This window comes from Siphateles boraxobius, unplaced genomic scaffold (assembly GCF_051911475.1).
Source record: "Siphateles boraxobius isolate OS27281-9 unplaced genomic scaffold, OSU_SipBor_1 49, whole genome shotgun sequence".
Classification (NCBI taxonomy): Eukaryota; Metazoa; Chordata; class Actinopteri; order Cypriniformes; family Leuciscidae; genus Siphateles; species Siphateles boraxobius.
In genome coordinates this window covers 3,606,373-3,678,461 of record NW_027509130.1, presented here as the reverse complement: position 1 = coordinate 3,678,461, position 72,089 = coordinate 3,606,373, and the positions used below count along the sequence as shown (strand labels likewise).

Genomic DNA, 72,089 nt, shown 5'->3' with positions numbered 1-72,089 from the left:
CAGCCCTGGAGTTGCACAGATATGGATTAAAGATAAGGGCCACACATGAACCTTAACTAGCCCGAGTCTCAGCCAATTACTGACCCATAACTGGGTCTTGCACTGAGTCTGAATAGGTTTTGGTCTTGGTAATGATTCCAACCAGAAAGCCCAAGAGCCACACTTGAGAATTTTTTTTTTTTTTTTTAAAGGTCAATGACTGTCAACAGATCATTAAACACTTACAGATCTCTCAAGATCTCGGCATCTTCATTTATTACAATCCAGACTTTATTTCGTTCATAATAAAGTTCTTATTGAGAATTAACAGAGGTTTAGATGTTGATGATTTGTTGAAAATAATAAAGTTTAAAGTCACCATTGCAGTGTTTGCAAGTTGGGCTCTTGACTCTTGACTTTTTAACAATGGGTTTTCTCTGGCTGCTTTAGTGTCTTTGGTACACGTTTGTCATGGCAAAAAATGCATAACAAACTCTTATTGGGTGACTTTGGTCACTTTTTAATGATGATGTAGTCACTATTCATTGGCCTGTTTCACTATTATTATAGTCTATAATTAAATATTTTAATATAGACTGTTCATTTCTCATGCCAATACAACAACACAATATTCTTCAGTACGGTGATACCCTGAAAGATTTTATGAAGTTATGCAGAAAAGTTTAGCCAGGATCATGTAGACTCACACAAACATCAAGAATCAGTGCATGAATCTCAACAATGGTAACAATATTTTTTTTTTTAAACTCATAAAAAACCTTTGTTGATTGTCACCACTATTGAGATTTATATGTTTATGATTTGATGTTCCACATTTGGATCAGATGATCACTGGAGTGATCTGGATCACACTCCTTTCTCCAACAATCGGTCCTCATGTTGACAGCGGGGAACCATAATTACCCCCAACACTTTTTCCAAAATTAAGAGAATTGGCTACTTTAAAAAAATAAATAATGTGGATTGAGTATATTAACCCTTTGATGCGCAAGCTATGGATACCCCTTCTAATGCACAACATGGGTCTAAAAAGACCCGTATTCATTTCCTATATTATTTCAGTCATGGCTGAATGTTTCTTTGCTGAATCTTTAAAATATATGTATTTTACCATTTGTTATTCCAGGTATTGATTATATATCTTGTTTTTGATTTCCACAAATCATTATGTTTATGTTTCCTTTCTTACTTTATAAACAAACACAGTTTTTGTATTTCTACATCAATTTTACATACAGGGGTCTAAAATGACCGTATTCATTTCCTATGTTATTTCAGGTGGCTTTGACAGTTACAGATTTTAAAATCAAAAAGGCGGGGAAAAAGGACCCTAAACTCTTAACACATCGAACCATTTCAGCATAATGCCTTATTCAAGACTATACGGTTCTTAATAGAACTTTTAGGCCTATTACATGTAAATAAGCTTTAAAGGGGCATTCGGCAACTATTTCAACTTAATAAAACCGTTTAGAAATCATTTGGATGGTTTAATAACCTGTTCTGGTGAGAATGGTGACTTTCCCTGCTCCCCCCAACGTTCCTAGGTGGAAAACCAACCTTGCAACATGGGGACTAACGTCCCAGTAAGTTGGAAACAGGAAGTCTTGTGAGAAGCGAGAACGAGCGAGAAACACAAACTGCTTTATGGCAACTCGACATAAACACACACGCCACCCTCAGTGTGTATGATGTATTACCCACCTCGGTATAGCTCCACACGATAAAGTTGGCCGGCTCCGATAATAACAATTGCACATGAGCAGCGGTAGAAAGGGAGAGAAGGGTGCCACAAGTGAGTTTTTTTACAACATTGTTGTGAAATATACGTCCCACAGCTGTAGGGGGAGCCCGTTGAGAAAACATGCGACAACAAAAGTGAAAATCAGCGAAGAAATAGCTAGAGTTGCTGAGTTCCCCTTTAAAAACACATCTTTTTTTAGTGTAGCTGACATTAGCTAGCTAGAATAGAATATGTCAACAGCTGGCTAGCTAATAGTATTGGATATGTTTCTCTTTCTCACAAATAATTTCATGGTCAAGGTAACCATAGCCTAATATTCAGATATTATGTCCAGTTATCTTTTACAAAATATCAAATATTTTCTGTGGTTAAAATAAAATAAGACTTGCATCAAATATACAAAAGCAGCTGTGTTGAGTTGTGAAATGTTTGGCAGGTGAAAAGTATTATGTAATACTATAGTAATAGTATTTATGCTGTAAATATGTTCCTACTTGCAAATATGTGCAAATATCAAAGGTTTCTATATGGATCATTTTTGACCCATAAGATTTAAAAAATATAATTTAATGTTTTGCCCATGCAATGGCATTAAACTTCAATAATTTAATTTGAATCCTCACTTGCATCTGAAACTCTTGATTTGCATTTAAACAAAGAAAAGATAGTTTTCCAATTTCCCTTTGGCTTGTCCTGATGAAGCCCCATCAGTCTGAGAAGGAGAAAAAAAAGGTTAGTTGACCAGTTCATGGTAATCTGATTCAATTTCAATGTTTCTTGATTTTAGCAGCAGAGACATCGCCCCGCGAGCCTCCTGATTCAATGACTTATAAAGACTTTAGGAAGAAGCAGCCAAGCAGCAGTAGCTGTAAATGGTTTTATGATACATTTAAATGATTAAATGTAAAATGTAATTGTTACGCTACTGAATGAATCAGCATGTTTTAATGAATCTCTTAAATAATTCAATGAAAATATATTTTTAACAGTCAATTGTTGTTTTAATATTACTGTATTCTCAACAATTCCCTACAGTAAGCTGTTTACAGTATGTTATATCATTTTCACAGCATTATTTCTGTTATTTGCTAGCTATAAATATGTTTGAGAGCTAATACATCTTCATTTCTCATTTAAGCCGTGCTAACTAGCATTTTCCTCCCGCAGCGGCTCGTCTAATTGGTAAGTCAATTTATAAACTAGCGTTAAAAAAGCGTTGTGGAGATGAAAGTCCTAGGATTACGTTACTTCAAAACACATGTAAACACATTATTTGTTTGGTACCAATGTTATTTGCAAGGTATAAATACGCTTGAGTTGTCCGTAATAACATCGGAGCTCATTTCCCAGTTAAAGGGATAGTTAAAGGGATAGCTATTAATTTCCTTCTCTGTGGGCCTCTAGTCAGTTAACTTAGTGTGATTGCGTAGAGCTACGTCACATGTAGGCTCACTATTGGCCGACGCTGGTCATGTGTGTGATGCGTGTGACGTACAACAACAGAAGCTTACGCTGCTGGGCGATATATCGCATCACATTGTTAGGCGCATCTCGTCAGTAAAGCCGGTTCCTTGATTAGTAGTAAATCACCTTCACCTGCTTTCAGATGGAGCGGCATTTACTAGAAAGAGCCGTAGTTACCTGACAAGCTGAGCCATATCGCATTAATATCATGGATATATCGCCAGCCATAATTAATGCGATATGGCTCAGCTTGTCATTTAACTACGGCTCTTTGTACACAGCAATAACTTCAGTGTTAAATTAACACTCCTGGGAGTGTATATGAGTCCACACTCAAGAGTGTTGAAGTTAATGAGATAATTAAGTGATTAATTAAGTGATGATTACTGACGCGTCTCGTCAGTAAAACCATAGTTTGGTTTAATATGCAAACATATTAAACCAAACTACCTCAATAAGTTCCATTTTTCAGATCACAGCATGATTATGCCAAAACATAACCAACATCATCAGATCACCCTTTTCTTTGTTCATTTGACTGTTATAAATCAAAGTTATAAATCCAGCTAAAGCAAACACTGTTCGCCATATCACAATTTGTGATTTCCTCCTTCAGTGATTCTGCTTGTTAACATCAGGTGTCTTCAATAATGCTCAATCATTACTAAATTAATCACTTAATTATCTCATTAACTTTAACACTCTTGAGTGTTAATTTAACACTCATATCTGCATCATATCTTCCATCTGAAAGCAGGTGAAGGTGATTTACTACTAATCAAGGAACCGGCTTTACTGACGAGACGCGCATAACAATGTCATGCGATATATAGCCCAGCCCTAATTTATATTGTCCATTTATGCTACATAATAAAAAGAATACACTAGCCTACAAAATCGCATCAAGGTAAGATATAAGTGAACATTTGAACCTTTATACGCCTATGTATGTTTTCTTTTCTTTTCATTACACTATTTACGTAAGTTAACACCCAATACTTGAACAGTTTAAAGTGTAATCTGGCAATCCAGGAACCAGCTTCTGAATTGGGACGCAGCAAACCAGCTCTGGCCATGATCTTGGCTATTAAAGTCGAAAATACATGACTGAAACATCCTCACCGTTTCCTCCAGTAAAATATAAAACAAAAAAATGACAATAGCCAATTCTGGATCCATAGCCGTTTATTAAATTATAATAAATGAATTATCAGGATGGCAGCTGTACTCTTGGACCGTTGCTTGGCCCCAGGAGCGGTAATCGGGAAATCCTGGTTGTGCAATTATGAAATCCTACCAAGGCTACATGGTGCGTCCTTCGAAGGACGAATAGGCTGCATCCTTCGAAGTCCGCGGCCTTCGGAGGATGCAGCCTTCACATTGGGACACAGATCGTGTGTCTAAATAAAATGAATTTTGCAAAGTCTTTTGATCAGAACAACTCTTAAGAAATATTTTTGATTATACTGAAAATGCTGGAAAATTGTATGCTATAGAATCACAGGGCTGTGTTTATCAACAAGGAAACTACGCTCTAAATGAGTTTTGTGATACATGTCAAGTGATTATTATGTCAAAACATAACCAACACCATCAGATGACCTTTTCTCTTTGATCATCTGGCAGTGTTAACTCAGATACAACAGCCAAATTAAATCTAATATTAACATATTAAGGGTCACGAGCCCAACTAAAGTAAACACCGATCACCATAATGGTGGCTCAAAAATAGATTTTCTCCTTTAGTGATTCTGCTTGTTAACATCAGCTGTCTTCAATAATGGTCAATCATCACTCAATGAATAACTTAATAGGCTCATTAACTTTAACACTCTTGGGTGTTAATTTAACACTCATATTTTAACACTTTAACACTCTTGAGTCTTTAATACTCTTGAGTTTTTGCTGTTCAGTAACATTGAGGAAACTGGACATTTTTATGTTCTTGGATTGTTAGAAACACTCATTTAACACTCATATTTTAACACTTTAACACTCTTCAGTCTGGAGTCATATAAACTCCCAGGAGAGTTCATTTAACACTGGAGTTTTTGCTGTGTAGGCCTAGCCTATTTTAAGTTGTTTCCACTGTTGATAGAAAAATGCAAGTGTCCGCGCCCGCGCCTCCACACTCCACACAAACACTTGGATATGGGTAAAAATCTTGTGTTTATTTATGATAATCTATTATTATTGTCTAACCTGTATTATGACTGACATTTCACGAATTGCTTTGTTCCTTTTTTTGATAAAAGCGGCTTCTAAATATGTAGCCTAAATGTAGGCTACTACTAATAATAATATAATTATTAGGCCTATTATTATTTGTGTTTATAATTATAACTATAAATTAGTTCACTGAAGACAGTAATATGTTAATCATAAAATAATTTATGAATGTTTTATTTTTATATAATATAACCTAACCTTGTGTTTGTGTTATATTTCTTTTTTATATGTGAAGTCTTTTTTTGCTTATTCTATTATACTGAGCTTTTTCCTCCCAAAAAATGGACTTTAAAGGTACAAGCCTAAATGTCGTTTTTTAGAAAATTCAAGAAATTATCCATTTTAAAAAATGAAGTTTAAACACAATGCAAAGCATCCCTCATAAACAAGTGGCCTGGTTGAATCATCGTGGGCACCATTTGTTAAACCGAGGGAACAGATTAAGAATTCGTGAGTACAGTTTATAAACTGAGGGGACGGACTGCACAACCGTGGCCACGGATTGTTATTTCCACCCACAGGAGACTTTCCAGGCTCCGTACTACGGGAATATAAAACCCAATTGAATATAAAAAAGTGCAGTTCAAATGTTACTCCCGCTCATCATTGGTAGCTGACACAGTTGCTTGGCGACAAGAACAATCATCCATAATTTTTTTAAATAAAAATGCTGTCGTCACCGGCGTGCACTGACTTGTGGGGTAGGATCGGGTAGGATAGACCGCGAAGGGTCCATTTATGTATCCTTCCTTTCACGGGGAAACGAAGGGTGCATTTGGCGTCGCTTTTCAAAACAACTTAAAAAGTTCTTTGGATTATTTAGAAAATTCTGGATCTTGTGCTGTAGAATCACTGTGATGTGATGATAAATTGCATATGTAGCTTTCTAACATATGCACTACGCTGGAATTTATTTTCAAGGAAGTACTGTGCCTATTAATGGGTAAAGCTGCAGTAACCTCGTCAGCTTGAGATCTTTCCATCTAAACTGGTTTTATCTCTTACGTCTAGTAGTGAATGTTTTATGAACAGTAGGAGAACCATATTCATCCACACAGTCACACAGAGCCAAAGCACAACCAAAAAAAAATGTTAAATGCAAACAAATGCAAAATGCGTTACGTTACATAGTGTTAGCGTTAGCAACGTTACAACGTTACATAGTGTACCTTTAACCTGAAGAAACCCTGATGTTCCTGTCTGACCTGTTTTAATACACCCAAAGGAGATCAGAAACTCCACCCTCTTACAACACTTACAGGAAGAGCCTGACTTTCTGTCATACTGACTCTCTTCTCTCCTGACAAAAGCAAAAAAGAATCAGCTATCAATGAAGAATTAATAGAAACACTTTCAATGAAGATTTTGAGAAGTTTGTTTCTAAACAGACAGGAGATCTTTGTGATTCTTCTGGTAATTAATTTTTGAAACCTTGATTCAAAAAAGTGAAAGTAAAGTTCAGATTGCTGGAGCTCAACCAGTGAAAATGGCTTCACTAAATATATCTGCAGAAGAGCTTTCTTGTCCCGTGTGTCGTGAAATCTTCAAGGCTCCTGTTCTTCTGTCATGTAGTCACAGTTTCTGTAAAGAGTGTATTCAACAGTTCTGGAGAAGCAAGAAAACTCAGCAGTGTCCTTTCTGCAGGAGATTGTCAAGACATGAGCCTTTAATTAATCTTGCATTAAAAAACTTGTGTGAGTCGTTCCTGAAGGAGAGAAATGAGAGGCGTTCATCAGGGTCTGAGGAACTCTGCAGTTTACACAGCGAGAAACTCAAACTCTTCTGTCTGGCGGACAAACAGCCTGCATGTTTAGTGTGCTATACTTCACAGACACACGACAACCACACATTCAGACCCATCGGTGAAGTGGTTTCATCATACAAGGTAAGACAGATTTATAGATGAGGATAAACACTTGTTTAGCTTATGTATTGCATATAAAATCACATTACAGAAATTTCTGGTGTCAGATTTTCTCTTTAAATTCCAGGAGGGGCTAAATACAGAACTGAAGTCCTTACAAGAGAAGCTTAAACAAAAGGAAAACGTTAAAAATAAGTTTGAGAAAACAGTTCAATACATGACGGTGAGGATTGATGCTTTTGACACATTTACAAATTGAAGGTTGCTAATACAATGCTAAATTATATATATACTTATATTGTATATACCGTATATATATATATATATATATATATATATATATATATATATATACGGTATATAGAATATAATTGTAATGTGAACAATAACTAATTGCCCCCTGCGCAAAATAAATAAATACATTTGAAGTTGAAAGTTGAATCTTTTGAAGAAAATAACATTAGGATGTCCAGAAATCAATTTCAATAGTGCGTTGGCTTTACGTTGTCTTTTAATGAGATCTACTAATATATATTGTTAGTGCCGAGAATTTTCACGTGAATAAATGCATAGATCCGCAAAATTGACTTGTGTACTTTAATGTTCTAGTGGAACTTTTTCAGAGCGTGTCAGAGATTCTGGGTTCAAATCCACACTCGTATAGTTTTTTTTTTTTTTTTGAAAACAAAATGAATATGTTTATCAGTGGTTGTATATCAAGAAGGGACACGTTTGTGTGAATTTTGTTTTGTGATTTCACCGGAACGAATAGAGAGAGTCTCCACAACGGCATTAAGTGATAGATTGAAGCGTGTGTGAAGTGTGAAGACTGTGCGAGCCACAAGAGAACAGCTGTATCCGCACCACTGATAGCAGTGGCAAAGAGCTCAGCTACAGATTTAAAAAACAACACATTTCAACGGTGAAGAAACACTCTTATTTAACAAACAAACGAAATGAATGCTCTGCTAGTTAACTGGAGATGTTGTTACATCCGTGGCGCAAGATGTTTCAAAAAGTGGTGGGGACAATATCGACCCTGGCACAAAGTGGTGGGGACATGTCCCACCCGAAAATTATGCCTATGAATGTGATTAATATTCATGAGACAAACAAACTGTTAGCGCAACAGTTGCTGACGTTGGCCCTGTCCTAAATAGCACACTTCATGTGAACATGCAGTCTGTGGACTTTCAACACCCATTACATGGGTCAGTTTAGTCCACAAGACCGTAGGGTGTCCCATTTCTCATTTTAGGGTTCAGAGAGGAACCATTATTCGTCTTGAGGGAAAACATGCAAAAAAAGGGTTGTTTTTGTCTATTGTCAAAATATTTAAAATTTTAATGACATTTAGCTTGTTTTTTTTTATCTCAGACCTTATTATTTTTACTTTTCACATAAACACTGATTGGCCAATAATGATTTCCATTACACGAGAGTAGATGTTAAAACTTCATGCTGATTTGTACTCGGCTTTCGCCAAGATAATCACAAACTAAGACGTAGCTTTACAGTAACCTATGCTTCTCCATCCATTTACGCTTCTTTCCATCTGGTGACGTGAATCTTCTGTCTGGTGTTAATACAGTGTATTGCGCGTCAGCACACACAACGGCTGCAACCACAGTGCGGTCCCCCCATAACAACCCTCTGGATTGAGCGGAATAGGGAACATCTCTAGGGTCTTCAAGTGGGCACCTTCCGTCCTCAGTGTTTCGTCGACTAGCCCACGACACCTCAAGAGGGCTCGACAGTGACTCTGGCGTCCCAGAGTCACCCCCCTCCGTCCCCCACTCAACTCAGCCCAGCTTACTGACCTCTACTTCCCTCTTGCTGCTGAGACCTAACCACAATCTCACAATCTCTCCGCAACCCAACCATACGCGCCAACCCGTTTGACTAAGGCTATCGAGCCCCACTGGTGCGTTAATATGCAGTTTCAGTGGCAACGGTTCCGTATGGCATACCACCTACCACAAAACACAATATCTGCCCAACCACCCGTCATTCACGCAATATACACAGGAACGTAATGACTGTAAATACTATACAACCTATACAAATAAACCAACAGTTGCTGCTGAGACCTAACCACAATCTCACAATCTCTCCGCAACCCAACCATACGCGCCAACCCGTTTGACTAAGGCTGTCGAGCCCCACTGATGCGTTAATATGCAGTTTCAGTGGCAACGGTTCCGTATGGCATACCACCTACTGCAAAACACAATATCTGCCCAACCACCCGTCATTCACGCAATATACACAGGAACGTAATGACTGTAAATACTATACAACCTATACAAATAAACCAACAGACCTTTCAAGTTTTCAAGAATTCTACGAAACCGTAGCATGGCGGCCTGTACACAGCCAGCTAGAATCTTTCCGTCTCAAACACAGCCAGTTGCTGCTCCTTTCTGCTGCTTCAGATAAGTTCTTTACTGTACGACGCAACTCTTGGCCACTGAATCCGACGTCTCTGAGGAACCGGGTTGTAGAGTGTGCCACAAAACCTCGACAACCCACTTCCACTGGATAAACCTGGACTCTCCATCCTTGCTGTTCTGCTTCAGTGGCCAGATGAGCATACCGCAGTTTCTTCCTCTCATATGCCTCATCTACCGCATCCTCCCATGGCACTGTTAACTCTATTAGTTGAACAATGCGTGCTGATCCAGACCACAAAACAATATCTGGTCGTAGGTTAGTGGTGGCTATCTCAGGTGGAAAAATAAGCCGTTGATCAAGATCAACCAGCATCTTCCAGTCCCTAGCAGCTTCCAGTTGTCCTGGGCGAGAATTGGTGTTAGCACATTTTCTTGGTGGTTGCTCGCCTGGGCGGAGGAATATTGTCTTCTGCGTGTAATGTTTTGCTAGAACAGGCGGCAATTTATTGGTCATACTACGCTTGCCTTCCAATGCTAAAGCCAAACATCGCAATACTTGGTCATGGCGCCAAGTAAACCGACCCTGGCTAAGAGCCACCTTACATCCTGTCAAAATGTGCCTTAATGTGGCAGGTGATGAACACAAAGGACAAGATGGATCCTCTCCTACCCAGAGGTTTAGGTTCTGCGGTGATGGGAGAACATCATATGTTGACCTAATAAGGAAACTGATCCTACTCTCTTCCATTGACCAATAATATATCTAATGTCTGTGTCTGTTTAATGTAGAAAATATGCATTTTCATTCAGACATATTTGCAGAGTTCTAAAACTTCAGTTGCTATACTTTCAAATTATATTGCACATGAATATACTGTATCTTCTTACATTTTTCTTAAAGAACGTTCTCCAAATATTCAGTGTTGGTTCTGGGAATGTGAAAAATGTCCAGTTTTCTTGACGTTAAAGGAACGTGATTTAAAAGGTATAATGTTCCTCAAAAGTTCTTTAAACGTAATTTTCGATTAAAAATTCAACATGATAGTATAACGCTGATTTCTAACATTCCAAGAACATAAAAATGTCCAGTTTCCTGAATGTTACTAAACAGCAAAAACTCAAGAATGTTAAAGACTCAAGAGTGTTAAAGTGTTAAAATATGAGTGTTATATTAACACTGAAGAGTGTTAAAGTTAATGTGAGCATTATTGAAGACACCTGATGTTAACAAGCAGAATCACTGAAGGAGAAAAATCACATTTTCGTCACCATTATGGAGATCAGTGTTTGCTTTACTTGGGCAGTTGACCTTTACATGTTTAACTTTAGATTTTGTTTGTCTGGTGTACCTGAATAATTACAGTCAGATGAACAAAGAGAAAATGTGATTTAGTAGTATTTGTTATGTTTTAACATAATCATTATTTCACAATCACTTGACCTGAATCACTGAATTCACTTAGTCCTAATCTCTGACTTAAATGTATATTGGTCAGTACAGCATCGAAGTGATTTGACAGCATAATATCCAGATTTTTCAATATAAACCAAAAGTTTTCTTAAAAGTTGTTCTGATCAAAAGTTGTTTAAAATTGATTTTTGTTTGGACACACAGACATCAAGAATCAGCCTGTGATTCTCAACAATGGTGACAATAATAAAGCATGTTGCAGTGCATTCTGGGTGCCACCAATCAAAACTCATTCATGGCTCCCATCATGCATTGCGGTATGAATAAATTATGATTTGAATTGTCTTAGTAATTTCCTTTCCTAATTGAATAATCTTTTTGTCACCATTGTTGAGATTCATACACTGATTCTGTAAGTCGGTGTGTGCCTGAAAGAAGGATTTTTTCTTTTATCAGAACAACTTTTAAGAAATCTTTTAGATTCTTTTGAACAATCTGGAATTTATAATGTTGAATCACTTTGATGCTGTAATGATCAATATACATTCAAATCAGAGATTAGGACTACTATAGTTCAGTGATTCAGGTCAAATGATTGTGAAATAATGATTATGTTAAAACATAACCAACACCATCAGATCACCTTTTCTCTTTGTTCATCTGGCTGTTATAACTCATGTACAGCAGCCAAACAAAATCTAAAGTTAAACATTTAAAGGTCAACTGACCAACTAAAACAAACACTGTGATAAAATGTGATTTTATTTTTCTCCTTCAGTGATTCTGCTTGTTAACATCAGGTGTCTTCAATAATGCTCAATCATCACTCAATCAATCACTTAAATAGCACATTAACTTTAACACTCTTCAGTGTTAATTTAACACTCATATTTTAACACTTTAACACTCTTGAGTCTTTAATTCTCTTGAGTTTTTGCTGTTTAGTAACATTCAGGAAACTGGACATTTTTATGTTCTTGGATTGTTAGAAATCAACGTTACTATCTTGTTGAATTTTTAATTGAAAATGATGTTTAAAGTTTTTGAGGAACATTATACCTTTTAAAACACGTTCCTCTAACATCAAGAAAACTGGACATTTTTCACGTTCCCAGAACCAACACTGAATATTTGGAGAACGTTCTTATGTTCTTATGATGTTCTAGATACAGAACATCACCGCTTCAGAAAGTTAAAGTTGTAGTTATAGATGCAGTCTGTAAGAATGATGAAATAGGTACTGCAGTCCAATTCCAAATATTGGAGAACGTTGTTTCTACCGCCACTTGCTCCTCAGACTGGACGGCACTCACATGGATTGCCAGTTTGAGCAAATGCAACAGGAATGAGCGCAATGGACAATGAAAATTGGCAAAATGGCAACATGCAGTATCACAGACCAAAACATTAAACATTCCAGCCTGGAAACGCACATTTCAAAGTAAAATGACTGGCTGTAGAAATGTTTTTCAGAGGAACGAGTATGTGAATGTGGTGGCAAAAAATTTTACATCACTGAATAAGAGACAAACATGTACCATTTGTCTTTAAAGGTTATTTATTTTCTTGCAAGAAAAGGTCCACAGTCATACAGAATGGCTGCAGAGTGTGACAATTTACAGGAGGGCATCGTTCCTTCTTTATAGTTGACTCCCTCTATATCACCAGAGTGACTTAATGAACAACATGTACCATTGTTGCATCCTCCTTTTTCTATAGTTGTTACTTCCTCTATGTTATCATATTGACTAAATGAACAACATGGCCCATAACTAACACATTGTTGCATCCTACTACCCTTGAGTAAAGGCCATTTGTCTCAGTCATACATTAGTCACACATTTCTCACTGTCCAGTCATATTTTCTAAGATTCTATGCTTTAAAGGTTATGCAAACATATAGAACATATTACATTTCTTCCACATGAACATATCATGTTTCCTCAATATATGCAAACATATGATGGTATTTTTATTCTTTAGTAGAATGAAAAAGTTACATACAGCACTTTTAACTAACCCACATTTCACCATTGTTCTTTGAGAAGATTGAAGTGAATGTGGTGTGTGATTTCAGTCTCAAGCTGAGCACACAACGCATCAGATTAAACAGCAGTTTGAGAAGCTTCATAAGTTTCTCAGAGATGAAGAAAAAGCTACAATCACTGCACTGAGGGAGGAAGAGGAGCAGAAGAAGCAGATGATGATGAAGAAGCTGGAGGAAATGAACACACACATCTCAGATCTTTCACACACAATCAAAGACATGGAGGAGATGATGAAAGCCAATGACGTCTGCTTTCTGAAGGTCTGATTTCACATCATTGATTGATGATTGATTGATTGATTGATTGATTATTGATTGATGGTTGATTGAGTTTGGTGTGTTTGTTCTGCAGGAGTTTCCAGTCTCAATGGAAAGGTGAGTGATCTGCTGGTGTCTCTGGTCTCTCTGGTTCTGATCCACTGCAGTTCTGACTCCTGAATGTTCCTCCAGAGTCCAGATCTCACAGCCGGATCCACAGATGGCTTCTGGAGCTTTGATTCATGTGCCACGATACTTGGGCAACCTGCCGTTCAGAGTCTGGAAGAAGATGCACGACATCGTCCAAAACAGTGAGTCTGGAGAAGATCTGTGCTGTTACACACTGGAAATCATGCATGTGTTTTTCATGAAACAAGTACTAAATTATTTTAATTTATAGTAACCCACATAGCAACATTGTTTCGGCCCAGATCCGGCCCACATCAGGCACTTGTGGAATACTGGTCTGGCTAACATGCAGCGTGGAATGGCGGCCCTTGGGCGGACCGCTCCTGTTTGCCAGATCTGGGCCACAAGCAAGCCATAGCAATGCCACATGTCAGCCAAGAGCAAAGAAATAAACCAGAATTGGACCTTATCTGAGCCACAAAGTCTGTGTATATTAAATATGCCTTAATAAGCCTGTTAACGAGCAGAATCACTGACAGTGATCAGAGGAAAATGTCTGATGTGTTTGGTCATTAGGACGGGTGTCATAATTCATAACAATGTGTTCGGTTCACTCTTGATCATTATATGAACATCAGAATAAAAGCATCTGCATAAAAGTTATAAAAGTTTCTGTAACTATTTGTACGAGCGTTGCTGCCACTTGCCAGGACACTCTTGTAAAAGAGATTTTTAATCTCAAGGAGTTTTTAATCCTGGTTAAATTAAGGTTTAAATTAATGAATTAATCTGTTGATTGTGTCTCATCAGCTCCTGTGATTCTGGATCCAAACACGGCTCATCCACGTCTTGTCCTGTCTGATGATCTAACCAGTGTGAGAGAAATCTGGGATGAACAGCCGCTTCCTGATAATCCAGAGAGATTTGACTTTCTTTGTGTTCTGGGTTCAGAGGGTTTTAACTCAGGAACACACAGCTGGGATGTGGAGGTTAAAGAGAGTCGATGCTGGAGACTTGGAGTAACTACAGCATCAAACCAGAGGAAGGGATGGGATTGCTTTAACACTGATGTCTGGAGTGTGCGGTATGATCCATATGGACTGATAGGATTTGGTTTTCCTGTTGAACAGGCTCTTGAGCGTGTGAGAGTTGATCTGGACTATGACAGAGGAACGGTGTCATTCTCTGATCCTGTAACTAACACACATCTGCACACATTCACAACCACCTTCACTGACGTTGTCTTTCCAGTCTTCTGGTGTCCTGAATCTCTGAGGATCTTACCGGTCAATAGTCAGTAAAAGTTACACCTCCAAGTCAGGATCGAGTTGCTTTCGTCTTTTACAGTCATCAGGTTTGCAGTATTTAATCCATATCACATGAGTAAAGCCCAGTGCACACTTTGCGAGTGTTGCGAGTGCCCGGTGCGATTTTGGCCACGATTTGGCCGTCTGAGACAAATTTTGCAAATTCCTCTGATCTTAGGCTAAAATCTGAAGTCTTTGATCGTTAGTTCGTCATGTTCACCGACAGCCAATTAAGACGAAATTCTGTCAGTGTCAGAAGATTTGACTAACAGTCCTGCAGTGTGAATTCTCCTACGACAACCGCCACATTGTCTTCGCTTTTTAAGACAAGCCATGACCAAAATTAACGTTGGAGATTTCTTTGTAGCCACCATTTCAATCCCGCGTGTAATGCCAAAACCAAACGTATCAGTGATTGATGATGTAAATAAAGGCGCTTCTTGACTGCCGTACATTCTGACAAGCAACGATCGTAAAGGCCTATGATAAATCGCAGTGTGCACTTAAGAGTGCTGTTGATCGGTGATTGAGCTGTAGCTGATCACATGAATGTTAGCTGATCACATGACTGATATCCTCCACTACAGCAGCACTCACAAGTCTCTGTGAAATCACTTACAAAAATTGAGTTTCAGAATAAACTTTGAAAATTCCTATTTATATATTTTGATGATTATATATAAATGATTTTAGTACCATTTAATGAAAGTTTATAATGGTTGGACAAGATAATTAGGATTTAAGTGAAAAGTCATGAAAATTCATTAGTCTAAAAAGTGGATTTCTCATTATGTTTGTTTCCCCAACAAAATAGTTCCAACCCCGTGGGCATATGATGTCAATTTAGCATCAATATGACATCAAACATTATGTCAAAATGACGTCACGAAATAGGTCAAAAATGAAAGTCATATTGACGTCAAAGTGTCGATGTCAATTTGATGTCAAGATTTTGACCTCTGCTGATGTGATTAATTGAGTGATGATTGACCACTATTGAAGACACCTGATGTTAACAAGCAGAATCACTGAAGAAGAAAATTCACAATTTTAAGTCACCATTTTGGTGATCAATGTTGTCTTAGTTGGGGTCTTCACCCTAAAGATTCTAACTTTAGAGTTTGTTTGGCTGCTGAAACTGAGTGGTGAACAGCCAGATGAACAAAGAGTAAAGGTGATCTGATTATGTTGGTTATATTTTAACATAATCATCATTTAACCTGAATCACTGAACTCATTTAGAGCCGAAGATCTGACTTCGATTTAAATTGGTAATTACAGCATCACTGTATTCTACAGCATATGATCCTGAATTTTTAATTTAATCCAAAGGATTTCCTTAAACTTGTTATGATAAAACAAATATGCATTTTAGGCACACAGACATCTAGAATCAGTGTATGAATCTCAACAATGGTGACAAACAGAGTATTCAATTAGGAAATGGAAATTACTAAAATAAATCAGATCATAATTTATTCATACCTCAATGCATGATGGGAGCCATAAATGAGTTTTGATTGGTGGCACCCAGAATGCACTGCAACTTATTACTGTCACCATTGTTGAGATTCACAGGCTGATTATTGAGTCAGTGTGTCTTAATAAAATAAATTTTCAAAGTCTTCTGATCAGAACAGCTTTTGAGAAATATTTTGAATTATAATGAAAATGCTGATAATTGTTTGCAATAGAATCACAGTTTTGCTGTTATTAACATGGTAAAGACACTCTAAATGACTTTAGTGATTTAAGTCAGGTGATGATTATGTCAAAACATAACCAACACCATCTGATCATTTTTTCTCAAAGTTCATCTGGCAGTGACATTCAGCCAAACAAAATTGAAGTATTAACAGTTTAGGGGTCAAGAAGAAAACAAATAAAGCAAACACTGATCCCCAAAATGGTGGCTTAAACATTTTATTTTCTCCTTCAGCGATTCTGCTTGTTAACATCAGGTGTCTTCAATAGTGGCCAATCATCACTCAATTAATCACATCAGCAGAGGTCAAAATCTTGACATCAAATTGACAACATCGACACTTTGACGTCAATATGACTTTCATTTTTGACCTATTTCGTGACGTCATTTTGACATATTGTTTGATGTCATATTGATGTTACATTGATGTCAGGGTGCCCGCTGGGAAATGAAACCGAAATAAATGAATACATTTATGAAATAAAATATTTAACTTGCTTGTTTATTTAGTGGTGAAATTGTGCAATTGACTCTGAATGTGAATGGCTACATTAAACGAAGAAATGAAAAACATGACAAATAAGAAACTGTCTCAGTGTGTAGCAGCACTGTTGCCTCACAGCAAGAAGGTCTACGGTTCGAGCCCTGGCTGAGCCAACAGTCCTTTTTGTGTGGAGTTTGCATGTCCAGTTTTCTTGACGTTAGAGGAACGTGTTTTAAAAGGCATGATTTTCCTCAAATGTTCTTTCAACTTAATTTTGATTAACAATTCAACATTCAAGTTTGTAACATTCCAAGAAGAACATAAATAGTCTCGTTACTTATGGTAACCCCCGTTTCCGGGAACAGAGACGTACGTCAGAGATGATCTGACAGAATGGGGATCGCTTTGAGAGACCAATCCACTTCGAGCGTAAACTAAACAAGCCAATGCACATTGGCATGCGATAATTTGCAACAGCTGCTCTGCCTCGCAGCACAAGCATGTAATGAGGAAGCCCTAACTGTAATCCTCAGGTCACCCTGGCTATTCGCCGAAGTAGCCCTTTTCTGGTGCACCAGAAGAGGAACTAGCTTGGGACATAGGTGAGGGGACTCCACCTCATTTGAGGCACTGAGTTTCGACCGTGCACCTTGAGCGCCAAACGACGCGCACTTGGTTGTCGTGGCAACCCGCGCTGTCAGCCGGCAGCTCGTCGCCACGCAGAGCGGATCAAGCCTTTATGAGAAAGGGGAGACGATCAACATGCTGACGTGGTCATGCTCTCATAAGAAGGTCATTCTCATAAACTGGCTTCCTGAATCACAGATTACTGGTAAGTAGAATCGCGAACACACACAGACAAGAAACGCATACGCGACATAAAACAATCCACTGACAAACACTGGTAGACACAGCTGGGTATATAAAGGGTAGAGGAAACGAGTGACAGGTGGGGAAGATCAGCTCGTGATTGTGCTAATTGCCACCGTCACAAGCTGCAGAAATGACAGGACCAAAACAAACAACAGAGAGGGACCGATGACACACCCTGACCCGTGACAAGTTCAGACTTATGGGTCCTCCAGAAGCTTGCATTTTAAAAATGAACGACGGCTCGTGGTGCCATCCCAAAGAGGGACCTTTTCCTGGACTGTTCCAAGCTGGTGCAATGACCTGCCTATCTCAATTCGAGCAGCTGAGACACATCTTTTTCGTCAGAACCTGACCAAATAACAGTGGCGGAGCTAGACTTTTAAAACAGGGGTGGCAAAGGGGTGGCGAGGTATTATTTGGAGGGGTCAATATACAAAGTGTTCAATTACACTAAAAATTAATTATTTTCCAAAAATTGTATAGCAGCTATAGGTTGTTTGGGTTGGTTGGTTGGGGACAATTGACAGACACAAACACTTAAAGGAGTCATGGTGTTCATTTGTTTCTTTTAATGGCTGCAGTGAATATATTAACTGCATTTGATAAATTATTTAAAATTATAATACAATTATTAAAGCATTAACACACAAACCACCGTTTGTGTTATAACATAAAAGCAAGCAGATACTGCGTGCATGGTTTGGCATGACTGCGCGCAGAGTGCGCTCCCTTAATAATTCCTAAAAAGCTGACATCAGTTCATCGCGATCTCACACATGTTATTATCAATAAAGCTGACTGCACAATTAATCTTTCATAATATATACACTTTGTTTGTTATAATTAGAGGATTTGCCAGCATACAGAATTCAGCTCTGAAAAAAAGTCCGTTTTGAGGGGTGAGGGGATTCTATCTTAAATGCTTGTGATTGGCCATTGCGTTCAAGAAATCAACACATATGACTGTGATTGGCTACATCGCTCAACGCTGCAAACATGTTATAAAAAGAAACTCTGGCCTGTAAATCGATTCTATTTTGTTTTAGTTGTTCTTGATGCTTTTCTGCAACATATGAATAAAAATCTATTAGTTTTTATATGTTTTATTCATAGATATTTCTAGTTTGCGGGAGTCCCGCGAATCGTTTTATTCTCCCGCAACGCGCACACACACAGAGTGAGTGCATTACCGCCCGCGCTCGCACAAGTGTTTGTTTGTGTGTGAGTGTGCGCGTGTGCGCACTCATTGGGATAATTGTTAACGCGCAAACACAGACAGAAAAGACATGCCATCGTGGAAATAAGATAAATAACATATTACTTATATGTTAATACGGGGCGCCCCCTTATATAATGGTAGGGGAAACACTGTGTTATGTTAAGTGCTAATAAATTGTATGTCTACACAAACTTACTTCAGTACTTCTGTACATCTTTACAGTCACATCTACTATCTCCACGGTGGTTTTATTAAGATTAGTTCAATATGCTGCATTACACGTGCCAATATGAATAAGCCTACCTAATGTTTGTGATTGTTGCTGAACATTTGCTAACGACATGTTTTAAGCATCTTCACGCAGGCGTGAGAGTCAGTCAGTTTCACGAGACTAGTAATGCTCATTTAAGTATTAATGCTTATAAGTGCAACGTCTCCCTTACTCCTTTCTGTATTTTATCTTTTATTCTAAACTGTTTTAATTATTCTGATTTCTTTTGATTATTTTAATTTCTTCTATGTAAAGCACTTTGAATTACCATTGTGTATGAAATGTGCTATATAAATAAACTTGCCTTGCCTTGCCTTGCCTTGCCTACTTCCCGTTAAAACAGTACTTCGTTTAATTTAATACCAATAAAATCCGTACATACCAGCAAAACGCTCTTCGTCGATCATGTGTGTGCTGCCGCGTTATGTTTTGTTTTGGAGCCGTTTGGAGCACGAAGGAGGAGCTGCGTGTCAGCTTAACCAATGAAAAGTGTAGCAGCAACAGCACGCGCTGCACGCTTGTGCGTGCTGCGTAAGGATGCATTGCGATTTGGGAAATGTTCGTAAAAATCCAACAGTGTAATGTTTTCAGCGGGGTGGCAACAGGGGTGGCAAGGACTTCGTCTGGGGTGGCAATTGCCACCCCAACTAGCCCTCTGGCTCCGCCACTGCCAAATAATACTAGCACTTACCTTTTCTATTCTATACTATTTGTTTAGTTTTTCTGAGACTCCAACTGTAATTGTAAGAGCCAAGTATGGTTCTATTATTCTGAACACATTTTTTGATCACTTACGGTAATTAAGGCACCTGGTGGTGGCGGAGGAAATAAGAGCGTATCATCTGTTCACCTGTGTGGTTCGTGAGGGAGAGACGGGGGAAGTCTTATTTTTGTTGAAAGCTGTAGAACCAAGCGGCAAAATTCTAATCTGAAAAATGAAGCCTACTCGGAAGTGCGAAAAACTGCAATACATCGAAAATCATCTAGGGGCAGGTCCCAAATGGGAGCAAATGTCCATAGACTCCATGTTAAATGTCAGTTTTCACAGCATAAATTCAAGTTTTTACAGGTTGGTCCCATGGACTTTTATTGTATTTTTCAATAGGTTCCGAGTGCCTGACAACTGTGAGGGGGGTGAATTTTTTTTCTAACTCGTTAGTTTAGATCGTATTTAGATAAAAAAAATGTATGACAAATAAGGGCGTGGTTAACTTTGATTGACAGCTGATAACGGGCTGCGCCGAGTGGAATTCCTGAAATTTGACGTCTCGGCCATGATCTGACAACACATCATACCACCTCTGTATCCTTTCTGAACATTTGTATTGAAATATCGTACATAAAATGGGTTGCTCTTCTATAAACTGCACTAACCGACACTGTAGGAGTACTTAGCTCCATTTTTTTTCCGGTAAGTGACATTCCACTACTATTTCACGTAGTTAGCACTATTTAGCATCAATGTTTGTGGGCAGTGGCACTGCAACAGTTAGCATTAAATCGCCTCAGATAAGTTAGCGTCCGAGTTACTTTACCTTTGGTTATAACTGACGTTTGAAACACTGTAAATGCGTCTGCCAAATGAATAAATGTAACATAAGAATAGACTGATATGTCCCACATTGGAGTGTTAATATATTTTGGGTTGTACTCTTCAGGGGCAGACTGACCATCTGGAGCACCGGGACTTTTCCCGGTGGGCCGCTGGCCAATGTGGGCCGGCCCGGTACACATATAAAACAAATATAGCCTACCTATATATAAAAAATGACGGAAATCATAATATTACATTTCTTTTCTAAACAAATGGATGAGGGAATCGATCGCGCGGGCGCGGCCGACAAGGAGTGCGTTTCGTGTGCATGCATGTGAGTGTATTGCCCTCCCTCCCTGTTAAGTTTGGTCTACTCCATTGCGTATCTTGAAACATGCCCTCTTTCACGTCCTGGAAACACAGCAAGCCAACGCCGATGAACTAGCGCAGATGAAAGCCGACTGTGTAGTCGCCTCGCATCGCCTGTGTCGCGGGAAAAAAGCCGCACTTGAACACACCGAGAGAACTACAGCCTACTGTTAGCTAGAATGCGCGTTCTGCGCCTGGGTGTAAATGAGACAACTGTCTATTTCTGCAGATAAATTCATCTATATTCGTCATTCAAAAAGAGAAACCGACGCCGCCGGCTGGCGGCTGCAGATACACACCGTAAACAAAGCAGTGCGTGCTTACCATTCTGAATATCAATCCTGCTAAACACTTTCTTTATTCCACTCCTCTCATGTTAATATTTAAATATTCGCCAAGGAACACTCAGGTAATATGACGTAACATTAGAACAGCCTTCTATCTGTGCTGTTTTGACTTCTTTGCTTGCTGTTTTGTTATTATTCTCGTGCAGTGCACTGACTCGTTCACTATGCTGAACAGCCAATCAGAGTTCCCTCTTTCACCGACATTTCGAATCGGCCGAAAAAAAGCTGACGAGGACCAACTTCAGCCAACGGTTAAAAAAAGCATTAGAGGTAGATGCTGTGAAATGCTTCAAATTAACAGATTATACATTTGGCGCGAAGAGTAGCAGTTCAACAGGCTCTGATGGCTATAGCTCCCCCTGACTAGCTGATATGCTGTCTTGATAGTTTTATATTAATAATGTTGTGTGTCTTAATGTTCTTCTGTCTGTTTCCCTTTGGTTTTGCAAATATGACCTAATATATGTTGTGTTACTTAAAATAAATGTTTAAATAGCATTTATTTTTGTATTGTGTTATATTTTTATGCTATAAGTGGTGTTAAAAAATATTCTGCACATTAATGGGCCAATGTGTTATGATTTGGGATGTGGTGGGCTGCTGTGGGCCAGAAAGTCCATGGCCACTTTTTGGTCCCAGTCCGCCCCCTGGTACTCTTCAGCAGCTTTGCAGTGAATGTAGTAGCCATAGACTGTAAAAAGTAGCCTAGTCTGCCAGTCGATCTTATAACGTTATGGTGTGTTCACACCGAACGCGAATAGAGCGTCAAATACGCGTCTATCGCGTCTAGTTATACGCTTGAACATTCGCTCGAGTTCAAATTTTTCAACATGCGAGGAAGACCTTCACGGCAAATGCGTCGCCCAATTCACGTCATTGGCGACGCCCGGCGCGAATAATGCGGCTGTTCGCGTCTTTGCATTGACTTTGTATGTAATCTATTCGCGCAAATAATTAAATTTGCGTTCGGTGTGAACACAACTTAGCTGAGGCTGCCGCTGCTTGGCTGAAGAGGCGCGTCCACTGGCCAGCTCAGTCTCACACAAAGCCCGCCCTTTTACTCATATATGGATTGGCCAGAGGGTGGGCGGGGTTAGGATTTCCCAAATTTTCAAAGATGGCGCCACCCATACCCCCCATAAACTGCCTCAAAACCGTTATTCAGAAAGTCTATGGGTGATGTCAAAGACGCTTTGTCCATTTTTTTTACAGTCTATGTGTAGAACGCATTTCTAACGCTGTTTAATGCTGTTTGGACACCATTTTGTATGCCAGTGAAACAATTATGGAATGTATTACACTGTCAGAAATAGGGGTACAGTAGGAGTCCATTTCTGTCCCCCAAGGTACATATATGTACCTTTTTGAGGGTCAAAAAGGTACATACATGTCCCCAAGCATTAAAAGGTACATATATATACCGTTTCTTTTAAAGGTTAAGGTACAATATCAAAAGACAGCCTCTGCCAAGTAAATTTTTTTTTGTAAAAATTACTTTTTTTTTTTAAAGGTTTTAAGGATACCTTAATAATTTAAGGTAGATTTTAACTTATCACTATATTTAAGTAGCCTTGAAATAAAGGAAATAAAAGTTTTGTAAGTCAATTTACTGAGATTAAATCATAATAACACAGCAATAACTCCAGTGTTAAATGAACTCTCCTGGGAGTCTATTTGGCTCCAGACTCAAGAGTGTTAAAGTGTTCAAATATGAATGTTAAATTAACAATCAAGACTGTTAAAGTTAATGAGCTCATTAAGTGATTCATTGAGTGATGATTGACCATTATTGAAGACACCTGATGTTAACAAACAGAATTACTGAAGGAGAAAATTAAAAAAATGAAGACACCGTTATGGTGGTCAGTGTTTGCTTTAGTTGGGCTCTTGACCCTTAAACTGTTAATATTAGATTATGTTTCTCTGTTGTATCTGAGTTAAAACTGCCAGATGAACAAAGCGAAAAGTTGAGCAGGTGGTGTTGGTTATGTTTTGACATAATCATAATTTAACCTGAACTCATTTAAAGTCTAATTGCTGACTTAAATGTATATTGTTGATTACAGCAGCCTGTGATTCTACAGACTAAAATCCAGAAATTTGTAATCGTAAGGATTTCTTAAGAGTTTTTCTAATAAAACAAATCTTTCTTTTAGGCACACACAGACATCAAGAATCAGTGTATGAATCTCAACAATGGTGACAAACAGAGTATTCAATTAGGGAAAGGACATTAGTAAAACAATTCGGATCATAATTTATTCATACCGCAATGCATGATGGGAGCCATGGGAGCCAGTTTTGATTGGTAGCACCCAGAATGCCCTGCAACATGCTTTATTATTGTCACCATTGTTGAAATTCACAGGCTGATTATTGATGTCAGTGTGTCTACATAAAATAATTTTCTAAAAAGTATATTGATCAGAACAACTTTCAAGAAATATTTTGGTTTATATTGAAAATGCTGGAAATCATTTGCTGTAGAATCACAGGCTGCTAAAATCAACAATATACATTTAAGTCTGAGATTAGATTCCAAATGAGTTTAATGATTCAAGTAGGGGTGGGCAATATAGCCTCAAAATTCTATCATGATATTTCAAGAATATTTGCGATAATGATATTTATGACGATATAGACATTTTTTTTGTTGTTGTTGAAAATTTTCTTATTATGTTTATCTCGCCTAAATGTTTGCTCACTCATTGCATTTTTACAATGTGGTAATTTTGTTGTTAAGAGTTTACACAACACAAGGAAGCTTGATTTCAATCTTTGAATTAAATGTTAAATGTGTGTAGGTCTAACACCAGTATTCAGAAATACTACAGAAACATAATAAAGTAATCACATGTAAAATAACACAGTCTTTTAGTTCTGTTTCCTGATTAAATTAAATACATAGGCTAATAATTCTCATTCATTACAATTAAAGCTATCTTTTGTTGTTTTGACGACAACATTAATGACAGACGCATAGCCTATGGCTGCTGTCACTTTTACAGCTAGTGCACGGATCCATTGCTGTTTTCATTATACTGTCTGTCACACTGTCACATGCTTTTTATACATAACCGACTGTGTTTATGAGTATACTTACCAAGACCGGAAGTTTTACACAATTTTGCGTTTTTCCCCCCATTAAAGCGATATAATCCACGAAAAATAACTTTCGTTTCTCGCGAGCTGTAGGCTACTCTATGTATGCACGCAGTGCAACTCTCTCAGAGAGTGCGCGAGTAGCTTACTGGATAGTTTAAAACCGCTTGAATGTTTAAACTGATAAGAATTAAGAAGACTTGAAAATTATAAACTTTAGTTACGATGCACTGATGGCCTGATTGTGCAAGAGACCATTCAGTCATGTCCCGACTCCTAAACGCGCGCGAGAGAAGACGCGCGTCGGCAGCCCCGCTGAACACTCAAGCTGTTTGTGAAATTGCTAAATCGTCATCGGAGGCTGACAGGCTGCTCTTGCGCTCAGACAGGTGTTGTTGTTGTGCATGCTAGGGAACGTAAATGCGCCATACGTCATCGCGTCGCTATATCATTGATATCGCGATATGACACTTTTTTATCATGTAAAAATGTATACCGGTATTATCGTGGACGGTATGATATGGCACACCCCTAGGTTCAAGTAAATTATCATTATTTCAAAGCATAATCAACACGACTAGATCACCTTTTCTCTTTGTTCATCCGGCATGAATTGAGGGTCAAGAACCCAACTAAAGCACACACTGATCACCATAACGGTGTCTTAAAAATTATATTTTCTCCTTCAGTGATTCTGATGGTAACATCAGGTGTCTTCAATAATGGTAAATCATCCCTCAATGAATCACTTAATTAGATCATTAACTTTAACACTCTTGAGTGTTAATTGAACACTCATATTTTAACACTTTAACACTCTTGAGTCTGGAGTCATATAAACTCCCAGGAGAGTTCAATTAACACTTGAGTTTTTGTGGTTGGATCTCAAGGTACATAAATGTACCTTTTTGAGGGTCAAAAAGCATTAAAAGGTACATATATGTACTGTTTATTTTAAAGGTTAAGGTACAATATTGTACCCTTGAGGGTACAGCCCCAGTGACAAGCCATTGTACCCCTAAAGGTACAATTATGTACTTTACTTTCTGAGACTGTATGTAGAGCCAGCCCTGATTGGCTGCTTGAATCTCAATTTAAAAGAACGTCCAGTTTTCGGTCTTTACTTCTTTTGGCCATCGGTTGAGAAGAAGTCATAGCACGGTTACTCATGGTTCTTCCAGGGCTTTCAACCGAGGATGTCCTACAGAAAATATCAGAAGCAGGCATAGAAGTAACCGACGTCGAGATGAAAGGAGATGAAATGGACTTTCAGGCAAATGACTCTTACTCAGATGATGATAATTTATATGTCACAGTTAGACATTGAGTTTAAAATGAAATGTTGGAAAGTGTGAAAATAAAAAGAATTTAATAATTTCTGATTTTAGTTCAGCGTGTGTGTAATATATATATATATCATTATAGTCAACAATTGTACCCTGTCAAAGACAATTCTTTACCATTTTTGAAGGGTCCATTTTTGTACTGTTAAATAAGGTACAAAATTGTCACCACAGGTACAAGACTGGTCTCTTAAGGTACAAATCACAAGGGTATAAATATGTACCCTATACCAAGGGTACAATATTGTACCCTTGAGGGTACAGCCCCAGTGACAAGCCATTGTACCCCTAAAGTAGGGCTGCACGATTAATTGCACGATATTGTTATGCGCATCTAATCAGTAAAGCCGGTTCCTTGATTAGTAGTAAATCACCTTCACCTGCTTTCAGATGGATATGATGCAGATATGAGTGTTAAATTAACACTCACGAGTGTTAAAGTTAATGAGATAATTAAGTGATTAATTTAGTGATCATTGAGCATTATTGAAGACACCTGATGATAACAAGCAGAATCACTGAAGGAGAAAATCTAAAATTGTAAGCCACCGTTATGGCGATCAGTGTTTGCTTTAGTTGGGCTCTTGATCCTTATACTTTAAGTTTAAATTTTGTTTGTCTGCTGTTATTGATTTATTACAGTCAAATGAATGAAGACAAGTGTGATCTGATAGTGTTGGTTATGATTTGGCATAATCATGCGCTGATCTGAAAAATGAAACTCATTCAAATGATCTGGCTTAACTTTATAGCAACAGTTTAGTGATTCTACAGCATATGATAATTGTATTTTTCTTATAATCCAAAGCATTCATTATAAATTGTTCTGATCAAATCACTTTCAAATGCATTTATTTAGAAACACAGACATCAATAATCAGCCTGTGAATCTCAACCGTGGTGACAATAATAATCCTTGTTGCCACCAATCACAACTCATTAATGGCTCCCATCATGCATTGCGGTATGAATAAATTATGATCTGAATTGTCTATGTAATTTACTTCTCCTAATTGAATAATCTGCTCGCCACCATTGTTGAGATGCATTGACTGAATCTTGATATCTGAGTGTGCCTGAGAGAAGGATTTTTTTTTTTACGACGGTTAAGAAATCCTTTATATTATATCCCAAATTCTAGATGTTTATGCAGAATCTCAGTTATGCTGTAATCAAAAGCATAAATCACAAACATTCAGTTCAAATGACGAATATCATATTATGAACGACACCACTAAATCATTTATTTTCATTGTTCATCTGGCAGGTGTAACTCAGATACAACAGTGAAACATAATCTAAAGTTGGTATCATAAGGGTCAAGAGACCAACTAAAGCAAACACTCATCTCCATAATGGTGACCTGAAATTCCGGTTTTCTCCTTCAGTGATTCTGCTTCAGGTGTCTTCAATAATGCTCAATCATCACTCAATTAATCACTTAAATATCTCATTAACTTTAACACTCTTGAGTGTGGACTCATATACACTCCCAGGTGTGGTAATTTAACACTGGAGTTTTTGCTGTGTACAAAGAGCCGTAGTTAACTGACAAGCTGAGCCATATCGCATTAAATATCGTTGGCGATATGGCCTCGATATGAACGCGATTTGGCTCAGCTTGTCAGTTAACTACGGCTCTTTGTAGTAAATGCCGCTCCATCTGAAAGCAGGTGAAGGTGATTTACTACTAATCAAGGAACCGGCTTTACTGATTAGATGTGCATAACAATATCGTGCGATTAATCGTGCAGCCCTACCCTAAAGGTACAATTATGTACTTTATTTTCTGAGAGTGTAGATACACAACCTTGTTTGTTTCTCGCGCAAATAAATCTACAAAACGTCTTTGGATTCATGATCATTAAGCAAACACGTCTGGCAAATTAGTTTCCCCTACTCAGCCTCTTGGCTGACAAATTGTTTTGGCTTTCAGATTGTCGCCCACATAGTCTTACAAAACATTGACCTTGATCTCTCCAAAGCTGTGCATTTAGTTGCATCTTTTGGGACTTTGTTGCAGAATTGAGAGGCCAGTTTGATAGTTTTGAAACCGCTGCGAAAGGAATGTCACCTACTATTTCACAGGCCTACAAAAGTGACTCCCAAAGGAAGCGAACACGTAAAAAACATGCAGATGAACCAGACAAACCTCATCAGGACTTGCAAATGTCTGGTGGACAGAAGTTTATTGCAGATGTGTTTTATGTGATAAATGACCGTCTTATAGCCGAGCTAGACAGAAGAAGTGAATCATACAAAGAGATCACTAACTTTTTCACTTTCCTGAATAATATTCACTCTCTCTGATCAAGAACTTTGTTCTTCTTGTGTTAAATTACAACAGAAGTACAATACAGACTTAAAAGAAGATTTTGCTGATGAGTTTGTACATTTTAAAGCATTTTGCAAAAAAGAAAAGACAGTTCCAGCCAGAATTGCTGCAAGAAATAAGAGCAAGGGACCTTCAAAATGTTTTCCAAATGTGGACATAGCCTTGAGAAAATATCTCACCTTACCAGTCATGAATGCGTCAGGAGAGCGCTCCTTCTCAAAATTATCTTTCATTAAATCTCGATTGCGGTCAGCAATGGCAAAAGAAAGACTGAGCCATCTAACACGGATGTCCCTGGAATGCAACATTGTTAGAACCATTGATTTTAATGATATCATAAAGGATTTCTGCTCTTCTAAAGCTATAAGACTATTTAACTGTAAGACCCTATGTAAAAGGAAAGTTCACTCAAAAATAAAAATACTGTCATAATTTACTCTGCCTCATGTTGTTCAAACTGAAAGAATTTCTTTCTTATGCTGATCACAAAAGATGATATTTTATATAGTGTTAGTAACCAGACAGTTTACGGTAGTCATTGACTTAATATATATTTTTCCTACTATGGAAGTCAATGGATGCCGTCAACTTTCTGGTTACTAACATTGTTTAAAATATCTTCTTTTGTGTTCAGCAAAATAAATAAACTCATACAGGTTTTGAACAACATGAGGGTGATGTTGTTGAACTATCCCTTTAAATTATTCATGGTTAAGTACTTATTGAGGAAGTATGACTGAAGTATGAGTAATGTTTTCGCTGATTTTGGCAACCTGTTTTTGTGTATGTTTTTGAGCTCATATCTGGAGTAAATGTACTTATGGAAGGGGAGGGGGTAAAAATGTTTTATCAATAAAATGTTCCCAAAATGAACCAAGAAATTATGTGGAGTAATTTTTTTCATGATATTCAATATCAAAATGTTCCTGTCGTAGATGTTTATATTATAAAATGTTTATTTATAACAGGGATTCTGTTCATACACCGTTTATTTCATAGCACTATGATTGCAGTGAATCTTATTTTGTATAAACAAATAACAATGCTTTTTTCCCCCTTAGTTGATCAGAACAAAAGTGGATGTTACTTATTTGTTGACGTTATTTTCCCTTGAAAATTCTAATATTGGTCATACTTCCAAAAAGTATAATGTGTGCTTCTGAATGCGCGTATCCACACCGGCGCGGTGATTAACAGCTGCACACTCACCTCAAAACATTGGATTCATCCGCACTGTTTCATGCCAATGTAGTCATGCCAAAGTCCTCTTAATCCGAGCCTGTCTACAGTGTGTTTTTGCTGGAGTAAAACGGACCCGAAACAGAAACTGTGCTCCTAAAATGGAAAACAGTTATAGAGTAAAGAATATTTACTACAGTTATGACAACAAATTAAGCTAATAATATCAGTGTTTGGATTAGGGTAACAATAAAAAAAGACATTTTTTAAAGTCTTACTTTGTGTAGCTTTGAACAGACCTTGTACTCTTTAATATTTGCATAGAGTGTCACTATCAATCATCTTTGCATTCAAGGAAGAGAGAGCCTCCAACACAATATCATTTGACCATGGTATTCCAAAATACATTTGACATTTATTTTGTTCTGATTTAAACATAAAAATTATGATTCCACTGATCACATGAGGAAAAAGATGGACGACAGGAAACCAGAGATTTGTAAATGTTATTTAATGCATGTGTTAAATGTGCTGTTTCGCACACTGGCATTAAACCTCTACATATTCATCCTCACTTGCATCTGGATATCTCAGTTTGAAGTCAAAAAAAGAAATTAGAGGTTTCCATTTATTCTTTGGCTTTTCTGAATGAAGCCCCATAAGTCTGAGAAAGAAGAAACAAAGACAGTCAGTAACAACTAACAAGTCTGTAAAGATGGTCAATTAATGAAATGTAACTAACTTTGTAAAGGTAGATCGGAAGATAAATCGACTAAAAAAATATTATCAATAATTGGCTGTTTCTAAGGAGAACTGCTCAGAATGCATGAATTGTCATCATTATAAAATGGTTTCAACTCCTTAAAGTTGATTAATCCTCTACCTGAAGAAGTTGAGAGCTGGGTGGTTTTCCAAGCTCCTCCAGATTTTCTCCAGCAGTTGCACACTGGCATTAATGGAAACATTTGCAGCTTTATTATGGAGTGAACCATGACAGGAATCACTGTAATCCTTATTTATACCATCTGGATAATCAGCAAAACCTCCATGGCTGCACTTTCCTGTCAAAATTAAAGTCAGGTATGGTGGTTTTATTTCTACACACAATAGTGAGGCGCACCTAATGAAGCTTCTTAAGTGAGCAGGGCTGGAATCTTATAAAAACAACCCAGTTGGGTAATTTTAGTGTGACCCAGCACTAGGCTAGGCCTGAGAAATTACTGCCTGGTTAAACTTAAACCTAAAATGGGTTAGAAACTACATCAACAACAACACATGCAACAGTAATAATCAAAAGCTGATAATTTACTGATAAGCAAGAACACACAGAAATGGACTAAAATATAAACGTGTAGGCCATGTGGATGAGAAAAAGTGCAGACAAAAATGGCAAATCAACAATTAAACTGCTTATATGGTTAAATGAAATAGCTTTTTAAAAGCCTCACTTAACCTTATTGAATAATGAATAACTTAAACCAAATTTGACTAGTTTTTTTTCTTCTGCCAATGGAAATATTCCCACTCAGCTTTGAGTGCTGCCCAGAAACAAACAGAATGAAAGCATGTAATGATTGAACACTAAAAGTCATGTATAAACTGTATTTTACCGAATCAACTGGATTTTACCCTATCGGTTTAAAGCATTTTAGCCTGGAACATACCAAGCCGACGCCAATGCCAATGAACAAGCGCTGATGAAAGCCGACTATGTTGCCGCGTGCGTCGGGGGAAAAAAGCTGCACTTGAACCCATGTGAAGTAGTTTCAGCACACAGAGAACTATGGAACTTGCGTGACATGGGAATAGTCTAAAAACGCTTAACATGGCTTAATGTTCTAAAATAGCAACCAGTGAAAGCCATTTTGTCTATTACATTTCTAATCATAAACCATATACTGCTGAGATTATGACGAGCGCTATAGAAACCCGTTGTTAAAAAAAGGGTAAATGTTCCTTAATGTATTAAGTGTCACGAATGGACTGAGGTTGAAGATGATGCAAGGCAAAGCAGATCTAAAATACAGCATAGTTTTTATTATACAAAGCAAAAGAGTATAAACTGACAACAAAAGTATTCTAAACAAGAGAAGGGCAACATAACGGTGTGCACAGGCACAACAACACCAGACCACGAGGGACTGAACCTGAGGGCAATTTACAAGAACAGATGAGAAATAGGTGAGAATAATCAATGAAACAATGAGTAAATATTTCAATGGATGAAAAGAAGAAGGTAAACACAGGAAATGATGAACGAACAAAGTCCTTGAAAATAAAACTGAAAACACAACAGATTGTGACATCAAGACAGTGATATTCAGTATACACCTTATTCATATTAATTAGGGCTGCACGATTAATCGCACGATATTGTTATGCGCATCTAATCAGTAAAGCCTGTTCCTTGATTAGTAGTAAATCGCCTTCACCTGCTTTCAGATGGAGCGGCATCTGACAAGCTGAGCCAAATCGCGTTCATATCTACCCCTTTTCCATCAACAAGAACCGGGTGCTGGTTCAGAGCCAGAGCCAAAGCTGGTTCAGAGTGGGTTCGACTGACGAGCTTAATAAGAAGCGATTTGCCTTTCCACCGGCTAGAGAGTCACAACAGAGCCAGATCTTACGTCACTGTATACGTCTCATGTTGCCCAGCAACGCTAGTGCGGTAGCGCCAAACAGTACGCCAGGCTTGTTTGAGATGCATCGGCACTCGCAGATCGATCTCCGCATGACATCAAAGCACTGCGATAGCGAACAAAAAGCACAAGGAGTCGTATGTTCTCCAAACACTCCCGCAGCTCCGATCGGTCCGCGCCGCTCCGATGCATCTCGAACAAGCCATCAACAATAACGGACGTTGCAATACTATGGATGCTCATGGGTTTACAAAATACATCGGAGTCCAACGCGTTTGTGCAGCTCGCCGTAACTTACATAGACGGATATTTATAATCGAGCTGCTATTAGCTCGACTAGCTGCTAAAAATGGCGGTCACAAGTTTCTATTCGTCTTGTTGGTCACGGTAACCCCGCCCCCAGCCCCTGACGCAAGTGGTTCTTACTTGGCTCTGTTCTAGACCAGCAATGATTTGGTGCTACTTAAGAACCACTTTTCCTGGTTCGGAGCTGGTGCTTTGCGTGTGGAAAACCAAAGAACCGAATTGAAACTAGGCTCTGGCTCCGAACCAGCACCAGCTCTGCCTTGGTGGAAAAGGGGTATATCGCCATATCACCAACGATATTTAATGCTAACTACGGCTCTTTGTACACAGCAAAAACTCAGTGTTAAATTAACACACATGGGAGTGTATATGAGTCCACACTCAAGAGTGTTAAAGTTAATGAGATATTTAAGTGATTAATTGAGTGATGATTGAGCATTATTGAAGACACCTAAAGCAGAATCACTGAAGGAGAAAACCGGAATTTCAGGTCACCATTATGGAGATGAGTGTTTGCTTTAGTTGGGGTCTTGACCCTTATATAATTAACTGAAGATTTTGTTTGGCTGTTGTATCCGAGTTATACCTGACAGATGAACAAAGAAAACAAATGATCTAATGATGTTGGTTATATTATTACATTTATCATTTGAACTAAATGTTTGAGGTTTATGCTGTTGGTTACAGCATAACTGAGATTCCGCATAAATATCCAGAATTTGAGATATAGTATAAATGAGTTCTTAAAAGTTGTAAAAAAAAAAAATCTGTCTTTTCGGCACACATAGATATCAAGATTCAGTCTATGCATCTCAACAATGGTGACGAGCAGAATATTCAATTAGGAAAAGTAAATTACATAGACAATTCAGATCATAATTTATTCATACCGCAATGCATGATGGGAGCCATTAATGAGTTGTGATTGGTGGCAACTAGGATTATTACTGTCACCACGGTTGAGATTCACAGGCTGATTATTGATGTCTGTGTTTCTATATAAATTCATTTGAAAGTAATTGATCAGGACATTTTGTATTAAATGTTTTGGATTATAAGAAAAATACAATTATCATATGCTGTAGAACCACTAAATTGTTGCTATCAAGTTAATCCAGATCATCTGAATGAGTTTCAATTTTCAGATCACAGCATGATTATGTCAAAACATAACCAACACTATCAGATCATACTTGTCTTTGTTCATTTGACTGTAATAAATCAATAACAGCCAATGAACAAAATTTAAACTTAAAGTATAAGGATCAAGAGCCGACATAATGCAAACACTGATCGCCATAACGGTGGCTTACAATTTGAGATTTTCTCCTTCAGTGATTCTGCTTGTTATCATCAGGTGTCTTCAATAATGCTCAATGATCACTAAATTAATCACTTAATTATCTCATTAACTTTAACACTCTTGAGTGTTAATTTAACACTCATATCTGCATCATATCGTCCATCTGAAAGCAGGTGAAGGTGATTTACTACTAATCAAGGAACCGGCTTTACTGATTAGATGCGCATAACAATATCGTGCGATTAATCGTGCAGCCCTAATATTAATTAATAATACTTTACTAGTTACTGTGTATAAACTAGCAGATGGGCCCAGCATATGAACACACATTAAAAGTATATTGAGGTATATACTTTAAGAAAACTCTTAATGTGAAACTTTGCACTCTATGAACTACAGTGTCAATATACAGTCAATGTGACTTGATTCTACACCTGTAATCTGTGATTAAAAGTCATACCTTTTGGTCTGGATTTTCGGGTGTATCCTGATGTCAGAAACTTTCCCTTAATAATGCTTTCCTTAATATTTGCAGAAAGTCCATTGGAAAAGTCATCGCATGTCTCCATGTCCTCATCTGGAAGAAAAATGAAAATGTTTTATTGCTTTACATGTTTAGAACCAGCGTGCCGCACAAGCCCTGAAAAGTGAAGCCAAAGCGTCTCGATCGCCCCCCGGTTATCGGTATAGCTCATAAACCCCGCCTCCCCGTGTTATTCAATGGGACGTGAGACCAACTAAACAATTAAATTACACTACACATATATTTTTCCCAAAGATAGTTTCTGTCATTTACTGTAGTTTTCATCACGATGATGTAATTTCAAGTGTTTGTTTTTAAAATAAGTTTGTTTTTAGTTAGTTATTTGATGCTATAAAAACAGCGCTGTGGCGTACATGATTGACAGCTGTGATTGACAGGTTCTCTGAGCAAAGTAGTCACTGAAGCAGCAACAGACTTTTTTTCGGGATCTTTGGAGGACTGAGGAGATTGGATCTTTAAATGTAATATCTAGATTTCTAGAATTAATTATTTCACACCGACATGTTTGTTCTGCAGCAGAGGCGCGTGCTTACGCTTGATTCAGCGGGAGTGAGGGCGGGACCAGAGTGGGACGTTGATTTCGCGGCTTTACTTCCTGCTCACTACTGCGCATGTCTGGTCTCGAAATCGCAACTCTGCAGACTCAAGTCCCAAGATGTCAGCGCCATATCGGGACAATGGCGACTTCACTTCTCGCCAATGGAAGAGAATGAAGGGGCGTCGTCCAGCTTTTTTTTTACAGTCTATGGTTTAGAAGAACACACACACACACTTACTTGCAGCATTGGGTATGTTTTCTTCTGGATTGATCAGGGCAGTGCAGGGTTCGGTGTTTCCCATCTCAATCCAGTCACTGTGACTGTAGAAATCCTTTCATTTATCAAACGACACATGTGTGAGTAAATAGATGTTCAAACTTATGATCGATTTAGTATAAATCAATCTTCATATCGGCAGTTTAACTGAAATCTGTTGCTCATATTGATCTCAAAAATGAATACTTCTATATCACATTTGCATGATTCTCATTCAGATCAATGATGCAGCTTTTGCTCACCTGTAAAGTGTGGAAGACTTTCCCAAGCTCCTCTCTTGCTTCATCAAATTTCTCTTTTTCTATGCATTTTGTGATAGCCTTCATTCGAGTGGTTATTGATTTTCTTCCCTTCTGAAATAGTTCATTGTCAAAATGTTCTTCCGGATGATTACCAGGAATATTTGCTATATCTCTCATCACATTGTAATATGAGATCGTTCTTATGCTGGTTTCAAAGTTACTTGTAAAGTATTTTCGATTGCAGGCCTCTGCCAGTGTCCTAGAGTCCAGTGGTCGTGGCTGTGTTCAAGAAAGTAAAACAAACACGAACACACATTCTTACTATATGTTCATATTGTTCATTGCCTACTCCAAGCTTATGAATAAATTTCATATTTAAAATCACCAATGCAATCTGACAACTTGACAATCTGAAATCGCTCATAAATTTAGTTTGTAAACATTCAAATCATGACAAAAACAACAAACCATTGCATTTTTCAGACTGGACCAATCTAAAGCGCAAGCGTGTGTCTCAGAACACTGACGTTACGTCTAAAATCGAATACTTCCCTACTATATAGTATGTGAAAAACAGTCCGCCAACAGAGTAATAAGTAGGGCTGGGTGATATATCGCACGATATAGTTATGCGCATCTCATCAGTAAAGCCGGTTCCTTGATTAGTAGTAAATCACCTTCACCTGCTTTCAGATGGAGCGGCATTTACTACAAAGAGCCGTAGTTAACTGACAAGCTGAGCCATATCACATCAATATCGAGGACATATCGCCAGCGATAATTAATGCGATATGGCTCAGCTTGTCAGTTAACTACGGCTCTTTGTACACAGCAAAAACTCCAGTGTAAAATTAACACTCCTGCGAGTGTATATGAGTACACATTCAAGAGTGTTGAAGTTAATGAGATAATTAAGTGATTAATTTAGTGATGATTGAGCATTATTGAAGAGACCTGAAGAATCACTGAAGGAGAAAAACTCAAATTGTAAGCCACCGTTATGGCGATCATTGTTTACTTTAGTTGGGCTCTTGACCCTTCTATTGTTAACTTTAGACATCAGGCTGATGTATCTGAGTTATAACTGCCAGATGAACAAAGAAAAAAAGTGATCTGATGATATTGGTTTCATTATGACAGTCATCATTTGAACTTTATGATTTTGATTTATGTTGTTTGTTACAGCATAACTGTGATTCTGAATAAATATCCAGAATTTTAGCTATAATGAAAAGGATTTCTTAAAAGTTGTTTCTATAAAAAAAAAAAAAAATCTTATAGGCACTCACAGACTTAAAGATTCAGTCTATGCATCTCAAGAATGGTGACGAGCAGAATATTCAATTAGGAAAAGTAAATTACATAGAAAATTCAGATCATAATTTATTCATATCGCAATGCATGATGGGAGCCATTAATGAGTTGTGATTGGTGGCAGCCACTGCAACATGCATTATTATTGTCACCATTGTTGAGATTCACAGGTTGATTATTGATGTGTGTGTTTCTAAATAAATGCATTTGAAAGTATTTTGATCAGAACAATGTTTATTGAATATTTTGGAATAGAAGAAACATACCTATACTCACATATACTCTAAAATCACAAAGTTGTTGCCAATAAATTACTCCAAACTATCTCAATAAGATTCATTTTCAGATCACAGCATGATTATGCCAGGACATACCCAACACTATCAGATCACACTTTTTTTTTGTTCATTTGACTGTTATAATTAAATAACAGCAGACAAACAAATTTAAAGTGATATTTTAAAGGTTAAGAGCCCAATTAAAGCAAACACTTATCGCCATAACGGTTGCTTACAATTTGTGATTTTCGCCTTCAATGATTCTGCTTGTTAACATCAGGTGTCTTCAATAATGCTCAAACATCACTAAATGAATCACTTAATTATCTCATTAACTTTAACACTCTTGAGTGTTAATTTAACACTGGAGTTTGTGCTGTAGAGTAAATGCCGCTCCATCTGAAAGCAGGTGAAGGTGATTTACTACTAATCAAGGAACCGGCTTTACTGAGGAGATGCGCATAACAATATCGTGCGATGTATCGCCCAGCCCTAGTTGGACCTAGGGCTGGGCGATATATCGCACGATATTGTTTATTATTAATTTATTATTATTATTTATTATACCGCAATGCATGATGGGAGCCATTAATGAGTTGTGATTGGTGGCAACAAGGATTATTATTGTCACCACGGTTGAGATTCACAGGCTGATTATTGATGTCTGTGTTTCTAATTAAATGCATCTGAAAGTGACTTGATCAGGACAATTTTTATTAAATGTTTTGGATTATAAGAAAAATACAATTATCATATGCTGTAGAACCACTTAACCGTTGCTATCAAGTTAAACCAGATCATCTCAATGAGTTTCATTTTACAGATCACAGCATGATTATGTCAAAACATAACCAACACTATCAGATCACACTTGACTTTGTTCATTTGACTGTAATAAATCTATAACAGCCAACAAACAAAATTCAAACTTAAAGTATAAGGATCAGGAGCCCACCTAAAGCAAACACTGATCGCCATAACGGTGGCTTACAATTTTAGATTTTCTCCTTCAGTGATTCTGCTTGTTAACATCAGGTGTCTTCAATAATGCTCAATGATCACTAAATTAATCACTTAATTATCTCATTAACTTTAACACTCTTGAGTGTTAATTTAACACTCATATCTGCATCATATCGTCCATCTGAAAGCAGGTGAAGGTGATTTACTACTAATCAAGGAACCGGCTTTACTGATTAGATGCGCATAACAATATCGTGCGATTAATCGTGCAGCCCTAGTAATAAGTCAAAATACGCAGTATTTGAAAAACAGTAGGTGAATCTGAAGTGTGCACTCGATGGACACTTTACTACCCCATGAGGCCACAGGAGAGGATTTATTAATGGAGGTGAAAGGACGCAACTGTCTCTGGTAGGTCACATTATAACGTCACGTAATAATGATAACATGGCGGATGCAGGGAGTCCGGATTACATTCATACTTCACGCATTCATGCTATATAGAACATACTTTTTTAACAGCCACTAAGTAAGTTCAAATACAAACGTAGTACCTACTCAGACAGTACGAGATTTCGGACGCAGCTTGACTGTTTAGCAACCGGAGCTTCTAACGGCAGCTGCAGTGATGCGATGACATTATCAATCAGTGATTGGCAGTGATTGGCTCTTCTTACTTAGAAGGCGGGACTTACTCCACCATATTGCACGTTGTACTTGCTCCCATTCATGAGTGCACCATCTTTGTATATCTATAGTCTTATGTTAAATCTATAGTGGAAAAATTCTCTTTTTTTACTGATGATGATGATGATGATGATGATGATGATGATGAAGACAAGAATAAGAATGATTCAAACCAAACATGTTGTGTTTCTGTGAAATCTTGTCTTAAATAGGGTAATAAACTGTCTTAAACAGTAAAGGTAACCAGGAGTATATTACATAAATAGAATTATAATATTAATGTTATTTAAAGTAAAACTGACCTCTTCTGCTATCAAACAGTTTGAACATAATTCAACGTTCTATTTTAACTGTGAAAACAAAATGGCTCTGCTAGAGCGCAACAGATTACTGTACATTATATAAATATGTCTGTACCGTTTTGAAGCCTGTGTCAACACTCTCGCAGACCTTTTCAGTTGCACGTAGGATGGCCATTCTTGTGATGTCCTGATGACTTTTAGACTCCGGCATTTGTAGAATATGAAAGGTCTGAGCACCAATCAGAAGACTCAACAGAAGAAATGTGCTCCTCATTCTCAGATGATTACAAATATGAAAAACAATTCACAAGATCACAGATCTTCTGAAAAACAACCTGCAGGGCAGGGTTTTACAAACAACAAAAAATGTAATCCATTAATTTATATTTTACACTGATGGTGCTTCTTACACATTGTAAAAAGTTGTAGATAAAGCAAATATTTGAAAACATTTTACAAGAAAATACAATTTTAATCTTTCTACTTTAAAAAATTGTGTTTAATTCAATGTTATTTGCAGTTTCATTGCAATTATTTGTGAAAACTACAGCAATTTCTGACTTTCAGTGCAGGAAAATGTGAAAATGCAAAGAATATTTCAAGTGTATTTATATTTACCTCAACACAGCAAAAACCCCAGTATTAAATGAACACTGCTTTGTGTTTATATGGGAGCCAGCAGAGTGTTTTTTAGAGTGTTAAAGTAACACGGAAGCAGTGTTAGAGTTAATGAGATAATTAAGTGATTCATTGAGTGATGATTGTTTAACTATTGAAGACACCTGATAAGAACAAGCAGATTCACTGAAGAAAAGAGAAGAAGTTAAATATGCTAAATTGCAGAGTAATAGAAGAATTCTAATATCAGCAGTAAATAAGAAGCAGCAAGAGATGATTATGAAAATGAATAGCCTTGGGGGTGGAAAGATTAAAGTGCACATACCAGGAATGGCAGCAAAAGTAAGAGGAGGGATTTCACATGTACCACTGGAAATGTCCATAGAGGATGTGAAGAATGAGATAAAAGGTAGAAAAGTACTAGAAGCTAAACGACTCCAAACGAAGAACAGTGGTGTCTTGTCTGTGCTACTTGTTTTTGAAAACATTATGCCTTCTGAAGTCCAAATGGGATGGATTAACTACAAAGTTATTGGGAATAAGTTAGGGAAAGTGTAAAAAGGATGCTAAGTTAAAATGCTGCAATTGTGGAGGTGAGCATTGTGCTGGATGTGTAGTTCAGAAACAAGCTAAAGAAGTACAGAAACATAAGGTCGTGAATAAGGTGACATATGCAGAGGCATTAAAGGGTATTGGCAGTTATGAAATCAATCAAAATAGAATAATAGAAAGAGAGAATCTGGAAAATCTGATTGACAATGCAGTTCAGTATCCCAGAGTTCAGACATAAGGACATCTCAGCCAAAAAGGCCAGCAACCCCAAAGCAGCATTGCAATATCACGTGTAACGTTGAGGAGAACATATTGATTGTAGAAAAGAAGAGCTTTAAAGCTTTTATATGTAAAGTTGTTAATGTTGCGACACGACAAGAAAGAAAAAGCGACACGATTAAGGCAATGGTAATCTGCAGAGGACTTTCTAGACATCAAAAATATAAAAGCTGAAGATAGTATGTTGAGTGCTAACAATGATGGGGGGTCTCAGAGGGTTATTTAATATTATGTCAAATTGGCAAGAATTTAAAAGGTTGGTTGCAGATTCTGAGGTAAAAAGTGATAGTGTTTATGTTCAAGAGACCTGGCTTCGGCCTCACCTTGATTTTAATGTATTTGGGTATGAGTCTGTCAGGTTTGATAGAAGTGGAAACCAAGGAGGAGGCTGTGCAACATTTGTATGGGATGGGATATCATTCAGAAGAATAATGACTTCAAAAGAACTAGAATGTGTGATTATTGAAGTATACATATCAGATGGGAACTTGGTCATAATCAACTTTTATAACCCTTGTAAATCATTAAGCCTAGAAATCTTAGACAAAATAATTGTGAGACAAAGAAACAGGAAAGAAATTTGATGTGGAGACTTCAATGCATATAATACTCTTTGGGGAAGTAAGCGCACTGATAATCATGGAGAAGTAGCAGATGAATTGATGGATATTAGGAAGCGAGTTTGTCTAAATAATGGAAATGGTACAAGAATTGATGTACACTCCAACACAATGTCTTGTATTGACCTCACTATAGTTTCTAATAAACTGCCAAATTCTTGTGAGTGGAAAATTATAGACAGCACAAGTTTTTCTTGACCACTTTACAATAATATGCTCTATAAATGTTAAAATAGATTTCCAAGAAAGGCCTAGGCATAAGAAGTGGGACTTTGAAAAAGCTGACTGGAAAAAAAATTAAGAAATATGTTGTGAATCAGCAGAGTCAATTACGATGGAGGGAGATATTGAGGAATGTGCATTTGAAGTTTCAAAGTTAATATTAAATGCAGCATTGAATAGCGTACCACTCAAGACAATTAAAGGAAAAAAGAAAATGGTCCCATGGTGGAACGATAAATGTACAGAAGCTATAAAATAATGAAATAGTGCTCTGAGAATATTAAGGAATAACTTTAACCAAGAAAATCTAATTAAATGTCAGAGGGAAAAGGCTCAAGCTCAAAGAGTAGTTAAGGATAGTAAACAAAATGCATGGAGGAATTATTGTTGTACTATAGGAAGGGAAGTTCAAATAGGAGAGATATGGACATTGCTGAAGAAAATGAGTGGGAATAAAGTATACGTTAAAATACCAGTATTAGAGAATGAGGGAATAATGGCAATAACAGATAAGGAAAAGGCAAATATGTTAGGAAAGAAGTTTTCCAGTGTGCATAGTGGTGATCATTTAGATGATCTTCACAGACAAAAAAAAGAAAAGATTCTAAAAGAAAATAGGGATGTGTTTAATAAAAAAGGTTATATAAAAAGTAGGGCTGCACGATTAATCGCACGATATTGTTATGCGCATCTAATCAGTAAAGCCGGTTCCTTGATTAGTAGTAAATCACCTTCACCTGCTTTCAGATGGACGATATGATGCAGATATGAGTGTTAAATTAACACTCACGAGTGTTAAAGTTAATGAGATAATTAAGTGATTAATTTAGTGATCATTGAGCATTATTGAAGACACCTGATGATAACAAGCAGATTCACTGAAGGAGAAAATCTAAAATTTTAAGCCACCGTTATGGCGATCAGTGTTTGCTTTAGTTGGGCTCTTGATCCTTACACTTTACGTTTCAATTTTGTATGTCTGCTGTTATAGATTTATTACAGTCAAGTGAACAAAGACAAGTGTGATCTGATAGTGTTGGTTATGTTTTGACATAATCATGCTGTGATCTGAAAAATGAAACTCAGTCAGATGATCTGGTTCAACTTGATAGCAACAATTTAGTGGTTCTACAGCATATGATAATTGTATTTTTCTTATAATCCAAAACATTTATTAAAAATTGTTCTGATCAAATCACTTTCAAATGCATTTATTTAGAAACACAGATATCAATAATCAGCCTGTGAATCTCAACCGTGGTGACAATAATAATCCTTGTTGCCACCAATCACAACTCATTAATGGCTCCCATCATGCATTGCGGTATGAATAAATTATGATCTGAATTGTCTATGTAATTTACTTCTCCTAATTGAATATACTGCTCGTCACCATTGTTGAGATGCATTGACTGAATATTGATATCTGTGTGTGCCTGAAAGTAAGATTTTTTTTTACAACTTTTAAGAAATCCTTTCTATTATATATCAAATTCTAGATATTTATGCAGAACCTTCATTATGCTGTAACCATCAGCATAAATCACAAACATTTAGTTCAAATGATGAACATCATAATATAACCATCACCATTAGTTCATTTTAGTCTTTGTTCATCTGGCAGGTATAACTCAGATACAACAGCCAAACAAAATCTAAAGTTAATGATGTAAGGGTCAAGAGACCAACTAAAGCAAACACTGATCACCATAACGGTGACCTGAAATTCCGGTTTTCTCCCTCAGTGATTCTGCTTTAGGTGTCTTCAATAATGCTCAATCATCACTCAATTAATCACTTAAATATCTCATTAACTTTAACACTCTTGAGTGTGGACTCAGATACACTCCCAGGTGTGTTAATTTAACACTGAGTTTTTGCTGTGTACAAAGAGCCGTAGTTAAACTGACAAGCTGAGCCATATCGCATTAAATATCGTTGGCGATATGGCCTCGATTTGAACGCGATTTGGCTCAGCTTGTCAGTTAACTAAGGCTCTTTGTAGTAAATGCCGCTCCATCTGAAAGCAGGTGAAGGCGATTTACTACTAATCAATGAACCGGCTTTACTGATTAGATGCGCATAACAATATCGTGCGATTAATCGTGCAGCCCTAATAAAAAGCACCATAGATGCAGAAATTAATATGAATGAACTACACACTAAAAACTCATGGGTTATTTCTTCAACCCATTTTCTGGGTTATTTGTGTTGGGTCAAAATTATGGGTTATTTTTTTAGAGAGTAACCCTTTTCTGGGTTATAGGGCTAATATTTTGACCCAATTCCTGGGTTGTTTGGGTTTCTGGGTTATTTTTCAAAGAGTAACCCATGTTCTGGGTTATAGGGTTGGCTTTCTCTCTCTCTATATATATATATTTTTTGTTGGAGGGGTGTATTTTATGTAGTTATTATATTATCATGTCAACATAGTTCATAATAATGACCAATCACACTTGCGTATTGTGTACATTATGATAAAACAGTATCACCATTTGTAGGAGAAATAAAATGTCACACCCTCTAAACATGGATATATTAACTAAGAAATAGAAGATATAAGTTCATATATTACATCCTTGCCCCTATATTATTTAAATCAGTGTGCCAGAAATTCAGAAGAAGAGCAAGAAGAAACGCCTCTTTCTCTCTCTCTACCCCCGCGCGCGCCCGCGCCCGCGCAGTTCTGGAATTTTCTCACAGTCGTCGACTCGTTTGAAATAACTGTCGCTTCGCGCTCAATCCTTTTGGCCTGTGCCTCTTCGGTGAAACTTCATTGTGTATTCAAGGTAAGCGAGTATTTTCAGTGTTGATGTAACGTAAACTTTTATGTGTCAATGTCCCCGTTGTTAGTTTAGCACCATTTGCTGACAAAATTACCATGACTTAGTTGCTACGGTGAGATAACAAGTTAACCGTGGCAAGTCTGTGGTAACATCTAACGTTAACTAACGTTAGTTTTAAGTCCGTGTAAAGTTTGTCAAACTAAAGAAGAAGGTGTTATTAACCACACAGCCAGATTTGAATGATTAAAAATAACGATAAGTTCATGAAATTAGGTGTCAAAATGGTTGAAATGCTTTGTACACATTGTTGAGAAATACATTTAACTGTTATGACCTATTTAATGTGTTTAGAAGAAAATGACTGAATTCACTTTACACGGTCTTTAAGTTCTATTTTTCATAACCTTGTGGCGCCATTTGGCGTCTGTCCTCGACCAGCGCCCAGCAACGGCTCAGGACCTTGTTCAAAACCCTGCCGCGCAACAGAGCGCCATTTTCATAGTTTTATATTAAATTTACATTTATTTGTTACGGATGCTTTGAGGTAAAGTGTTCAGAATGAAGACTCAGCTACGATTGTATTTAAATTGTACAGTACAATCATAAAATAGTACATACATTATCGTAATTCCACAATGTCATTAAACATAACAATATTGCTGGCCGTACATTGTACTGTACAATTAAATACAATGGTTGCTGAGTCTGCAGTCTGAACACTTTACCTCAGAGCGTCCGTTAACTGAATGAATTGAGAATATCACCTGAAAATTGTTTGCTAACTTCTATATTGCTATGTTCTTTCCAGGTCAATGGACAGCTTTGTCACTCTTCAGCTAACCGCTGTCTGAGCTGATCGAAAATTTTAGAGGTGAGCATTTTACTGCCTAGAAACTTGTGCCTTATCTTTAAGCTGTTATGCATAAAATGGGCCAGATATTCATCTCTTCATTAATGTCATTACAGTTGTTAATGAAATAAAAGATGGACAGTATAGATTGTCATTCACAAAAAATGGGTAATGCTGCAAAAGAACCACATTAGTTAACTAGCAAATTGGGCCACATTTTAAAACAAAAAAGCCACAGTATTCCATTAAAAGTGATTATGTTAGCTTGATAATCAAAGAGTGACTGGTGAGATTGTCTCGACTTATTAACAATATTCATGTTGTCTTGTTTTCTGTCTTTTCAGATGAAGAAATAGATGCCTACAGATGCCAAAGGGGAACTAGCTCTAACACTGCTACCCACCATGGTGCCACAGGCCCTCTACAGGGTTGGGAAGAAGACTATCCGGCACTCCACTGAAGAGTCCCGGACAGCGTTCATACACCAAATGCCTGTAAGTACAATGGACCAGTTTCTCAGCACCACTCTGAGAGAGAATATTCTTAATTCTAACCATACTTTACAGTTGAAAGAAGGCAATCCAAATGACATGTTTCATGTGAAAGCTAATGGGTGAAACCTGATTTAAAAAAAAAAAAAAATCCAAGGTTCCTCAGTTGTATTTAAGTTTTGGGCAATGCCATCCAAGGTAGCAATCTGACTAGAAAATGAAGTTAAAGATGTTAAGTTTTATTATTCAGTGGTTCTCAACCCACATTTTCTTGTACACATTCATGACCCACACATAAAGAACACACCAATTAAGAACCACAGCTCATTTGGCTTCCTTGTAATATAACACAGACTGCTAGTCTATTATCTTGCTTACAATTCACCTTCTACACAATATTCACTTTCTTTTACCTATCTGTCTGTTTTAGGTTGGAACAAATATGGTGGAATTCCTCCAGCAATCAAAGCCATTCCCCACTGTCCTGGCGCTGGGAGATCCCCAGCAATGTGCCTCTCAGGCATTTGTTATATTAGCTGATCAGGCACTCCCTCAGAGCACACTGCTTGGAGCAGTTGACGTGTGCTTCAAGGCATATTATGTTCTTGATATCAACTACCCCAAGCAGTGTGCTCCCGCATGGGAGTTTCTGCAGCAAGTTGTGTATCATATTGAGGGATCTGAATCAAATCCAGTCAAATTTCTTAATACTGCCTTGCTTAATTGCAGAACTGTTTAATTGTGTTAAGCTGCAGTAAATTACATGACCAATGTTTGTGTTCTGTTTAGTTAATTACCATCATCATCAGCTGTTCTACTTTGTAGTCCTCTTTAGTGTGTGTACATCCTGCCTGTCTGTACTTTTTGGAGGTACTTTTAGTAAAACATTTGAATTGGAACTTTGGACTCCTCCTCTTCTTCTTCTGCCTGCACCACACCGTGACAGATATAATGTAAAACAAAGTTTTATTTTCTGAAATAAAGAGTACTGTCATAGTAACTAGTTTATTTCAACCCAGATATTGGGGTTGTTCTTTTGACCCAGAAGTTGGGTTATAGTTAACTACTATGTTGGGTTTTTTAAACCCAACATTTGGGTCAGGTATTTAACCCAGAATGTGGGTCAAAAAGAAGAACCCAATTTTCTGGGTTGAAATAACCCAGAAATTAGTTGGTCCCTTTTTAACCCAGGATTTGGGTCAAAATTAACCCATTATGGGTTATTTTTGACCCATGAGTTTTTAGTGTGTAATGATAGTATTAAATGGTATTAGAAATACTGCTACAGGAGAAGATCAATTGAGTTATGTCATGTTCCAGGAATGACCTGAAAATTGTCTAGAGTTAATATTGTATTTATTTAATAAGATATGAGAAGGTAAAATGCCTAAAGTTGGAAAAGTGCCCTAATACTGCCTCTTAATAAACCTGGAAAGGATCCTAGTAATGCTGGTAATTATAGACCTAAAATCCCACCTATGCAAGTGCATGGAGAAGATATTAGTCAGAAGATTTAACTACTTCCTTGAACACAGATGTTTATTTGCGCCATACCAAAAGTGGTTTCGGAAAAGGACGCGCTACGATGGATGCTGTTGTGAAAGTAAGCAATGAGATAGAGAAAACATTTCAAATGAAACAAATAATGAATATTGTATTCTTTGATATTGAAAAAGCCTATGACTCCATGTGGAGGGAAGGGTTATTAATTAAATGAAGTAAGATAGGAATTGGGGGTAGGTTTTATAATTGGGTCCATAGACCTTTTATCAGAAAGAAGATTTAGAGTTAAAGTGGGATCAGAAGTATCTGAGGAATTTGAAATTATTAATGGAATTCCACAAGGAGCGTTATAAGTCCAGTTTTATTTAATGTTATGATTAATGATATTTTTCTGAATCTGGACAGAAGATTTAATTGGGTCAGCTCTGTGTGCAGATGATGGGGTCCTCTGGGCAAGAGGACGAGATCATTGGTGTTATAAGTAAAATCAAGGAAGCAATAAGAAAAGTAGAACAATGATCGTATAATTGGGGCTTTAAGCTTTCTTCAAGTAAATCTTGTCACATGTTATTTACCAGGAAGAAAGGGATAGACAAACAGAACTTAAAGTCATATGGTCACAATATGGAAACAGTAGATCATTTTAGATATCTGGGTATGTGGTCAGATCAAAACGGTGGAATATTGAAAAGGTGGAATCAAAACGTAAGAAAGTTAAATTTAATGAGAGCATTAGTTCGGAAAGATTGGGGAGCAGATAAACAATCACTTATGTATATTTATAAATATACACTTATGTTTATTTATATATGTATATATATATAGGTAGTGATGAGGTCAACAATAGACTATGGATGCTTTGTGTATGGAGCTAAAACACTTTTAATGAAAATGGATAGAGTATAAAGCTTTGAGGATTTGTACTGGTGCAATGAGGTCAACCCCAATTAAGGCAATCCAGGTAGAGAAATGCCCTCAGACTTGAGAAGAGATAAACTCATGCTTACGTATTGGTGTCGTCTATGAGGATATGGTAATAAAAATCCTACTAATAGTGTTATTAAAGAATGTTGGGAATATAATGGTATTCAAGGTAATGGCTTTTTGATGGGTAACAAAGGCTAAATCAGAGGAAATAGGATTAGATAATATCTGTTTTAAACATAATGAAATTAAAGGATGAATGGGAAGAGTGTGAGAAAGGACACCTGGCAAGCCAGTACATAAGAAGTGAATATTTTTAATTATTTAGATATCTATACAGATGGGTCCAAATATGAAGAAGATAGGGTAGGCATAGTAAAATACATATCAATATTTAATTTAAGTATTGGGAAATATTATCTGATCAGTTATCAGTTTATACGTCAGAGATGATGGCGATTATTGCAGCATGGGAGGAAGTGAAACCAGACAAAGTGGTTTGTTGTGTTGACTCTACAGCAGCTCTGCCGTTTTAAAAATATGAACTCTAACAGAGAAGATTTAATGTTAGAAATTCATCAATGTTTATATAGATTGTGGAAGATTAGGATATATGTGGGTACCTGCTTATGTAAACAAAAAGGAATGAGAGAGCAGATAAAATAGAAAAAAAATCAACAAGGAGAAGTAATGTTATACATATCCCCCATGGTAAAGGAGAAGCTATGACAATAATCAAAAAATAAATGATGAAGAAATGGCAGGACAGGCGGGACATGGATAAGTGTGGAAGGAAATATTATAGTATACAGAAATCTATCAATACACAGGGTGTGATCAGAAGGAACAGAAGGGAGGAGATAGTTTTAACCAGAAAGATTTGATCACACAGGGTTAAATACAACATTACATGTCATCATTGTTGAGATTAATATGCTGATTCTTGATGTCTGTGGGTGTCTTAAGGAAAAAAATCATACGATCTACTTAAAAAATCTAAATTCAGAGTGTCTGATCTGTTGCTAGAAAATAGTATTGATAACTAAAATCTGTTAATAACAAATAACCACTTTTTGCCAAGAAAAATATTATTGTATTATTTAACCTTACAATTCTGAAAAATATATCACCTGATCTTCTTTGTTTTTGGCTTACTTTGCAAAAAATTATGTGTTTTGATAAACACTGTTATAAAGACCACAAACTCACATAAAAAGCCAAGAGTCAAACTTTCCTAAGTGGAACGCTGATCACCATAATGGTTACCAAACTTTTCAATAAAACATCAACATCTAAACCTCTGTTAATTCGCAATAAGAACTTCTGTAGACGTCTGACAGAAATAAAGTCAGTCTGGTTAGTAATAAGTGAAGCTGGTAATGCTGTTTGTGTAGTTGTTTAATCCTCCTCTGCTGAGATCTTCACAGATTTAATGTCTTCTTTTATCTTCAGTTGATTTAATCTAAGTCTGTGGCTGAAGTCAGTCTTGTGTTTCTCTTTCCTTCAGTGATTCTGCTTGTTAACAGCAGGTGTTCATCACTAATGCTCAATCATCTCTTAATTAATTACTTCATTATCTCATTAACTTTAACTCTGATTCAGACTTACTTTAACACTCTTTAGAGTGGGGTCAAATGTTCTCTGAGTAGAGTTAATTTAACTTTGGTGATTTTGCTGTGTGTGGCTTTCTGTGAACAGGGATGATAGTGGTGGACTTTAAGCAGAAAAGGAACTAGTCAGTGTGAGGGGAAATATTGAGCAACTCCAGGCTCTTACAACACTTACCAGAAAGAGACTGACTTCTTATTTCTCCTTTCTGTCACTGACTTTGTCTTGACAAAAGCAATAATGAATCAGTAGTCAATGAAAAGTGAAGAAGAAAAACTTTCAACAAGGATTTATGCTTGTTTCTGAACAGATAACAGATATTTGTGATTCTCATAGTTATTCATTTTTGAAACGTTAATTTTGAGACCTTGATTCAGAAATTGGAAACGAAGGTTGCTGGAGCTCTAAGAGAAAATGGCTTCACTATCTGAAGACGATTTTTCTTGTCCCATGTGTAAAGAAATCTTCAAGGCTCCTGTTCTTTTATCATGTAGTCACAGTTTCTGTAAAGAGTGTCTTCAACAGTTCTGGAGAACAAAGAACACGCAGGAGTGTCCTGTCTGCAGGAGAAGATCCTCAAGAGATGATCCAACATGTAATCTTGTGTTAAAAAACTTGTGTGAGTCGTTCCTGAAGGAGAGAAATAAGAGGCGTTCATCAGGATCTGAGGAGATCTGCAGTTTACACAGTGAGAAACTCAAACTCTTCTGTCTGGAGGACAAACAGCCTGTGTGTTTAGTGTGCAGAGATTCACAGACACACGTTAATCACACATTCAGACCCATCTGTGAAGTGGTTTCATCATATAAGGTAAGACAGATTTACAGATAAGGATAAACAATTGTTAAAGCTTATGTATTATATAGTATAAGATCATAATAAAGTCTGTTATCTTATAGATTTTGTCTTTAAATTCAAGGAGGAGCTCAATAGAGCACTGAATTCCTTACAAGAGAAACTTAATCACAATGCAAACATTAAAGGAGAGTTGGAGAAAACAGTTCGCCACATCAAGGTGAGTATTAATTTTTTTAACATATTCACAAATTTGATTGTGTTTCTATATTGATAAATAATTGCGTTTCTGTATTGATTCAAAATATATTCACACACACCTCTTTCATAGTCATTCGCATATAACAATGATCAAGACTGGACGCCTCTGTTAGCTGGTTATTCAGTAGTGAGTGGGACTAATGTGCCAGTGCTAATCCCATTAGCTAATGCTCACTTTCCGTGTTTTCATCTGAGGGATAGTTGCACATCGGAGTAATGGTTGTGCCAAAAGGTACACTGTAAAACCTTGCTGTAAAAAAGGCCACATTCTGACAGCAACATACCATTTTCAATTAAAACAGTAATATACCATAGAAAACCATATATTCCTGGTAATATCTTGCAGGAATATAGTGTGAATTAACAGCGCTCAAAGTCGACACTTAGAAGCTGTGTTCCAAATTACACTCTATACCCTCATTCACTGTTCCCTAGTACAGTGGTTCCCAAACCTGTCCTGGAGGACCACCAACACTGCACGTTTTTTTGTCTCCCTAAACACACCTGATTCAACTCATCAGCTCATTATCACATGGGTTAATGAGCTGATGATTTGAATCAGGTGTGTTTGATTAGGGAGACATAGAAAACGTGCAGTGTTGGTGGTCCTCCAGGACAGGTTTGGGAACCACTGCCCTAGTACACCAATTTAATCCACTTGACATAGTGAATAAACAGAAGTGAGTGAATTCATACACTGATGAACACAGGGCTGGACTGCCCATCGGGCATACCGGGCACTTTCCCGGTGGGCCGACGTACTTTTTGGGCCGATACAGATCATTCTTTTAAAAAAATATTTAAAAAAATGTTTTTGTCTGAACGGCCCATAATACTCGTACATCGGCGGCGCATTCGTTTAGTTTTGCTTAGTTTTGCTTAATTGGCGGCGCTGGGATCTTTGTGCCGGTGTAATGCATTGGACAAAAAAAGTCAGCGTAGTTTTTTTTTTTCACAGACCGACCCATGAAACACGTAGATCAGCGGTCCATTGGTTCTTTTCTTGATTGACACTGGGCTGGTCCAATCACATCTTTAAACTCCTCCCCCTTTGGGCTCTGAGCGAGCGTGCAGTGTCAGTGTGTATCTGTCAAAATAGTCAGAGATGGAGAAGAAACGCAAGGAATGTGCAGAGAAATAGCGTGAAAAAAAGAAACGCGCCCTTCAAGTGTCTGATGAGGATAGTGAGGAGGATCAGGAGAGAATGAGTGAGTGTAGAGAACTGTGGTAAGCAGAACTATAGGCTACTTTCAGAACACTGAGGCGATGAGTGAGGAACCCATCACACAGTTACGCATTATTTACACATCTGCATAGTTGACGATTACGCATTTTACTAGAATTGTAATGAGACGCGTTTGTAAACCATGTTTTCCGCCAAAATAAAAGATCATGTGTTTATCTCTTTCAAGCGAGTTTTTCTTTGTTCAATTTGCACACTGATTATGGGTTGGAGCTCTTCATTTTTAACTCTCAAAGTGCACCAGATTGATGAATTTAACATTAAAAAGCACACATTTTTCTTACGGGGGTGGGGCTCCCCTAGTCTCAGCCTCAGACGTCACGCCCACGGAACGTTGGCTAAACGTCTAATGCATATGGTACACTTAACTGGAAACACTTCAGGAATGTCGAAGTCGTCATCTGATTGGTTGAATTTTATCGGATTTCCGGGGGGCGCGAGTGTCACGTTTATTTTCGGTCCGCCGGGAAACAAAGCGCAGACGTGTGATTGCGTTTCCTACTGATTTACTCGGTGTTTTGATCAGATGTGGTAATGCAGACGCCATTGTTGTTATACGTGCACGAACAGATCAATGACTTACTGCTTGTTTTCTTCTCCTTCTTTGATTTTCTATGCTGACTGACTTGTTGCACGCCGGTCTGTTGTTGTGGGGACATTTCCACGCCCCGAAACGTGACGCTGAACGAAACGAACTGTAATTGGTTTTTTGACATGTCGGTCAGACGGCCTTATGGGCGGGCCTTGGCCAAAGAAAGCTGCTATGAATTCCAGACCTTCAGCCGTCAGTCTGAAGGTCTGGCTACGCGAGACTAGGCTCCCCCGAACCCCCCTAAAGGGACAGAGATCCACCCACCACAGATTTACCAAAAGTCCTGTCAAACACTGGTATTGCTATGCCAATGCAGCTTATAGCTTGTTTTAGGATTCATCATTGTGGAGTAGTTTGACAGTAGTTATTTCATCTATTAACTCTTACTCATTCCTACCCACTCATTACATGGCTTTAGTGTTTTTAATAGGAGTTAGTATACATTTTCAGGGGCGTGAAAAGATCGGTTGTGTTTATGATTATATGTAGCGGGCCAGTCTAAGCCAAAATGCCCGGGACGATTTTTAGTCCCAGTCCAGCCCTGGATGAACACTTGACACGCAGAATCACTGAAAGACAGAGAAACAAGAACAGAAAAAAGAGAAGAATTAAGTCAAATTTATGATTAAATAATGTGTTATTTAACAGGCAGTGATTGTGTAGTTGCTGATGCAGTGAAAATCTCTTTACTTAAAGTATTTTTAATGAACTCAAAAGAAATAGGTTCACAGTAATACTATGTTCACATTATTAGCACATTAATATTAGTTCCCTTTCGAGAACGTTCAGTTCGTATTGCATACTATACCCAGTGGGAAAACTTATTTTCTCGAGAATATTGAAGTCATTATTTTAAGATGCAGTGCAGCTGCACAGCGAGCATAAAGCAGAGCATCTAGCTCGCTTATTGGCTGTGCTGCAGCAACTGCACAAACCCATGGCGAGGCAGCTAAGACGCGCAAACCAATCGGGTCGCTTCGAGCCCAGGGCGCGTCAGAACCCGCCAGAATGGGCGTGGCTTATGCCTTTATAAGCAGACCAATTTGCCATAGAATCAGATTTAATCTAAAGTCGCTAGTTAATAGCACTGCGTTTTAAAATGGGTAAAATGTTCTCGAAAGGGAACGTACTCGGTTACTAACCTAACCTCGGTTCCCTGAGAGTAGGGAACGAGTACTGAGTAGCCTGCCCTGCTATTACGCTTGGCTCAGATGCTGTCGCTTCAGTCGATTTAACCTGATTCTATGGCGAAATGGTCTGCTTAAATAGACATAAGCCACGCCCATTCTGGCGGGTTCTGACACTCCATGCAAACTAACCTCTCAGCCGCCTTGCCATAGGTTCGTGCAGTTGCTGCAGCACAGCCAATGAGCGAGTTAGACTGAGGTTAAGTTAGTAACCGAGTACATTTATCAATTTAAATGGGTCAATTTAAAGTAGTCGGTTTGCAAATGGGATGAATTCACTTTTATTTAGTGTCATATTTACAACAACATAGTGTAAAGTAGATTACAGTAAATAACTGTACTATTAACAGTAAATTACTGGCAACAGTATTCTATAGTAATACTAACTAGGGCTGGGCGATATATCGCACGATATTGTTATGCTCATCTCGTCAGTAAAGCCGGTTCCTTGATTAGTAGTAAATCACCTTCACCTGCTTTCAGATGGAGCGTCATTAGGCTTGTTCGACTTAAACCGGCGCTGCGCAGACCGATCGGTTGATGACATCAAAGTACCGCGAGAGCGATTCAAAAGCATAAGGAGCCGTCTGCTCTCTAATCGCTCTCGCGGTACTTTGATGTCATCAACCGATCGGTCTGCGCAGCGCCGGTTCAAGTCGAACAAGCCTATTTACTCTACAGCACAAACTCCAGTGTTAAATTAACACTCAAGAGTGTTAAAGTTAATGAGATAATTAAGTGATTAATTTAGTGATGTTTGAGCATTATTGAAGACACCTGATGTTAACAAGCAGAATCATTGAAGGCGAAAATCACAAATTGTAAGCAACCGTTATGGCGATAAGTGTTTGCTTTAGTTGGTCTCTTAACCTTTATACAGTAATTTTAAATTTGTTTGTCTGCTGTTATTTAATTACAACAGTCAAATGAACAAAGAACAGTGTGATCTGATAGTGTTGGTTATGTTTTGGCATAATCATGCTGTGATCTAAAAACGAATCTTATTGAGATGGTTGGTTTAACTTATTGGCAACAACTTTGTGATTATAGAGCATATGAGAATAGGTATGTTTCTTATCCAAAATATTTAATAAACATTGTTCTGATCAAAACACTTTCAAATTAATTTATTTAGAAACACAGACATCAATAATCAGCCTTGATTAGATTATGATCTAATTTTCTATGTAATTTACTTTTCCAAATTGAATATTCTGCTCGTCACCATTTTTGAGATGAATAGACTGAATCTTGAAGTCTGTGTGTGCCTAAGAGAATGATTTTCTTTTTTAGAAAACAACTTTTAAGAAATCCTTTATATTATAGCTAAAATTCTGGATATTTATGCAGAATCATAGTTATGTTGTAACAGACAACATAAATCAAAAACATAAAGTTCAAATGATGATTATCATAATATGACCAACACCATCAGATCACTTTTTTCTTTGTTCATCTGGCAGGTATAACTCAGATAAAGCAGGCAAACAAAATCTAAAGTTAATAATATAAGGGTCAAGAGCCCAACTAAAGTAAACAATGATCGCCATAACGGTGGCTTACAATTTGAGATTTTCTCCCTCAGTGATTCTGCAGGTGTCTTCAATAATGCTCAATCATCACTCAATTAATCACTTAATTATCTCATTAACTTTAACACTCTTGAGTGTGGACTCATATACACTCGCAGGAGTGTTAATTTAACACTGGAGTTTTTGCTGTGTACAAAGAGCCGTAGTTAACTGACAAGCTGAGCCATATCGCATTAATTATCGCTGGCGATACGTCCGCGATATTGATGCGATATGGCTCAGCTTGTCAACTAACTACGGCTCTTTGTAGTAAATGCCGCTCCATCTGAAAGCAGGTGAAGGTGATTTACTACTAATCAAGGAACCGGCCTTACTGACGAGATGCGCATAACAATATCGTGCGATGTATTGCCCAGCCCTAAACAGTAGTTGCCAGTATTTTACCATTAATCTACACTCTAAAAAATGCTGGGTTGTTTTAACCCAATTTTGGGTAAAATATGGACAAACTCAAACATTGGGTTAAAAATTTAATTAAAAAAATGGCTGGGTTTGTCCATATATGACCCAAATTTGGGTTAAAACAACCCAGCATTTTTTAGAGTGTAGTGTCACAAGAACCTAACCCCTGACCCTTGAACTGAATGTGAAAGTGATTTTCATTTCAGTCTCAAGCTGAGCACACAGAGCGGCAGATTAAACGGCAGTTTGAGAAGCTTCATCAGTTTCTAAGAGATGAAGAAAAAGCTACAATCACTGAACTGAGAGAGGAAGAGGAGCAGAAGAAGCAGATGATGGAGAAGAAGCTGGAGGAGATGAACAGACACATCTCAGATCTTTCACACACAATCAACGACATGAAGGAGATGATGAAAGCCAATGACGTCTGCTTTCTGAAGGTCTGATTTCACATCATTGATTGATGATTGATTGATTGATTATTGATTGATGATTGATTGAGTTCTTCTTGATGATAAATGGTGTGTTTGTTCTGCAGGAGTTTCCAGTCTCAATGGAAAGGTGAGTGATCTGCTGGTGTCTCTGGTCTCTCTGGTTCTGATCCACTGCAGTTCTGACTCCTGAATGTTTCTCCAGAGTCCAGATCTCACAGCCGGATCCACAGATGGCTTCTGGAGCTTTGATTCATGTGTCACGATACTTGGACAACCTGCCATTCAGAGTCTGGAAGAAGATGCAGGACATCATTCAAAACAGTGAGTCTGCAGAAGATCTGTGCTGTTACACACTGGAAATCAAGCAGAGGTGGACAGGTTTTTTATGACTCAAAAGTACTATATTATTTCAATTTGTAGTAAGTGAATATCACAATATTTCTGTTATGTAATGATTATGATCAGGGAATATAATGAATATGAATTACTAAGAATATTTTGTCCCCCCCAAAAGTTAGTTCTTAAAATTTTTTTTGCTTAACTGGATTTGGTTGACACTTGGTGACTTTTGTCACATTAGTGAACACACAAAAAAATCATGGACATGATTCAGACTCTGTTAAAGTGTCGTGAAAAAAAAAAAGTCACAAATCCTTCGTGGTCAAAAATGATTTATAAACATAGGAAATGAATGGAAATAAAATTCAAATAAAATACAAAAATTCTGAGCATCTTTTTGTGGTAAATGGTAAAAAAAAATTCTGCACAGCAATGAAGGGGTGACACTCTAATATATCAAGAGTGCAAAATAGACGCATTATACACACCCGATACACACACATATATGTGTATATATATATATATATATATTTTAAAAAATCTGTAATTCAGACACACACACACAAATGAACTGGTGTGACAGACCCAGATTGATTAAGCTGGTTGATTGAGCTATGTCTATTGGTCACCTCATGGCATTACATAAGTTTTTATTTTTTACTTCTACCCAATGGTACTAATCTACCTTCAGAAATTGGATTTTAAAGGCATTGTATCTATTTTAATATGGAACACTGCTATAATTGAAAAATTATTTAAACATATTAGAAAAAAGTGTCTTATTTTCAATGAGGAAAAATAGCTTACAAAATTTTATAAATATTGCATAGTAATCATAAAATCCATTCCAAAATTCTAAATAACAATCAAAAAATGTTATTGAACAAAAATCTATTACATTAGTTTTCCTGAAAAAAAGAGTTACATTTTAAGGCTTTTACATTAGAAAAAAACAATTGTGACCTCTAAACAAAGAGGACCAGAGGGCAAATATTGTTCTTAAGACAAAAAAAAAATGTTCTGTAAAAAAAGAGCAGTTCTCTGAACCAGTTTAAAAGACAAAGACCAGAAATGAACATAATTTTCTACTGTTTTATCGTATAGGCCTAATATGAAGGTTCTGTCTCATCAGCTCCTGTTATTCTGGATCCAAACACTGCTCATCCATCTCTCGCCCTGTCTGATGATCTGACCAGTTTGAGATACAGCTGGGACGAACAATCGCTTCCTGATAATCCAGAGAGATTTGATTTTCTATGTGTTCTGGGTTCAGAGGGTTTTAACTCAGGAACACACAGCTGGGATGTGGAGGTCAAAGATAGTTCATACTGGAGTCTTGGAGTAACTACAGCATCAAACCAGAGGAAGGGAGGTGTTTTCTTTAACACTGATGTCTGGAGTGTGTGGTACCATCAGAATAGACTGACTGGGTCTGGTTTTCCTGTTGAACAGGATCTTGAGCGTGTGAGAGTTGATCTGGACTATGACAGAGGAACGGTGTCATTCTCTGATCCTGTAACTAACACACATCTACACACATTCACAACCACCTTCACTGACACACTCTTTCCATTCTTCAATTGTGATTGGTTTTCTCGTCTGAGGATCTTACCAGTAAATAGGCAGTAAAGGTCACACCAAAATGTTTTTGTGTGAGCTCACCATTATGGTGATCATTGTTCCCTTTGGTTGGGCACTTGGAACTTCATTAAATGTATTGCCATTCTCTTCCTATCTCTTCTTTAAGCCCTTTTAAATCAGTCCAATCGCGGCATCCGATAGAACGGGTGAAGGTGTCTGCGCGTTACTGTCTTTCCGTGTGGCAAAGTGATTTAGATCCAATTAAACTTATCTGACTCCATTTTATCATGACCTCAAATTTAGGTTAGATTGCCTATTGATCAATTATATAGTTTAGCAATACATTTGATTGTTCTATTTAACTCTTTACTTTATATTTTATTTGTTCAATTATATAGTTTAGCAATACATTTGATTGTTCTATTTAACTCTTTACTTTATATTTTATTTGTTCATTAGGAATCTATGTCGCTTAGCTCTCGGTCCTCACGCCTTCTGTTTAACGCGGGTCTCACAATCACAAGCTTTTCGGTCTTGTTTAATACACAAACTTTGTGGCTCAGATAAGATCCAGTTCTGGTTTATTTCTTTGCTCTTGGCTGACATGTGGCATTGCTATGGCCTGCTTGTAGCCCAGATCTTGCAAACAGGAGCGGCCCACCTAAGTGACATCATTCCACGCTGCATGTGGGCCAGATCAGTATTCCACAAGTGCCAGATGTGGGCCGGATCTGGGCCGAAACAATGGTGCTCTCTTGGATTATACCTTTTAAAACACGTTCCTCGAACGTGGAAATTTTTTACATTCCCAGAACCAACACTGAATATTTGGAGAAAGTTCTTATAACAAAAGTCTGTTAGCTGGGTACATTTCAAATACTTTGTGTATCTGAAATTTAACTGAATGAATTTAAAACATTGTGAACTAAGCAGCAAACAGACATCACTGCAACTCAGTTACTCCCTTTTAAAAAAAGCAACATGCAGCATATAATCAATGTTTCTTCTACTTGAGTTAAACACAGTCTCTACTCTTTTAGCACAAGCACGACATCTTGTGGCCTGAATTTGCTCCTAGTTTACTATGTGATTTTCTCATGTCATTTCTCTTCAAAGCATCCAGATCTCTCTGTGATTTGACATTACAATATCCATCTGTATCTAGCTTTACAATCAGCATCTGGGTATTAACTTTTAAAGTATTAGTGCTTCTCATTGACTTGGCCCAGTTCAGTCTCTTTCATCTCTATGGTTCCTCTGTGTCCCTTTCTGGTTTTCTGTGTGTGACTTGTGCATTTATTTCCATACATTTTCTTTTTGTGACAGCTTTACATATTTCTCTGTATGCAGGACATGTTCGGTTTGTTCATGTTTGGGTCATTGGATTATTATTATTTATTATCATTGGGTTATCATCATTGGATACTTTTTCACTCTTACTCAAGTAGTTATTGACATTATAACTTTACTTTTACTTCTGCTTGAGTAATTATAAGTTCTTTTACTTTTACTTGAGTAGTTTTTGCTTACTCTACTCACCTCTACTTCACCTTTGCACCTTTGTGTTTGCGTCTCCAAACACTGACAATCAGACGATAAGCAGACGTGTGTTTTTTACTTGATTTTTTCAATGTGAGTTTTTTGAATGCATTTTGTTAAAATTTAACCTGAAGAAACCCTGATGTTCCTTTCTGACCTGTTCAAAGGTGATCAGAAACTCCACCCTCTTTCAACACTAACCAGGAAAAGACTGATTTATTTCACCTGTCATACTGAATCTGTTCTCTTTCAACAAAGGCAAAAAAGAATCAGCGATCAATAAAGGAAGAGAAACTCTTTCAATCGGGATCTTTGCAAAGTTTGTTTCTGAACAGACTGCAGATTTTGTAATTCTTCTGGTTAATATATTTTTAAAACCATCGTTCACAAACTGAAAGTAACGTTTATATTACTGGAGCTCAAACAGTGAAAATGGCTTCACTATCTGAATATGATTATATCTGTCCTGTGTGTTGTGAAATCTTCAACGCTCCTGTTATTTTATCATGTAGTCACAGTGTCTGTAAAGAGTGTCTTCAACAGTTCTGGAGAATCAAGAAAACTCAGGAGTGTCCTGTCTGTAGAAGAAGATCCTCAAAAGATCGTCTTCCATTAAATCTTGCATTAAAGAACTTGTGTGAGTCGTTCCTGAAGGAGAGAAATGAGAAGAGTTGTTCATCAGGATCTGAGGAAATATGTAGTTTACACGGCGAGAAACTCAAACTCTTCTGTCTGGAGGACAAACAGCCTGCGTGTTTAGTGTGTATTAATTCACAGACACACGACAATCATACATTCAGACCAATCGGGGAAGTGGATTCATCATATAAGGTAAGACAGATTTACAGATGAGGATAAACACTTGTTTTAGCTTATGTATTATCCCACATAACAAGCGATCTTGGCTCAAACGTGTCCTCACGCTGGCACTGCTGGCCTCCTGTCAGCAATGGCATGTATTCTGTCAGCCAGAGCTGGTTCGTGTGTGGCAATGATGGCAGAGCATGATCACGGCAAACCACATGAGGGCGATTGTTGGCGGGAAGAGTGTGTCCCAGATCAATCCAGTGATCATCTTCTCCAAATCAGGATTGTTTTCTTTGGCTAATTAAGTGCACTTAAATGCAGTTGACTTGACTGACTTAGAATTTACTTAATTTGAAATCTGTTATGTTTGAAGTCTGTTATGACTTGGAATTTCAAAGTTTAATTTTAAACAATACTACAGTTTAAAATATTTAATTGAAAATTCCTGTGATCATTTAACCAATCATTCAATATTTCATATTTTGTTTATCATGGGGCATTATTTTAATAATATGCTGTCATGGAATACACAGTATTTTATTAATGTGCTGGATATGTTCCTTCCTCACTATTGATCGAGAAAAAAAAGGACAAATGACTGGCAGCAACGGTTGCCAATGTCACGTTTGTGTCTGTTTTGATCTTGTTTTCATTCTTAGTCACATGTCTTTTGTTTTCCCGCCACTCATCTGTTACCATGCCTACCATCATTAGTTCATCTTCATCACCTGTGTCCTGTTAATCACCTTCATCTGTATCACCTGTTTATGTTCATCAGTGTCTGTATTTAGTTTGTTCGGTTCAGTCAGTCTTTGTCGGTTGTTAGTCTTATTTAGATGTGTGTTGTGTGCGTGTTCCTGCCCGTCATCCTGCCTGCACCTGTACCTGTGAGTGTTACTTGAGTAAACTGTTTGTATTGGAGCCTTCTGACTTTGCGTCCTTCAACCCGCACAACACCGTGACAGCCAAACATAACCCATAAAATTTAAGTAAAATATCCTAATTTAAATAAAGTGCAAATTTTTTTATTTTAAATAATAAATTTTCCTTAAGTGTTTTACAGGAAAGAAAATGCTATTTTACAGGTATTTCCTGAATTAAAGGAAAACCCTGACAGCCACAGTACATTAAACACTAACAGATCTCTCAAGATCTCAGCATTTTCACATTTTGCAATCCAATTTGACTTTATTTCTTTCATACTAACGGTCTTATTGAGAGGTTTAGGTGATGATGTCTTATTCGGAAAAAAGTTTGATGTCACCATTATGATGCTTAGTGTTTTCTTCAGTTGGGCTCTTGACCCTTGACTTTTTAACATTAATTTTTCTTTTGTTGCTTTTACTGTGTGTTTCTTATACATGATTGTCATGGCAAAAAATGCAGGAGAAAATCTCATCAGAAGATGTTGATCATGTATTGGTGATGTCATCATCATATAGTGGCCTGATTTACTGATATCACTTCAAATCAAATCTCTGAGTGGATTAATGGATGAATTCACATGATTTATAGTAGCCTTCTGAAATTGTAGCATCAGTATTAACTGGTTTTCTAACAACTAATATCAAATTTTTGAATCAAAGATTAGCCTCTATGATTAGTGAATCAAGCCACTAAATAATGATTATACCATCTCTAAAAAGTGACCAACATATCTGAGCAGAGTTTCTCTTGTATTTTTCCCCCCATAACAAACATTTATCATAGACACACAGTTACAGCAGCCAGAAAAAAAACCTAATGTTTTAAAGTCAAGGGTCAAGAGCCCAACTAAAGCAAACACTGATCATCATAATGACGACATACAACTTTATTATTTTCAATAAAACATCATCTAAACCTCTGTTAATTTGCAATAAGAACTTTAGTATGAAGGAAATAAAGTCTGGATTGTAATAAATGAAGATGCTGATATCTTGAGAGATCTGTTGGTGTTTAATGTTCTGATTTAAAGGGTTGTGTGGGTCACCTTTGAGCTGAAGAGTAGAGCCTATTCTTCAGTCCAGGATGGGCAAGAAAACACTGGTGTTATGCTGCATGTTACTTTATTTAACAGGCAGTAACTGCGAAGTTGCTGATGCAGTGACATATAGTTAGATTAATTCATGCATCTAGTTAGCTGCAAGAGATTCTCATTTTACAGTGAATGTGTTTGTACGTTGTTTAACAGGTATTTCCTGAATTATTTCTGTGTTTTTTGCACTTCATTTAAATTAGGATATTTTACTGCCAGCTGTAGCTGACAGTCAATGACTGTTTTTTCTTGTTTTTTTTTTTTTTTCAGTGTAGATAAGGCTCAGGTGTGGCTCAGTTTTGGGGTTTCTGGTTTACTTAAGGCTGAGAATCGGTACTAATACTAAAACCTATTCAGGCCCAATGCAGACCCAGTTATGGGCCAGTCATGTGTGGCCCTTGTCTTTAATCAATATCTCTGCCACTCCAGGGCCGTCATTCTTTGCGGAATGTGCGCAGAGGGAAAAGGGGCTGTGAGGACTGGAGCTGAGCCAGAAAAATATTGCTATCTAAGATCATATTACAGAAATCTCTGGTGTCTTATCGATTTTCTCTTTAAATTCTAGGAGGAGCTCAATACAGCACTGAAGTCCTTACAAGAGAAACTTCAACACAATGAAAACATTAAAGAAGAGTTTGAGAAAACAGTTCAACACATCATGGTGAGGATTGATTCTTTTGGTATAAGCACAAGTTTGATTAGAACAACTGAATTGATTTGTCGGACATACTTAGATGTTCCTTTATTGACTGAAACACACAACCGTTTGTGTATAAAGATGATCAAGCTCAGTATGCCTAGGGCCGGTACCATGATGGTAGTTGAACAAATTCAGGGTCACTGGATTAGTTTTGAGTTGACAAAACCAAACTATCCAACCAGGCTTTGTTGGTACCATGATGCTGATCATCAACTTTCTCTGTCAACTCAGGCTTTGATCCTGATTTTAGGAGTTTAGGTGTGACATCAGTAGCGAACAGCCAATGACATGCTGAGAAAGAGTGAAACTGCGATTCATTTCTCGCGAGAGAAGCAGTGCGATTCACTTCTCTCTTCTGCACAATAATATGAGATTGAAAAATATTAAGAATTTAAACTAATTTAAACAGCAAGAAGAAAATAGCTGTCTATGTAAGAGGACAACTAAAAGAAAAAGTCTTATTGTACAAATTTAATTTGTACAGTTGATAAAGGTATAGAGAGAATTAACATTTCTTTATATATTTATTCATTTAAACTGTGCATAATAATAATTGATAAAATAAAATTGTACATGTGTGATAGATTAAGGGTATATCTAATATATAAATCATACAAAATTGTTATTTTATATAAGCATTAGTAAAAGCCAGACGATTTTGTCTTTAAAAATCATTTGCTATGTAGTGGCCTTTAATTTGGAGTAGTAACAGGTGGAGTGACTTTATCGCATCAGACATGTGTCACTTTGCTCACAGCTGATTGGTCCAAGTTCTTTTTGCAACCTCTTTACCTGGAACATAACCTGCCTCGGACCAGGTTAGCTGTGGAGTGTAAGTTACTATGGCGATGAACACTGCTAAAAGCCAAACCGCTTTCATCAGTTTCATCAGAATCAGTTTCATCTTTGAGATGATTGAAGTGAATGTGATTTTGATTTCAGTCTCAAGCTGAGCACACAGAGTGTCAGATTAAACAGCAGTTTGAGAAGCTTCATCAGTTTCTCAGAGATGAAGAAGAAGCTACAATCACTGCACTGAGAGAGGAAGAGGAGCAGAAGAAGCAGATGATGAAGGAGAAGCTGGAGGAGATGAACACACACATCTCAGATCTTTCACACACAATCAAAGACATGGAGGAGATGATGAAAGCCAATGACGTCTTCTTTCTGAAGGTCTGATTTCACATCATTGATTGATTGACTGATTGACTGATTGATTATTGATTGATGATTGATTGAGTTTGGTGTGTTTGTTCTGCAGGAGTTTCCAGTCTCAATGGAAAGGTGAGTGATCTGCTGGTGTCTCTGGTCTCTCTGGTTCTGATCCACTGCAGTTCTGACTCCTGAATGTTCCTCCAGAGTCCAGATCTCACAGCCGGATCCACAGATGGCTTCTGGAGCTTTGATTCATGTGTCACGATACTTGGGCAACCTGCCATTCAGAGTCTGGAAGAAGATGCAGGACATCGTCCAAAACAGTGAGTCTGCCGAAGATCTGTGCTGTTACACACTAGAAATCATGCATGGGTTTTTCATGACACAAAAGAACTAGATTATTTCAGTTTGTAGAAAGTGAAGATCATAGCAGTTCTGGCATATAATGAATATTAACTGTTTTGTGATTCTTCACACTGAAACACAAATATAATATTGTGAACTCAAGAGCTTAAATATGATTTTCAAGATCCTCAAAAAGTTTACATTATAATGTGTTACTAGAGGAACTATTAACAGTCTCTCAAGTTCATTAAGAACATTATCCATTTTATAATCTCATCAGAAAGGTTACAGGGTACAAGGGTACATAGATTATGGGTGCACTTATTTTGTAAAAAAGTTAAGAATATTTTGTATTCCAAAAGTTACTACATGTGTTTTTTTTAAGATTGTTCTTTAGACAAAACTTTTTGGATAGAATGTATATAAAATCATAGTTATATTGTTCAGATATACCGTGAGCAGGATAGTTCAATCAGCAGTCATTATATCCCTTCATGATTAATACATTAAATGGTTTGAATATATTATAAATGTATACATGGAATAATACTGTCATGAACTGTTCCGAAACACAAGGGTTGAGGATCCAAATGCCGTTTAAATGAAGGGCAATCCAAGAACATAATCCAAAAACAGGCAATAGGTCAAAACAACAGTCCCAACAATGACAGGGTCAAAGGCGAACACAAAGAAATCCAAGAATAACAGGCAGAACATAAAAATAAAATAAAAACAAAGGAAACCAGAAGAATACACAGAATTGCAGTATGAAATTAGCCAAGACTATTCAAAGAATGACTGAGATAACCAGGCTTATATAGGGTGAGCTAACAAGGCTAATAGACACAGCTGAAGACAATCATGGATGAGACCAAACAGTGAGTTCTGGGAAATGTAGTCCTTGATTGAGTGGCAATAGTCTGGGGTAGAGCGTCCTCTGGTGACTATCAATGGCACTCCAGCTGCTGATCGGGACAAATACATTGGGTTAATGTATTTGATCACTTTCCTGCAGAGTTTAGCTCCAACCCTAATCAAACACACCTGAACAAGCTAATCAAGGTCTTCATGATTACTACAACCTTACAGGTACACAACAAAATCCCCAGTGTTAAATCAACACTGCTCAAGTACATATTGACCCAATCTAAAGTGTTAAAAGTGTTAAACTTAATGAGATAATTAAGTGATTAAGTAAGAGATGATTGAGCATTAGTGATGAACACCTGCTGTTAACGAGCAGAATCACTGAAGGAAAGAGAAACACAAAAACTACAACTGACTTCCGCCACAGTCTTAGATGAAATCAAATGAAGATAAAAGAATACATTAAATCTCTGAAGATATCAGCAGAGGATTATTAAACATCTCCACAAATACCATTACCAGCTTTACTTATTACTAACCAGATTTAAATCATTCTGCTATGCCTATACAGAGGGTATTTTTGAGAATTAACAGAGGTTTTGATGTTGATGTTTTATTGGTAAAATGCAATGCCACCATTATGGTGATCAGTGTTTGATTTAGTTGGGCTGTTGACCCTTCACTTCCTATGTTAGATTTTCTCTGCAACAATGTATATAATGTTGTAAAGCAGAAAAATCAGAAGATGTTAACTTTTTTTTAAATTATAGCATATCATTGGAACCTGGCCTTATTGCATCTAAAGTCACTAATCAATGTTTTTTCATTAATACATTTGAGGGTTTTGTGTTGCCTACCCTGTGAAACTACAGCATGAGAAATAAGTTAGGCACCAATCATTTATCATGTGTAATATTTTGATCTCAAGTTTTAACCGGACACACAGACATAAAAAATCAGCATATGAATCTCAACAATGGTGACAATAAACAAAAAGTTTCATGCTGCAATGCATGCTGGGTATCACCATATTACAAATATCCCAGTATGCACTGCAGTATGGATAATTAGGTTTCACTTTATTTTGATGGTCCCTTTAACACATTCTGTTGTCTATAAGTAACATTGCACCTTCATGTCTACTAACTCTCATTAGAGTATTAGTAGATTATTAGTAGACTGGTAGGGTTAGGCTTAGAATAAGTTGAGATGTAGTTGCAAAGTTACTTAAAGTCAGTAGAGTGTCTGTTGGAGGACCATCACAATTAAAAGTTTTCTGATATGAAGCGGACTGTACACTAATACTCTAATGAGAGTTAGTTGACATGTAGTTGCAAAGTTACTTAAAGGTAACAGAATGTTCAAAAGGGACCATCAAAGTAAAGTGTTACCGATAATTATTGTCACTACTGTTCAGGATTCTATGAAAGTGTTGATGTCTAGGGGTGCTTTCACACTGGCAGTTTAGTTCGGAACAGGGCACAGTTCAAACAAAAAATTGTTCATGTGAATGTTGCCAGGTGAACCTGAGACTACCTGCAGGACGCGCTCTGAGTTCGGTTGCTCCCGAACTGTGCTGCGATTCAGGTGAAAAGGAACACGGACTCGGGTATGCACTTGTTCAGGAAGTAAAGTAATCTGTGCATGTGTTTTAGCCGATTATGATGTATTAAGTTAAATGAAACACATGTAAGGGATGATAGTGTTAATGATTTACCTTGGATACGAGCGTGAGTGAGCCTCCACTGTATTTGCGCACAGCGCGTGATCAGGGCAACAAATGAATGGAAATTCACAGTCTCCTCAAAAGAGTCCATTTGCAAGCAGCAGAAAGCCACCTTATGCACACACAGAGTAAACCTGTGTTGTTCACTCAGCTGCGCATAATAGCACAGAATTAATTAAAAACACAATATGCTGACCCACGTTCTGTTTTCTATCATGCACCGTGCACGTTTGCGATGATGTAAGATGCACGCAAACACACGCAAACACACAAGGGTTCGGTAGAATCAAGTTGAGTGTGAAACTAGACCAACGCTACGAGGGGGTGCCGGGAACAATCACACTTGGGTTCAGACCACAGCAAACAAGCCAATTGTGAAAGCCTAAGTGTATGTTTTCACAGGTTGTAGATGTTAATTGTTAGCATTGACAATTGTTTAATAGAAAACTATTAATTGTTTAATATAACTATTTTTGTTTGTTTTTGACAGATTTGTTATAGCTGAACCTCAGTCAATAATCAAATAAAATCAAGTGTTTATCATGAAACACTACTAAGGCCACTAAAGCAAACACTGATCCATAATGGCGGCATAATCTTTTCGATCAACATCAACTCTCAACAATAAATTCCGTTGACTTGTAAAGTCAATCTGGTTAGTAATAAGTAAAGCTGGTAATGCTGTTTGTGGAGTTGTTCAATCCTCCTCTGCTGAGATCTTCAGATATTTTAATGTATTCTTTTATCTTTATTTGATTTCATCTAAGGCTGTGGTTGAAGCCAGTTGTATTTATTGTGTTTCTCTTTTCTTCAGTGATTCTGCTTGTTAACAGCAGGTGTTCATCACTAATGCTCAATCATCCCTTAATTAATCACTTAATTATCTAATTAACTTTAACCTGTTAACCGTTGCCAGAGCGCCAACGCACTGAAGCGTTTTTTTTCAGATTTAAAGTTATTACCTTGACAAACTATACATCATTAAAAAGATATAAGACTCAAGTTTCAGTATTTGACCACTATTGTACTCTGAGAAACTTATAGTGACAGTTATTTCTTAATTTGTGTCAGGAGTTATGTAATCAAAAAATTAGTCAATACCTTTAATATGAATTATGAGAGTCAGCCACTCTCATTCAGAAAAAAACTCCTGTGAGGTCTTCATGACAGCGCTTGACAAAACAACGTCCCTCAGGGCTTTTAGCTCAAAAATGTGCAGATTTGGAGAAATATTGATAGTTTCTCATAGGTTTGAATCAGATTTATATAGACAGGAATAATATTTGTTGAATTTATACCCAAATGGGCCGATGTAATCATTATGAGCGCTGGATACTCAGATGTACTGTGTTTTCAATCCATACTGGCAGCCTGAGGGCGCCCTGTGCACATTTAGTCCATATATGGAACACATGAAGAAGTGCCATAATTATGTGACATTCATGAAGTCTCTGACACAAACAAAGCTTGCAGAGATCGCTGTAACATGCAGATAAAGATGTTTTGAAGACAATAAACATGATTGCAATTATATTTGATTTACCTGTGTTCTTCGAACCATGTACCTGTAATTTTGTAGTAATCATGAAGACCTTGATTAGCTTGTTCGGGCATTTTAGATTATGGTTGGAGCTAAACTCTGCAAGAAAGTGGATCTCACGGTCCAGAGTTGAGGACACCTGGGTCAATATATTACAATATAATGAATAATACCCAAGGAAATTAATTGAATGACTTTAACGTAAGTCTTTGTATTTTCAACTTTTGTATTAACAACAAATTTTGAGTTAAACATGCTTTTAAAATTTAAAGGCCCCCTGAAATCAAAATTTACGTTTTTTAGCTTTTAGTATGACTATGTTAGCCTTAAGGTTGTTAATAAGCTGGTGTGTTCCAAATCAATGACAAAATTCGCATTTAGGAGATATAAGCATTAAAAACGTACTCTCTCTCACTTCCGCTAAAATGGATCACATATTTTTATCACTGTGGACTTCAGCTTCTCATCACATCTTCTGTCCAATCAAATGCTCTCTAGAATCTAAAGCGTCCCTCCCCCTATTCTATAAATACCACCTGGCCAAAGCGACAGTTGACGTGTCACAGAGCAATATGGGTTGAAGATGTGTGTTTGGTTGCTCAAACGCTCAAGTTTTATTCTGTTTTCCAACTTCCAACTTGGTTAAGAATGAAATAGCTAGAATTTATTCACTCCTCTACTTTTGAATCCAATGTATCATCAGTGTTCGGATTCACTTCCATGGTGCTGTCAAGTACGACTTGCAGTCTGTGAGGTAAACTAAATGCTATTGGCTATTTGAAAAGGGGGAGGAGCCATTCAATATGACCCGCCTTAGCTTCCCTTTTTAGTGGAAATTAAAGGAAACGTGTCATACAAAGCTTCGCGTTCCAAGGCACTTCAGTTGGCTTTTAAGGCAATCACTTTCCACATACTGTAAAAAATATTGCCTTGGTTTAACTCTAAAATAATTGAGGCAACTGTTTCTCAGTCCAGTGACCGTGATCAGAGGAAAATGTCTGACGTGTTTGATCAATAGGACAAGTGTCACAATTCATAATAATCTGTGTTCGGTTCACTCTTGATCATTATGCGAACATTAAAATAAAAGCATCTGTTGATTGTGTCTCATCAGCTCCTGTGATTCTGGATCCAAAAACTGCAAATCCATTTCTCACCCTGTCTGATGATCTGACCAGTGTGAGATGGATCGAGAACAAACAACCTCTTCCTGATAATCCAGAGAGATTTGACTGGTATCACTGTGTTCTGGGTTCAGAGGGTTTTAACTCAGGAACACACAGCTGGGATGTGGAGGTCAAAGAGAGTGAATGGTGGAGTCTTGGAGTAACTACAGCATCAAACCAGAGGAAGAGACGTGTTTTCTTTAACACTGATGTCTGGTGTGGGCGGTATGGACTGACTGGGTCTGGTTTCCGTGTTGAACAGGATCTTGAGTGTGTGAGAGTTGATCTGGACTATGACAGAGGAACGGTGTCATTCTCTGATCCTGTAACTAACACACATCTACACACATTCACAACCACCTTCACTGACACACTCTTTCCCTTCTTCTGTTGTTCTTCCTCCCTGAGGATCTTACCGGTCAAACGCCAGTAAAAGTTATACCTGTAGGTCTGGACTAAGTTTCTTTCATCTTTACACTAGTCATTTTTCCAATATTTGTATGTGTAGATCTTCTCAGAAATCCTCTTAAAGGGATTGTTCATTCAAAAATGAAAATTCTTTTTATCATTTACTCTCATGTTGATCCAGTCCTGTATGAGTTTCTTTCTTCTGTTGAACATAAAAAAAGATATTATGTGGCGTCTCTCCTCTGGATGTGAGGAACAGATAGAGGAAAGAACAGGATGTCTGACGGAGAGCAGGGCGACGGAGGCGGGGAATTGTCCGGAAGGATCAGAGGGACGTTAAGCAAACAGTCGCTTTGAGTGATGAGCAGCAGGAAGTGTGGGTGTCGGTCTCTCCTCTTTTGCTCTTCCCATGCAACTATCCACTAGCTGAGCTCTGATGCCTTTTCTCTGATTTTTACACATTTATTTTAGATTTTTCGTGTCAACGTCGGCATCTGTCCCCTCCAAACTTCTTCAAACAAGGACTCTTCCTTTTCAGTCCTAATTTTCACGTCTCTGCCGTAGGGTCCTTGCTGTAGCGTTTAGCCATCCGCCATGATTTTTTTCATCCAAATCTAAATGATGGGTTTAGCCTTTTGTGTCATTTTAATTGGTGTTACATATACACTATATTGACATTGTAAAGTATTGGGACACCCCTCAAAATCATTAAATTCAGGTGTTCCAATCACTTCCATGGCCACAGTTGTATAAAATCAAGTACCCAGGCATGCAGACGCTTCTAGAATCAGAAAGAGCTTTATTGCCAAGTGTGCTTGCACACACAAGGAATTTGTTTTGGTACTGAGGCTTCCAGTGGACATATACAAATACAACATGAAACATAATACTACAAATTATAAGAATAAAAAATAAAAATATAAATATATGAGAATAAAACTATCACAGTTGGGTTTAGTCAGAATAGACATTTCCAGATTTACAGATTATGAACCTATTTACAGTGTTTTGAATATTATAAATAAATAAATCTACATATAAGTATCACCTGAGTTGTGGGATATTGCACTAAACAGTGGGAGTATTGCACTTACAGGCATATGCCTTGGGAGGAGTGTTAACTGTTCAGGAGGGAAATGGCCTGTGGGAAGAAACTGTTCCTGTGCCGAGATGTTCTTGTGGCCAGTGATCTGAGTCTCCGTCTTGACGGTAACAGTTCAAACAGGTGGTGTCCAGGGTGAGTGGAGTCTGTGATGATTTTACCTCCTCTCTTCCTCACTCTGGAAGAGTACAGGTCCTGGAGGTTTGGCAGGGGGGCACCAATAATCCTCTCCGCAGTCCGGACTGTCCGTTGTAGTCTCCTGATGTCTGATTTGGTAGCTGAACCAAACCAGACAGTGATGGAAGCGCACAAGACAGACTCAATGACGGCTGAGTAGAACTGAATCAGCAGATCCTGTGGCAGGTTGAACTTCCTCAGCTGGCGAAGGAAGTACAGTCTCTGCTGGGCCTTTTTCACAGTGGAGTCAATGTGATTGTCCCACTTTAGGTCCTGAGAGATGATAGTGCCCAGGAACCTGAATGACTCCACTGCTTCCACAGTGCTGTTCATGATGGTGAGTGGGAGGAGTGCTGAGCTGTTCCTCCTGAAGTCCACGATCATCTCCACTGTTTTGAGCGTGTTCAGCTCAAGGTTGTTATAACTGCACCAGGTAGCCAGCTGTTCAACCTCCAGTCTGTAAGCAGACTCGTCACCGTTTCGGATGAGACCGATGACAGTGGTGTCGTCTGCAAATTTCAGGAGCTTGACAGTGGGGTCTTTAGAAGTGCAGTCATTAGTGTACAGGGAGAAGAGCAGTGGGGAGAGAACGCACCCTTGGGGAGCACCAGTGCTGATTGTGAGTGTCTTGGATGTGTGTTTCCCCAGTCTCACTCGCTGCTGC

At 37.5% G+C, this 72,089-nt stretch overlaps 4 protein-coding genes and 1 long non-coding RNA gene across 5 annotated transcripts; 4 read left to right on the top strand and 1 right to left on the bottom strand.

The window, feature by feature from the left end:
- Positions 1-6,685: 6,685 nt before the first annotated feature.
- On the top strand, positions 6,686-17,037 carry LOC143711121 (E3 ubiquitin-protein ligase TRIM39-like). The gene is made up of 6 exons (XM_077202458.1): positions 6,686-7,322; positions 7,429-7,524; positions 13,183-13,413; positions 13,505-13,527; positions 13,603-13,721; positions 14,350-17,037. The coding sequence occupies exons 1-6, from the start codon at positions 6,924-6,926 to the stop codon at positions 14,838-14,840; spliced, it is 1,359 nt and encodes a 452-aa protein (XP_077058573.1). The 5' UTR covers positions 6,686-6,923; the 3' UTR covers positions 14,841-17,037.
- Positions 17,038-30,185: 13,148 nt separating this feature from the next.
- On the bottom strand, positions 30,186-39,328 carry LOC143711154 (von Willebrand factor A domain-containing protein 7). The gene is made up of 7 exons (XM_077202501.1): positions 39,116-39,328; positions 35,457-35,735; positions 35,176-35,269; positions 34,316-34,432; positions 30,630-30,668; positions 30,491-30,553; positions 30,186-30,271 (listed from the first exon to the last, which is right to left on the bottom strand). The coding sequence occupies exons 1-7, from the start codon at positions 39,272-39,274 to the stop codon at positions 30,222-30,224; spliced, it is 801 nt and encodes a 266-aa protein (XP_077058616.1). The 5' UTR covers positions 39,275-39,328; the 3' UTR covers positions 30,186-30,221.
- A 5,168-nt stretch (positions 39,329-44,496) lies between these two features.
- LOC143711177 (uncharacterized) lies at positions 44,497-45,957 on the top strand. The gene is made up of 3 exons (XR_013194759.1): positions 44,497-44,948; positions 45,272-45,421; positions 45,849-45,957. It is a non-coding gene; the product is annotated as an uncharacterized LOC143711177 (long non-coding RNA).
- Positions 45,958-49,690: 3,733 nt separating this feature from the next.
- Positions 49,691-60,047, top strand: LOC143711120 (nuclear factor 7, ovary-like). Its single transcript, XM_077202456.1, has 6 exons — positions 49,691-50,263; positions 50,373-50,468; positions 55,732-55,962; positions 56,061-56,083; positions 56,159-56,277; positions 57,428-60,047. Exons 1-6 carry the CDS (start codon positions 49,868-49,870, stop codon positions 57,922-57,924), a joined length of 1,362 nt encoding a protein of 453 aa, XP_077058571.1. The 5' UTR covers positions 49,691-49,867; the 3' UTR covers positions 57,925-60,047.
- Positions 59,848-71,064, top strand: LOC143711123 (E3 ubiquitin-protein ligase TRIM39-like). The gene is made up of 6 exons (XM_077202459.1): positions 59,848-60,246; positions 62,805-62,900; positions 63,882-64,112; positions 64,201-64,223; positions 64,299-64,417; positions 69,687-71,064. Exons 1-6 carry the CDS (start codon positions 59,848-59,850, stop codon positions 70,169-70,171), a joined length of 1,353 nt encoding a protein of 450 aa, XP_077058574.1. The 3' UTR covers positions 70,172-71,064.
- The last annotated feature ends 1,025 nt before the right edge of the window (positions 71,065-72,089 follow it).

What these genes read in the sequence shown, in the direction of transcription:
- LOC143711154 (XM_077202501.1), bottom strand. Translation starts at nt 39,274, where the DNA reads ATGAGGAGCACATTTCTTCTGTTGAGTCTTCTGATTGGTGCTCAGACC. An exon ending in CCGAAAATCCAGACCAAAAG is followed by an intron (nt 30,669 to 34,315) that starts GTATGACTTTTA and finishes TAATTTTGACAG; the next exon opens with GAAAGTGCAGCCATGGAGGT. An exon ending in CCAGCTCTCAACTTCTTCAG is followed by an intron (nt 30,272 to 30,490) that starts GTAGAGGATTAA and finishes CTTCTTTCTCAG; the next exon opens with ACTTATGGGGCTTCATTCAG.
- LOC143711120 (XM_077202456.1), top strand. Translation starts at nt 49,868, where the DNA reads ATGGCTTCACTATCTGAAGACGATTTTTCTTGTCCCATGTGTAAAGAA. An exon ending in ATGACGTCTGCTTTCTGAAG is followed by an intron (nt 55,963 to 56,060) that starts GTCTGATTTCAC and finishes TTTGTTCTGCAG; the next exon opens with GAGTTTCCAGTCTCAATGGA. An exon ending in GCAGGACATCATTCAAAACA is followed by an intron (nt 56,278 to 57,427) that starts GTGAGTCTGCAG and finishes CTGTCTCATCAG; the next exon opens with CTCCTGTTATTCTGGATCCA.
- LOC143711123 (XM_077202459.1), top strand. Translation starts at nt 59,848, where the DNA reads ATGGCTTCACTATCTGAATATGATTATATCTGTCCTGTGTGTTGTGAA. An exon ending in AAGTGGATTCATCATATAAG is followed by an intron (nt 60,247 to 62,804) that starts GTAAGACAGATT and finishes TTTAAATTCTAG; the next exon opens with GAGGAGCTCAATACAGCACT. An exon ending in AAACAGTTCAACACATCATG is followed by an intron (nt 62,901 to 63,881) that starts GTGAGGATTGAT and finishes TTTTGATTTCAG; the next exon opens with TCTCAAGCTGAGCACACAGA.
- LOC143711121 (XM_077202458.1), top strand. Translation starts at nt 6,924, where the DNA reads ATGGCTTCACTAAATATATCTGCAGAAGAGCTTTCTTGTCCCGTGTGT. An exon ending in TTTCCAGTCTCAATGGAAAG is followed by an intron (nt 13,528 to 13,602) that starts GTGAGTGATCTG and finishes ATGTTCCTCCAG; the next exon opens with AGTCCAGATCTCACAGCCGG. An exon ending in GCACGACATCGTCCAAAACA is followed by an intron (nt 13,722 to 14,349) that starts GTGAGTCTGGAG and finishes GTGTCTCATCAG; the next exon opens with CTCCTGTGATTCTGGATCCA.